Here is a 69,237-nt window from a genome sequence, read left to right as displayed (position 1 = left end):
GTGTGACAGTCTGTTATGATTGCGTGTAGATATGCTTATCTCCTGTGTGTGATTGTGTATTTTACTGTTACTATCTATCTTTAATTTTCAACCGTTGATCTTAAAGTGCTTTTTGAATCAACAACGGTTATTTGATAAAACCCACTATACACACACGTTCTCTCTCACTTCCGGTTTTCACTCTCGCACTCTCTGCTTTTCAAAACCGCCTCCTTCTTGATTTCTCTCTCGATCTCTCTTCATCCTTCAAACTTCATCTTCTACCTCAAACCTTCAACCTTTCAAAATGGTGAGACAAACCAGAAGATCTACTGCAGATGCACCTCAGTTCCCTCACATGGTAGTCGGTTTGGCAACGGGTCAACGAGGCTCTGAGAACCCGGCACAAAAACAAGTTCAAGCTCAAGAGCAGGTTGTTCCTATTGCAGAACGGGGCTGTGCCGTTCACTGTGTATTTCCTCCTGAGGAACTCCAAGTCCTGGCAGAATGGAGATTCAACCTCGACAACTTGGCTGCAAATGGGTTTGATCTTCGTCCTGAAGTCCAAGCTCAAGGTTGGGGAAACTACTTCAATCGACCTTCGAGGACCGGTGTATGAGAAATTGGTAAAGGAATTCTGGAAGCACGCAGACTGCGATGACACTCAGGTGGTCTCTCACATTCTTGGCAGGAAGATCATCATCACTGAGAAGTCATTCGTGAATCTGCTAGGAGCAGAAACTGCTTTATGGGTATCGGTTCCAACTGACGGAATCCAAGCTGAAACCCAGCACCAAGGACATCGTCAACAAGGCCCTGTACACCACCTCAAACCGGGGCAAGACGAGTTACAAGGTGATGGACCTTCACCCCAAACTGAGAATCTGGCACAAGATCCTGCTCAACTGCATCAATCAGAGACCGAAGGGTAGTTCTCCAGATTACATCAACTTCAACCAGAAGGCGATGCTGTTTTTTCATTCAAGACAAGGAGAAGATCTGCCTTCCCTACTTCCTGTTCTCCTATTTGAAGGAATGCATCCGGAAGTCTCGCACCACCGCCTCCATCAAGTCTGCAATCAAATATATCCTTTTGGGAGACTGCTCTCAGACTTTCTCATTGAAAGCAACTTGGTGCAAGATTTGATCAATGCTGGTTGCACAGAGGACTTGAGCACAATTGTCAGTGATGTCTTCACTGCCAACTCTCTGAAGAAAATGGGCTAATCCAGAAGAAGATTGCTCCGCTCATGAAGACACATCTTCTGAGATCAGAGGAAGAAGAATGCCTCTGAATGACTACCCTCTGTGGACTCAAGCAGACCATCCTGACGCCATCAGATGCTATGTTGAAGACCTCAGGGCTCAAGGATTCGAGATTGACCTTGATGATTTTGTCAGCAGACTTCCACCAGCACCAGAGTTTCCTTCTCCTCCCAAGAAGAAAACCAAGAGGAAGATGGTTCTGGAAGAATCCTCAGAGGAATCTGATCTCCCTCTGGTCAAGAAACCGAAGAGCAAGCCTGATGATGATGATGGTGATGATAGTGAGGATGGTCCTCCAAAGAAGAAGCAGAAGAAGGTCAGAATTGTGGTGAAGCCTACTCGGGTGGAAACAGCTCTGCAGTGTCAAAGGACTGAAGCTCCTGCCAGAGTGACTCGATCATCAGCACATTCAAGTAAGCCTGCACTTGCTTCTGATGATGATTTGAACTTATTTGATGCACTTCCTATTTCTGCTTACTTCAACACTCCTCAAATCTCCTCACTCCTATTCCTGAATCCCAGCCAGCCGCACAAACCACACTCCACCACATTCCCCAAGATCTTCCTTCTTTCAACCTTCTCCTACTGAAGCACCTCTCTGGAATTTGCTTCAGAACCAACCCTCTAGGTCAGAAGATCCAACCTCTCTCCTTACCATTCCATATGACCATTACTTTCTGAACCAATCATCCATGACCAACCAGAACCAAACCAACCAGAACCCAAAACAACAGAACCACAACCCAGAACGTCTGATCACTCTGCTCCCATAGCATCAGCACGTCCTGCTGCCAGAACCACGGATACAGACTCTTCAACAGCCTTCACCCCTGTATCCTTCCCAATCAATGTCATTGACTCTCCTCCCTCCAATACCTCTGAATCAATTAGAAAATTCATGGAGGTTAGGAAAGAGAAGGTATCTGCTTGGAAGAATATTACCTTACCTGTCCAAGCCCTAGGCAATATCCTGGCCCTAGACCTGAACGTCTAGTTGACCCAGATGAACCTATCTTGGCCAATCCTATCCAAGAGGCAGACCCCCCTAGTTCAACAAGCTCACCCTGTCCCTGACCAACAAGAGCCAATTCAACCAGACCCTGAACCCGAACAATCAGTGTCTAACCAATCCTCGGTTAGATCACCTCACCCTCTGGTTGAAACTTCAGACCCTCACCGTGGAACTCTGAACCCAATGCTCCCATAATTAACATTGGTTCTCCACAAGGGGCCTCTGAAGCTCATAGCAGCAATCACCCAGCCTCTCCTGAAACCAACCTCTCCATCATTCCCTATACTCACCTCCAACCCACATCTCTCTCTGAGTGCATCAATATTTTCTATCATGAAGCCTCCTTGAGGCTCCGCAATGTGCACGGTCAGACTGATCTCAGTGAGAATGCTGAACATGTGGCTGATGAGTGGAACAATTTGAGCACTTGGCTAGTGGCTCAGTTTCCAATCATGTTGCAGCTCCTGCATGCAGAGGGAAGTCAGAGGATTGAGGCTGCCAAGCAAAGGTTTGCTAGACGGGTGGCTCTTCATGAACTAGAACAGAGAAATAAGCTTCTTGAAGCTATTGAAGAAGCCAAGCGAAAGAAAGAGCAAGCAGCAGAAGCTGCACGTCAAGCAGCAGCTCAGGCTGAACAAGCCAGACTTGAGGCAGAGCGTCTTGAAGCTGAGGCTGAGGCAGAGCGACTTGCACCAGTTATGTTTACTCCTGCTGCTTCTGCTTCCATTCCAGAACCTCAAGCTGCTCAGAACGTTCCTTCCAGCTCTACTCAGACAAGCTCATCCAGACTCGACATCATGGAACAACGTCTTGACACTCATGAATCCATGCTGATTGAGATGAAGCAAATGATGATGGAACTTCTGCGACGCACTGACAAACCATAGTCTAAGGATCTCTTCTTTTTCTTCTTTCGTTTACTTTGTTTTCCTTTTTGTTAAACTCTGTTTCTTTTTTATTTACTTATTTCATTTGTTCGTTTGTGATTCTATATGCATATATCTATATATATTTGTGTCACATATGTTTGCAAAACTTGTTTTATTCATAATTGTTCTATGTTTACATCACATTCTTTACATCATATAACTCTAGAATGGAGGATCCTTCCTCATTCTTCTGCACTCCTGGCGCTGCTCTGACCTATTCTTCTCCAGACGCTCCAGTACATGCTGGATGTTGTTGAGTCTGACCTCTAGCTCATCTTTCTCCAGAATCTCTTCTGAAGTCCTGAGCTTCTCTTCCAAGATTTCTTTTTCTTCCAGCAGCTTGAGTTCAAGCCGGCTGAGTTCTTGCACCTCCTCCACGAAGGCAAGAAATTCCTTCAGGTCCCTCTCCAACTCTGGACGCAGGTCCTCTTCCAGCAGTGTCCGTGTCAGCTCCGCGATGGTAGTTTCACCCTCTGGATGCCTGATGTTCAGGAACAAGTCCTCTTCAAAGGCCTTCTTCCTCAGTTCTTCTAGTGCTACGTTGTATGATGCCATTTTTTTCTGAAAATTATTCGAGGTGTGAAGCTTACCTTTCTCTCCAACGCTTTTTATAGGCTTCACTTTCTCTCTGAAAGTTAATGCTCCTACAGTTTCTCGAGGTTAAGTTCTTGGTAACTGACCCTTCTATTTACTCACTTGACCGGTGGTAAACGCTCATCCCTTGCATTAACTCCTCTATTTATTTTCGCCTAACTCTGATTCTTACATCGTTTTCTTTTTCTTTTAAACTTAGACCTTCTCTAAGAGGGAGTACCTTGTACTTCAAGCTGAGTTTTTCACACCCCAAGCTTTTTGCTTATGACAAAAAGGGGGAGTACACCCAGTTTTTGATGTGTAAGATGTGTTAGTGTGACATATTTTTCTTTTGGAGATTTTAAGAGTTCCACCTTCATAACCATAGATGTGTCACTGGGCAAATACAAGGAATACATTTCACTTCTTCTGAAGTGATTCTAAGTTGACTCTGATACCCAAGACTCTGATACCTTGTCCATGACTCTGATCACTTATGCGCTCTGATTATTCGTTTTTCATCTATGTCATAAGCTTTTCACTCTGAACTCTTATATGTTTTAGCTCAGAATCTAGACTTTACTAACGTTTTCATCAAGTATTAGATTCAGGGGGAGCTAAGCTCAGAATCAAGCAGTGACTTGAATTCAGAATGAGCAAGATAAACTATTCACATCAGGATAAGTCTTATTCTATATCTCTAAACTCTGAGTGAATTCAGTTTAATGTTTAAGAATTGTTCATCAAAAATCTTAGTTTTGTCATCATCAAAAAGGGGGAGATTGTAAGATCAAGTTTTGATCTAGTAGTACAACTCTATGTTTTGATGATTACAAGTTAACCTTTTGATATGAACAATTGTGGTACTCTAACGTGTTTTTCTGAGTGTGCTATTTACAGGCTCTGACCTCAATTCAATCTCACACAAATCAGAAGCACTGTGTATAAAGGGTAACCAAAGCAACGCTTTCGCATTCACCATGTTCAGTATGAACAGTGGAAAAGCTTCAGAAGTTCTGAAGCTATACAAACTCTGATGAGGACTCAGTCGCTAGAAGCTCTGAAGATCCAGAAGTTCTGATAGCCAAGAAACACTGAAGGTTCAGATGTTCTGATGGTGTAGAAGACTCTGAAGATCCAGAAGCTGAATAGTGGAAACTCTGAAGTCCAGAAGCAAGAAACTCTGAAGGCCATGTTCTTCCCTCTGAGTACAGAATCAGAAGATACAATGGTCAGAGGATCTGTGCTTTCCCTCTGACTCTGATCAACCGGCTTCACAAGTTCCAATATGAAGTATTCCCCTGATCAGAAGTCTCCTAGGTTAAAAGGTCAAGTCGCTATCCAAGTACAAAAGCAAGTGTACCTTCCTGACGACCTACCTAACGTTCTCAGCCACAGCAGAAGCTGGATTTTCCAGAACTGCCCTCCAACGGTAGCATTTCCCATGCAACGCTCAACCCTAATCCTTGGAGTATATATAGAGGCTGAAGATTGAAAGAAGCGGATAGAATAGTAGAAACAATACACACACGCAAGACATATTCAAAATATTCTAAGCTTTCTTTCATCTGAAATTCATTGTGTTTACTATCAGCTTTTTAGAAGCAAATCTCTTGTAAACAATTCTTTGATAAACAGTTTGTTTAGTTCCTTTAGGAGATCAAGGTTGATCGGATCCTAGAGAAGACTAAGAGAGTGAATCTTAGTGTGAGCTAAGTCAGTGTAATTGTTAGTCACTTGTAGGTTTCAAGTGCAGTTGTAACTCTTACCTGATTAGTGGATTGCCTTCATTCTAAGAAGGAAGAAATCACCTTAACGGGTGGACTGGAGTAGCTTGAGTGATTTATCAAGTGAACCAGGATAAAATCCTTGTGTGCTTTTCTATCTCTTATCTTTAGCACTTAAGTTCTCGAAAGATTTGTCAAAATCTTTAAGGTGGTAGTTTTGTACTGAAAACGTTATTCAAACCCCCCCTTTCTACCGTTTTTCATACCTTCAATTGGTATCAGAGCGCAAGTTCTGATTACCACACCTAACAGTGTTCAGTGATCCGGGCCGGTGTGAAAAACAATGGCTGCCACCACTAGTGAAACTCAAAGAGATGGTTACAATGCAAAGCCTCCTATGTTCGACGGTCAAAGGTTCGAATATTGGAAAGATAGACTGGAAAGTTTCTTTCTGGGTTTCGATGCAGATCTCTGGGATATTGTTGTGGATGGCTACGAGCGTCCAGTTGATGCAGATGGCAAGAAGATCCCAAGGTCAGAGATGACTGCAGATCAAAAGAAGCTGTACTCACAACATCACAAAGCAAGAGCAATTCTTCTAAGTGCTATTTCCTATGAGGAGTACCAGAAGATTACAGATCGTGAGTTTGCTAAAGGCATTTTTGATTCTCTGAAGATGTCTCATGAAGGAAACAAGAAAGTCAAAGAATCAAAGGCATTGTCTTTGATCCAAAAGTATGAATCCTTCATCATGGAGCCAAATGAGTCCATTGAAGAAATGTTCTCCAGATTTCAACTGCTTGTAGCTGGCATACGTCCTCTCAACAAGAGCTACACAACAAAAGATCATGTCATAAGGGTCATCAGGTGTCTTCCTGAAAGTTGGATGCCTTTGGTGACTTCAATAGAGCTCACGAGAGACGTTGAGAATATGAGTTTAGAAGAACTCATCAGCATTTTGAAATGCCATGAGCTGAAGCGCTCAGAGATGCAAGATCTGAGGAAAAAGTCCATAGCCTTGAAATCCAAATCTGAAAAGGCTAAAGTTGAGAAGTCAAAGGCTCTTCAAGCTGAAGAAGAAGAATCTGAAGAAGCATCAGAAGATTCTGATGAAGATGAGCTGACTCTGATCTCCAAGAGACTCAACCGCATCTGGAAGCACAGGCAGAGCAAGTTCAAAGGCTCTGGAAAGGCAAGAGGAAAGTCTGAATCCTCAGGTCAGAAGAAGTCATCAATCAAGGAAGTCACCTGCTTTGAGTGCAAAGAATCAGGGCACTACAAAAGTGACTGTCCAAAATTGAAGAAGGACAAGAAGCCAAAGAAGCACTTCAAGACCAAGAAGAGTCTGTGGTGACATTTGATGAATCAGAGTCAGAGGATGTTGACTCTGATGGTGAAGTCCAAGGACTCATGGCAATTGTCAAAGACAAGGAAGCAGAGTCAAAGGAAGCTGTTGACTCTGACTCAGAATCAGAAGGAGATCCTAACTCAGACGATGAAAATGAGGTATTTGCTTCTTTCTCTACCTCTGAACTGAAACATGCTTTGTCTGATATCATGGATAAGTATAACTCTTTATTGTCTAAGCATAAAAAGTTGAAAAAGAACTTATCTACTGTCTCCAAGACTCCTTCTGAACATGAGAAAATTATTTCTGATTTGAAAAATGAAAATCATGCTTTGGTAAATTCTAACTCTGTGCTTAAGAACCAGATTACTAAGTTAGAAGAAATTGTTGCCTGTGATGCCTCTGATTGTAGAAATGAATCTAAGTATGAAAAGTCTTTTCAAAGATTCCTAGCTAAAAGCGTGGATAGAAGCTTAATGGCTTCAATGATCTATGGCGTAAGCAGAAATGGAATGCATGGCATTGGCTATTCTAAACCAATTAGAAATGAGCCTTCTGTGTCTAAAGCTAAATCTTTATATGAATGCTTTGTTCCCTCTGGTACCATATTGCCTGATCCTGTACCTGCTAAAGTTTCTAAAAACCCTCTTAAAAAGGGATCTTTCTCTATGACTAAATATCATGCAAATATTCCTTTAAAATATTATGTTGAGACACCCAAGGTGATTAGAACCTCTGGGGTAACTAACAAAAGAGGACCCAGAAAGTGGGTACCTAAGGACAAGATTATCTATGTTGCAGATATCCTTGATAGCTCCACTGAAACACCAATCATGGTATCTGGACAGTGGATGCTCGCGTCACATGACGGGAGAAAAGCGTATGTTCCGAGAGCTGAAACTTAAGCCTGGAGGCGAAGTTGGCTTCGGAGGAAATGAAAAGGGTAAAATTATTGGTACTGGTACTATTTGTGTAGATAGTAGTCCATGCATTGATAATGTTTTATTGGTAGACGGCTTAACACATAACTTATTGTCTATAAGTCAATTAGCTGACAAGGGTTATGATGTTATATTCAATCAAAAGTCCTGCCGGGCTGTAAGTCAGATCGATGGCTCTGTTCTGTTTAACAGCAAGAGGAAGAACAACATTTATAAGATCAGATTATCTGAGTTGGAGGCTCAGAATGTGAAGTGCCTTCTGTCTGTTAATGAAGAGCAGTGGGTATGGCATAGACGGTTAGGGCATGCCAGTATGAGAAAGATTTCTCAGCTGAGCAAGCTAAACCTTGTCAGGGGCTTACCCAATCTGAAGTTCGCTTCAGACGCTCTTTGTGAAGCATGTCAGAAAGGCAAATTCACAAAAGTCCCTTTCAAGGCAAAGAATGTTGTCTCAACCTCAAGGCCGTTAGAACTTCTGCATATCGACCTGTTTGGACCAGTGAAAACTGAGTCTATAGGTGGCAAGAGATATGGGATGGTTATCGTTGATGACTATAGCCGCTGGACATGGGTAAAGTTTCTAACCCGCAAGGATGAGTCTCATGCTGTGTTCTCTACCTTCATTGCTCAAGTGCAAAACGAGAAGGCTTGTAGAATTGTGCGTGTCAGAAGTGACCATGGTGGAGAGTTTGAGAATGACAAGTTTGAGAGTCTGTTTGATTCCTATGGAATTGCACATGATTTCTCTTGTCCCAGAACTCCTCAACAAAATGGTGTTGTTGAGAGGAAGAACAGAACTCTTCAGGAGATGGCTAGAACCATGCTCCAAGAAACTGGCATGGCTAAGCACTTTTGGGCAGAGGCAGTAAATACAGCATGTTACATTCAGAACAGAATCTCTGTGAGACCAATTCTGAATAAGACTCCTTATGAATTGTGGAAGAACATAAAACCCAACATTTCTTATTTTCATCCTTTTGGCTGTGTTTGTTATGTTCTCAATACTAAGGATAGATTGCATAAATTTGATGCTAAGTCTTCTAAGTGTCTATTACTTGGTTATTCTGATAGATCTAAAGGTTTTAGATTTTATAATACTGATGCTAAGACTATTGAAGAATCTATTCATGTTAGATTTGATGATAAGCTTGACTCTGACCAGTCAAAGCTAGTTGAAAAGTTTGCAGATTTAAGCATTAATGTTTCTGACAAAGGCAAAGCTCCAGAGGAAGTTGAGCCAGAGGAAGATGAACCAGAGGAAGAAGCTGGTCCCTCTAACTCACAAACTCTGAAGAAGAGCAGAATCACTGCAGCTCATCCTAAGGAATTGATTCTGGGCAACAAAGATGAACCAGTCAGAACCAGATCTGCCTTCAGACCCTCTGAAGAGACCTTGCTGAGTCTGAAAGGATTGGTGTCCTTAATTGAACCCAAGTCCATAGATGAAGCTCTTCAGGACAAGGATTGGATTCTGGCCATGGAAGAAGAATTGAATCAATTCTCCAAGAACGATGTTTGGAGCTTAGTGAAGAAGCCTGAGAATGTCCATGTTATTGGAACGAAATGGGTATTCAGAAACAAGCTAAATGAGAAAGGAGATGTAGTCAGAAACAAGGCAAGGCTAGTTGCTCAAGGCTACAGCCAGCAGGAAGGAATAGACTACACTGAAACATTTGCTCCAGTAGCAAGACTGGAGGCAATCAGACTATTGATTTCTTTCTCAGTAAATCACAACATAATTCTACATCAGATGGACGTAAAGAGTGCCTTCCTAAATGGTTATATCTCAGAGGAAGTCTATGTTCATCAACCCCCAGGTTTTGAAGATGAAAAGAAACCAGACCATGTGTTCAAATTGAAGAAATCACTCTACGGTCTGAAGCAAGCTCCCAGAGCATGGTATGAGAGACTTAGCTCATTCCTTCTGGAGAATGAGTTTGTAAGGGGTAAAGTAGATACAACTCTCTTTTGCAAGACTTATAAAGATGATATCTTAATTGTGCAAATTTATGTTGATGATATTATATTTGGTTCTGCTAATCAATCTCTATGCAAAGAATTTTCTGAGATGATGCAGGCTGAATTTGAGATGAGTATGATGGGAGAACTAAAGTACTTTCTGGGAATACAAGTTGATCAAACACCAGAAGGAACATATATCCATCAGAGCAAGTACACTAAAGAACTTCTGAAAAAGTTCAATATGCTGGAATCTACAGTGGCCAAGACTCCAATGCATCCAACATGCATTCTGGAAAAAGAAGATAAAAGTGGTAAAGTATGTCAGAAGCTCTATCGTGGCATGATAGGTTCACTTCTATACTTAACTGCATCTAGGCCAGACATATTATTTAGTGTTCATTTATGTGCTCGTTTCCAATCAGATCCAAGGGAAACTCACTTAACTGCTGTTAAGAGGATCCTAAGGTATCTGAAAGGCACCACTAACCTTGGCTTGATGTATAAGAAAACATCAGAGTATAAGCTTTCAGGTTATTGTGATGCTGATTATGCTGGAGATAGAACAGAGAGAAAAAGTACTTCTGGAAATTGTCAATTTCTGGGAAGCAATCTAGTCTCATGGGCAAGCAAGAGGCAATCAACCATTGCACTATCAACTGCAGAGGCAGAATATATCTCAGCAGCAATATGCAGCACTCAGATGCTCTGGATGAAACATCAGCTGGAGGATTATCAGATCCTTGAGAGCAATATCCCAATCTATTGTGATAACACTGCTGCAATCTCATTGAGTAAGAATCCTATCTTGCATTCAAGGGCAAAGCACATTGAGGTAAAGTATCATTTTATTAGAGATTATGTACAGAAGGGCGTACTTCTTCTGAAGTTTGTTGATACTGACCATCAATGGGCAGATATCTTTACAAAGCCCTTAGCTGAAGATAGATTTAATTTTATTCTGAAAAATCTAAACATGGACTTTTGTCCAGAGTGAAGATGGATCAGAACCTCTGACTATGATACTTCTTGATCAGAAGATGTCTAGTCCAGAAGGTAACTCAATCAGAGTGTGTGTGCCCACTGGTACTGACTCTGAAGCTGAGACAACAACACGTGCGTCAGAATTTCTGATGCATAGTTCCTTGTGCCCGTGTGACAGTCTGTTATGATTGCGTGTAGATATGCTTATCTCCTGTGTGTGATTGTGTATTTTACTGTTACTATCTATCTTTAATTTTCAACCGTTGATCTTAAAGTGCTTTTTGAATCAACAACGGTTATTTGATAAAACCCACTATACACACACGTTCTCTCTCACTTCCGGTTTTCACTCTCGCACTCTCTGCTTTTCAAAACCGCCTCCTTCTTGATTTCTCTCTCGATCTCTCTTCATCCTTCAAACTTCATCTTCTACCTCAAACCTTCAACCTCTTCAAAATGGTGAGACAAACCAGAAGATCTACTGCAGATGCACCTCAGTTCCCTCACATGGTAGTCGGTTTGGCAACGGGTCAACGAGGCTCTGAGAACCCGGCACAAGAACAAGTTCAAGCTCAAGAGCAGGTTGTTCCTATTGCAGAACGGGGCTGTGCCGTTCACTGTGTATTTCCTCCTGAGGAACTCCAAGTCCTGGCAGAATGGAGATTCAACCTCGACAACTTGGCTGCAAATGGGTTTGATCTTCGTCCTGAAGTCCAAGCTCAAGGTTGGGGAAACTACTTCAATCGACTTCGAGGACCGGTGTATGAGAAATTGGTAAAGGAATTCTGGAAGCACGCAGACTGCGATGACACTCAGGTGGTCTCTCACATTCTTGGCAGGAAGATCATCATCACTGAGAAGTCATTCGTGAATCTGCTAGGAGCAGAAACTGCTTATGGGTATCGGTTCCAACTGACGGAATCCAAGCTGAAACCCAGCACCAAGGACATCGTCAACAAGGCCCTGTACACCACCTTCAAACCGGGCAAGACGAGTTACAAGGTGATGGACCTTCACCCCAAACTGAGAATCTGGCACAAGATCCTGCTCAACTGCATCAATCAGAGACCGAAGGGTAGTTCTCCAGATTACATCAACTTCAACCAGAAGGCGATGCTGTTTTTCATTCAAGACAAGGAGAAGATCTGCCTTCCCTACTTCCTGTTCTCCTATTTGAAGGAATGCATCCGGAAGTCTCGCACCACCGCCTCCATCAAGTCTGCAATCAAATATATCCCTTTTGGGAGACTGCTCTCAGACTTTCTCATTGAAAGCAACTTGGTGCAAGATTTGATCAATGCTGGTTGCACAGAGGACTTGAGCACAATTGTCAGTGATGTCTTCACTGCCAACTCTCTGAAGAAAATGGGCTTAATCCAGAAGAAGATTGCTCCTGCTCATGAAGACACATCTTCTGAGATCAGAGGAAGAAGAATGCCTCTGAATGACTACCCTCTGTGGACTCAAGCAGACCATCCTGACGCCATCAGATGCTATGTTGAAGACCTCAGGGCTCAAGGATTCGAGATTGACCTTGATGATTTTGTCAGCAGACTTCCACCAGCACCAGAGTTTCCTTCTCCTCCCAAGAAGAAAACCAAGAGGAAGATGGTTCTGGAAGAATCCTCAGAGGAATCTGATCTCCCTCTGGTCAAGAAACCGAAGAGCAAGCCTGATGATGATGATGGTGATGATAGTGAGGATGGTCCTCCAAAGAAGAAGCAGAAGAAGGTCAGAATTGTGGTGAAGCCTACTCGGGTGGAACCAGCTGCTGCAGTGGTCAGAAGGACTGAAGCTCCTGCCAGAGTGACTCGATCATCAGCACATTCAAGTAAGCCTGCACTTGCTTCTGATGATGATTTGAACTTATTTGATGCACTTCCTATTTCTGCCTTACTTCAACACTCCTCAAATAGAGCCTTTCCCCCTCTCATTTCTTCACACCAAGAGCTCTCCTCTCCTCTGCATTTACGTGAGCTCTCTCTCCCTCTCTTTCTTTTCATTTTATTTTTCTTGCTTTGTTTTATTCCTTGATCAAGGTGATGTTGGTCATTCTGAGTATGCGCTGTTGTTGCGGTATAAACTGATCTGCCACATCCAGAAAATAATGATCATTTAATTGAGTAGTCAAGGAAAACTTTGTGAAAATGGTCTTTTTCTTCAAAGTGTTCTTATGATGTTCTCCCATATTCATAGAATATTTTTTTAGAAAGAGTCTTTGATCTTGGGTGGATTGAACCTATCCGAAAATTATGTTTTTCTTCGAAAGTTCTTCAAGTGTTCTTATGATCTTCAAGCAAAATGTTTTAGAAAAGAATGTTTGATCTTATGAAAGAAATGGTTTCGGATTTTCAAGGTTTTATTTGGGGGGGGGGGGATTTCGTGATCAATAAGGGGATGGGCTTATGATCGATTCGATTGTTCGATTAGTAACGTTACTATGTTCGTTCGTTGGTAGGAAATTTCCAAGTTTAGACCTAGCTTCAAGGAGCAACCCGAGATTTCTAGGAAAGCGTACCTTTGAGGTAAGGGCACTTCAGCTATGATTGATTGTGGATGTATGATTTTGAAATGTTAAGGACCTTAAGCTAGATGAATATGCTAGTAAGGGCACTTCGGCCTCGGCCTAGATAAAATCTTCGCGGTTGTGAATGTTAGAAAGCATGATGCTAGGACTATCGATGATGTATATGCTAGATATGCTATGTGATAATAATGCAATAAACGTTAGCTAGTGTTATTATGAACATGCCTATATGCCTAGGGTGTTAGCTACATTTATTGATATGCATGCAAGTTATTATGCAATGATATGTTGTTCATAAGAGATGAACGTGATAGGCTTAGGGCCTAGTGATGATGACTGACTTGCATTGCATGCATTGTGGACCAAGTGACCTGGACTGGGCTTGGTTGGCCACGGCTAGTGACCTGGACTAAGCTAGTCCAGGGTGACATTCAGGGGAGGCCCTGAATAAGGACGAACATGAAACGGCAGTGCATTGGAGAGGTCCAACCCCGATCATCAAGCTGTTGGGCAGTGGTGCGTTGGAGAGGCCCAGCCCCGATCGTGGAGTCGTGTTCGTCCAGCCTTTCCAAGAGGGATCGGCTTATGGATATGCAAAGCGTCGGCATGCATGTGCACAAGCATTGACTAACAATAATTTAGAGCTACGTGATAGTTCCACATACTTGTGCAACTTAGAACTTAATATAGTTCCCCTATTTGTGAATGTTAGCTTAGGGAAGAACTGGTGATTGATACGGTAGTACACCTTACTTATGATATGTGTGTGTTAGAAGTTGACCTTGCTTGTTTGTTGTTTGGGGCGCTTAACGCCTAGACAACAAACATTCATGTGATCAGTCAAGATGCAGCCCTATACCTGCTTGATGTGGACGATGACAAGACCCGAGACATCGACCACGCGACTAATGGTTCAACAATGGGATTGGCGAGAGAAGAGGATGCGAGACGATGTGATGCAAGCGTTGGAGGAGGCCTTGGAGGGCACGCGGCCTATGAGTCGGGTATTGAGTGTGATAATTGAGTCTGTACTTGGGGTGAGTTGAGTTTGTTTATAGGGTTCGAACCTAAGCTAGAGACTTTCTTGTTGTGTTAGCTCGGTGGCGGTCGAACACTAGTTTAATCATTCTGTTTTAATTTGAAAGAATCATTGTACGCTTCCAAAACTTTTATTAATAAAATGAATTATTCAGTCTATTTTTCTAGTTACTACTTTTTTTTTATTTGTAAGCTATGTTTCGAAAAGGTTTTTATTTCGGCTGAAATTTACCCACATTTTCGAAAAAGATTAATAAAATGACCCCCGAGATTTAGGGATGTTACAGCAACCACCGTTCTTTACCCGATCTGAGACCTCCAACCACAAAATCGAAGCCTCCTTTCCTTCTCCCCTTCCTCTGGAACCCACATCCACCCCTTTTTCTTTACCAGATCTGTGCTTTCTTGTTATTGATAAAGTGGAATAAATAATTGGGTGAGGGTCGTGTGTGGGTTGGAGGTGGCGTGAAAAGGTTGGTGATGGTCGTGGGTGGGTTGAAGGTGGGTTTTGGGTGATAGGTTTTGAGTTGGGGGTATCGTGGAGAGGTTGGTGATGGTGGTGGGTGGGTTGGGGTGGGTTCTGTGTTCTGGGTGGTGGTGGTCGGTTCTGAATTGCTGGTGGCTTGGAGAGTGGTTGGTGATGGTGGTGGGTTCTGTGTTGGTGATGAATTTAGGGTTTTTCAATTTCATTCATATGAATCTAATAATCTTGAGTTTGTTGTTTTGCAAAACTGATCTATTATAAAATTTTGTTGTTATATAAAAGTAAGGTTTGGTTCCTGATCAATTATTTCACACCATAGCCTTACATCAACACTGTCATCTGCTTTCAAGTTCTGCTTTTTTCTCGGAGAAAAATGAATTGAGTGGTTGTTGTGGCTGAATGGAGGATGAGGGGATCAAAAGACAATGATAGGTTTTCGTTACTGTAGGGTTGGTACTTGTTGGTTCTAAAGAAGAATTCAAGATGTGTAATGTCTGTTGTGCTATGTTTCCAATGTTCTGTTTTTTATTTTAGTTTTTATTTGATATCTTTCTATCAATCCTTAGAAAGAGGGACAGGTAAGTGTGAAAATTATTAACATATTTTTACAAAAAAAATTAGGGATTTTATTATGTTTTTTTTCTGCTTAAATAAATGAGTTGGAATTAAAAAATAAAGTTTTATAATTTTTCAATTTAAAAAAAAAATGCCACGTGGAATTGCTGACTAGGATAAAATTGAAGTCTCACACTCTTTGTTCTTAATTGAATTAAAAAAAATTCTTAGAGACCCAATTTGATGAAATTTTTTTAGGGATTGGAACTGATTCCCTTTGTAATTCCAAGGGTCATTTGACCCTTTAAGCCTTCTTTCAAATATAGAAAACTAAAATTCCAGCACTATCTCTTTAATTTTTTACGCTAATGATAAAACTCTAAATAGTAAAGAAAATATTTTAAATTCAACTTCTGATTTTTCTTTTATGTTTATTTGACATGTACCGCTTAATGTATAAAAGAACAATAAAAAATATAACGAGCTGAGTGTGAATTATTGTAAATGCTTTTAGGTAAACACTATTATTCTTCTTCATTTTTGTCAAGAAGCTCTACCAAACTTAACACTATCACATTACTACTCTAAAAAAAACTACATTATGTCCTCACGGCCCAACACACAATCATCGGCCCACACACATCTAACCCTACCCTATATAAGTTAAAATAGTGTACACTTCAAAAAGGTAAAGGGAGGTTGCCGCATAGCGAAGCACAGGGTGAAAGAGAAAAGAAAAATGAGAGAGAGAGAAAGAGAGAGAGAGAGAGAGAGAGAATGTGAGACTACAAGAGATGAGAAAAGAGGGAAATAGTTGGAAGAGGTATGTGTATATATAATTCTTGAATTTCATCTCGATCTCTTTCTCTTTCTTAATTTATGTTGTTGATGATGTTGTTACAGGATCGAAGTTGTTAAAGGATCGAAGTTAAAGCTTAAAATTTTCTAGACCTGTTGGTGATGTGTCTTGATTTGTTGATGATGATGTTACATGATCAAATTTAAAGCTTGAAATTTTCTAGATCTGTATTTTTTTTTCTCTTTCAATTTCTCGGCCTGTCTCTGATCTCTTTCTCAAGCCCTAGGTTTAGTTAACCCTAATTTTTCTTGAAAAGGTATAGTTAACCATCATTTTTCTAAGATCAAAAGTTTAGTTAACCCTAATTTTTATTGAAATTATTTAGGGGCCATGGCCCGCTTGTTCCGCTAGAAGATCTGCCTCTAGACAAAGGAGAATCTCATAAGTACCCCTGATGTAAGTTTGTTGTTTCTCCTTCTTTGAATCTATTCATTTAACATATTGAACCGGACTCCTTCAAAGCAAAATAATAATACAAACTTTACTTGCTTCACTCTCAGATTTGTTCATTTTGCCTCTTTAGATGCCACATAAACTATGTTGTGTCTTTTGTGTTGCATGCTTTCTTTGATTTCCCTTTTATTTTTTAACGCTAATTTTTTTTGTGAGTATCTTTACTCTACAGGTTTAGTAAGAAAAATGGTTCATTTTGTCAAGACTAAGGTAAGTCCTCTTTTCTTATGTATGATGCTTAATATTTGATTTTGGTGTTAGATTATTTAATATTTAGCAATTGTGATTACTACATTGGTATACTATATCTTTTATAATTTTTTATTTGGATAGTTTGTTCATTATCTCTCTAACTATTCAAGACATTTAAGTGAGAGGGACGTGTATAAAGGCATGTTTATGACATAGATGAATGAGGTGTCAATTATTTGGAGTTCCATTACACTATGACCAATCAATTTTATATTAGATTGTTGAATAGAAACCTCACTCTTATCGATTTACATTAAGAATTTTATTGAAAATTTGAACAAATTTTGTAGGTGAAATTGAATTTGTTTGTTAGGAGGAGGAAGATTCATAAATTGTCTTAGGGAGAGAAATACATTCCCACTTTGATGTGCTCTTCCTAATCGATCTTACATTTTGTTTTAGGATCCATAATCTGTGACAATGACATAGTGTTATGTATTCTACTTGACGATACTTGTGTTATTGTAATACTATATTTCTTTTCATGTATGTTATCCCAACTACTGATTTTGATCATTTCTTATATTTGTTTTTGTGTAGTTCGAGGTTCATAGAGGGTTTAACTAAAAACGCAACACTTCAAAGCGTGGAAAAAGATATGTGCTAAGAGGAGAACACAAAAGATTCTTTTAGAGGTTGAAGGCAGAGAGATAAGTAATCTAGAACTCATTATTTCTTCAAATTTCACTTTCTTTGTTCATCAATTTCTTCAATTTTTAATTGTGGGCATCACCTCTACTTTTCATTAAAAGAGGAAAAATCTTTAATGATAAACACATACAACAACAATAACATTGGATTCATGAAATTCAAATGCTAAGTTAATGAAAAAAGTCATTTTGTTTTAAGAAGAAACCTTATGTAATGTTGACCAATTTGCATATCAAAACTTTTCATTGAAGGTTGGATTTTAAGAAACAAAACACTATACTAGTACTACTACTCATGAATTAATTGCTTTTATTGATGGTAATATTTGTGACTTGTGAGCATATCGATATCATACCCAAATTAAGATGAATTTTGATGATAAATGTTTTTAAGTTTTCACAAAATCATCCTATAGAAGCTTCACATAGATGGATTTTTTTTTTAATATTTCATTTGTTTCCAATTTCTTTGCTCTAATATCTATCTCTTTATGTGTGTTTCTTTTCCTTATTATTATTTATCCTTTTCTTATTAAAAATTATAAGAAAAAATTATTAATTATATTTTAATCGAATAAATATTAAAATGAAGAAATTAAGTATTGAATTAAATAAATAGATATTTTTATGTTTTAACAGAATAAATATTTTTATATGTTTCATTTCTATTTTTTGTACATCTTCTTTTTCTACCTTTATGTTGTGTTGGTTTTTTGAAACTTTTCACATACTCTTCACATTATCCTTTTTGAAAGAACAAACCTCACACATTGTTCGTAATTTATCAATTACACAACACAATATAACTAGTTTAGTCAACTAGTAGTGTTTGTTCGCATGAGTCTTTTGAAAATAACAAAATGCTAATTTCGTTGTCACCGCAGGAAATAAACAATGTTTTAGTAGTACTATTCTTGAATCAGAAACCTCTTAAACTTAAAGAAATGCATCAGTAGCATATTGCATCCTCCTTGGTGGCAGAGCAACACCATTAGATTCCCTTAAATATGATTAACTTCCAAATTGATATTTCCAGGATCCTGAAAATCTCAAGGCCTTGGATCACCTCCACTCTACTGTCAGCTAGAACCAAATAAAATACCCACACCCCGCAAAATCAGAATTGAGGCTCAAAGGAAAAGCCCCCACTTACAAAGTCTCCAACCCCCTTGACCTCCAAAATTCTAAAAAACAACTCCTAGTTGTTGAGCCAATAATTTGTCTTTCTAGCACGCGTAGTACCCCAAATGATATTGTGTGCTATCAAGAACAAAATCCAGAGGTTTTCATCTCGCTTTTTATTTAGAGCATTGCAGCCTCGACGACGGTGATTAGAAACTGATGCTTCCGAACAAAGAAATATTTGGGCACCAAGTAGTATTTTTTTGTGTGAACTCAGTGGTATTATGATAATGTTAAGAATAACAATATTGCTAACATTTTGAATCAATTATATTAAATAGTAGATAATAAGTATTATTTTTTTTATTTTTAGTTCTTGAGCCAATAATTTCGTCTTTCTAGCGCGCGTAATACCCCAAATGATACTGTGTGCCATCAATAACAACATCCAGAGGTTTTCATCTCGCTTTTTATTTGGAGCATTGCAGCCCCCACGACGGTGATTAGAAACCGATGCTTCCGAAAAAAGACATATTTTGGCACCAGGTAGTTTTTTTTGTGCGAACTCAATGGTATTATGATAATGTTAAGAATAACAAAATTACTAACATTTTGAATCAATTATATTAAATAGTAGATAATAAGTATTAAATTTTTTTTAATAGAAAAAAATATTTAATAAAGACAATAAGTGTTTAATTATATAGTTAAATATATTATATTTTAATGGAATATATTTCAATATATTTAATTGCATTTACATTTTCCCGCTGATCTTGTTTTTCTACCTTTATGTTGCTAGGTTTTTTTGTTGTTAAATTTCTCACATTCTCTCTATTGTAGAAACAAAACTTCTCACACACTCTTCACATTTTATCTCTTACACAACACAATATCACTATTTTTAGTTAGTTGGAAGTGTCTGCTCGTAGAGGTCTTTTGGAAATAATAAATTAGTATTTTTTTGAAATTAAAACTTCATTAATTCAAGATATTCTCCAAGGAAGACTATATTAGGTCTATATAGTCATTACTAAGAGAAATAAGAAAATAAATTACTTAGGCGGATGAACATCCGGGCAAGTAATAAATTTTCCTTCCTTAACTTAACAAATTCTTCCTTCCCGAGCAACCCTATCAGAAGCAGCTCCTTCAATCTTGAGCCCAGGATTAAGAAATGTCAGCTGATTGACTGCATTGTCAAAAGCTCCTTTGACCGCCCTAAGAAGTGAAGATGTTAGATTTTCAACTTCTTTCTTCTTTGACTCAAGAGAATTTTCAAAAAAGAAAGAAGTTGAAAATCTGACATCTTCACTTCTCAGGACGGCCAAATGAGCTTTTAACAATGCGGTCAATCAGCTGACATTTCTTAATCCCGGGCTCAAGATTGAAGGAGCTGCTTCTGATAGGGTTGCTCGAGAAGGAAGAATTTGTTAAATTAAGGAAGGAAAATTTATTCCTTGCTCGGATGTTCATCTGCCTAAGTAATTTATTTTCTTATTTCTCTTAGTAATGACTATATAGACCTAATATAGTCTTCTTTGAGAATATCTTGAATTAATGAAGTTTTTATTTCCAAAAACAATACTAATTTAATATTTACAAAAGACCTTTACGAGCGGGCACTTCCAACTAACTAAAAAAAAGTTATATTGTGTTGTGTAAGAGATAAAATGTGAAGAGTGTGTGAGAAGCTTTGTTTCTACAACATAGAGAATGTGAGAAATTTAACAACAAAAAACCTAGCAAAATAAAGGTAGATAAAGAAGTTGTGCAAGAAAATGTAAAGCAATGAAATATATCAAAATATATATTTCATTAAAATCTAATATATTTAATTAAATACTTATTGTCTTTATTTAATATTTTTCTATTAAAAATAAAAATATGTGATACTTATTATCTACTATTTAATATAATTGATTCAAAATGTTAGTAATATTGTTATTCTTAATATTATAATAGTACCACTACGTTCACACAAAAAAAACTACCACTAGACCCTCACGACCCAAACACACAGTCATAATCCCACACATAACGCTAAGTTAAAATAGTTCACACTTCAAAAAGGGAGGCAGCCACATAGGGAAACAAATAGAGAAATAGAAAAGATAAATAGGAGAGAGAGAGAGAGAGAGAGAGATAGATAAATATAAGACCAAAAGAGAGTAGAATAGTTGGGACTTGTATATGTATAATAAAATTTCCAAGATAAAGGTTTGGGGGCCATGGCCCCTCATAGTTCCCAAGAAAACCTACCTCTAGCCAAAGGCAGATTCTCGAAGTACGCTTGATGTAATTTGTTGTTTCTCCTTCTTTTAACTCTAACTGTTTCACATGTTGAACCTCACACCTTTGTAGTATAGTAAAAATACAAACTTTACATGCTTCACTCCCAGTTTTGTTCATTTTGTCTCTTTGGGTGCCTCATACACTATGTTGTGTTTTCTGTATCACATATTTTCTTTTATATCCATTTTATTTCTTAACACTGGGCTTTTTCACGACTTCACTTATTCTAAAGGTATAGTGAGAAAAATGGTTCATTTTGACAAGGCTAAGATAAGCCCTATTTTCTTATTATGGTGTTTTATATTTGATTTTGGTGTTAGATTATTTGATATATAGCAATAGAGATTACTGTATTGTGTTAAGTTCAAACGTATATTCATATCGTTTATCATATTTTAATGATAACAATTTTAAGGACATAAGTGGAACTCTAAAAATTTCATATTTCAGGAACATTATGACTAATCGTCTATGCCTACATTATTCCGTCCAAGTCAAACAGTATATTTAAAAGAAAGTTCAATCCCTGAGAAGAAACTACAATTGATTGGTCAAATCCTATCATCTAGCTCAAAACTGACCAATGGAAAGGAAGAAGTAGATCGTCTGAAGGAAGAAGTCTATCCAGTAAAGAAAGTTGCAGTGTCTTAAGAATGAGCATCATCTTCAAATTAGAAAAGATCTCAGACAATCTTGAAGAAAAAGTCTTAAGAGAAGATCACGTGATCTAACAAGGCACGATGACCAAAGCTGAAGTACAACGTCGTCACTATCAAGGTGACATATCTTCTCATCAACGAATAGAAACAAAGACCAATGCTACCTACCAGCTAACAGACTACATCTTTTTGGCAAAAGGTCTTCGTCAAACAGTGTCATGCATTTAATGCACCTGACAAAAGCACTGTTTGATCCAATGGTTAGAATCTCTGTGAAGTACAAGCTCCAACGGCTATTATATATCTCTCACAAAAGACCCTGAAGTATAAAAGCAAGACTTGAAGATTTTTTCTTTCAATGATCTAATTTCCATTGAACACAACTCAACGATAAAAAATCAACAAGAGAAAAGTTAAGAAATCTACACAGGCCTTAGAGTCAAATCCCTTGACATCGTCTTCTTTAGAAAGAGAGAACCTTTTCTTAGAGTCAAATTTATTTACCTCACTCTCTTTAGAATTAGAACATAAAGTATATCCTCAGAGTCAAAATTAATCAAAACTCTGAAAGTGACAATTTTTTTTGTAAACAAAGAGACAAGGAAGAAATAATTAAAATTTAGCCATATCCATATGTAGAGATTAGGTCAATCATTGTTCCATACCTCTTGTTTATTTTGAAATTAATAACTCCATGTTCTTTATATATTTACTTTTTTGACACAAAGAAAGGAAGTTTATATTGAGGATCTATCAGGAGTAACCAGAAAATTTGAAGAAGTGAACTGATGACCGGGATTTAGTCTTGTTTTTAGGGTCATTTCTTTGTTAGTTTTGAGTCTTTTTCTTGTGTCTCATGTAGTGTTTCATGCATTCTCATGCATTTTTATCTTTATTTGTGTTTTTGTTTCGTTTTGGTAATTTCTTAGTTTTATGAGGATATTACTTGCATTTTAGATTAGTTTAAGAGTTCATTGGAAGTTCCACTTGTTTTGAGGGCCTTTGTGCAAAACTGACCTTTAAGTTTCTAGATTTTCCTCTAACTTTGTCATCAAATTTTCAAGTTGTAATAGCGGAAGAGGGAAGTTCTAGAGGCTTGGAGACATGAAGAAGGCATTAAAGTGGAGTTAAAATGAAGTTCAAGGGGTTTTTGGGCGAGCAAGGGCGCGCCTGAGCGCCCTTGTAGCAGGAAACTTGTCCCTTTTGCCAATAAATAGGTGTTTATTTGTTTTCTTTGGCATCTATTCCATCTTTACATAAATTCAGAAGGAGAGGAACATCTAGGTGATTGAGAGAGGGCTTCCAAGCTTGTAATCCAGGTTCTTAGCCAAGCTGGCTAATCTCTCTTCTATTGCTTTGGTTTTCTTGTAAGACTTTTCATCTTTAAGTTATAATCTTAAGTTCTTTCCCACATGTTTTTCTTCTATCCTTGAATCCCATATTCTGAATTTCAATCTAAGCTTGAATGCATGCTTGCTTTATGCTTTTCTATAATCAGAACTGAAGTTTGTTATAGATTAGGGAACCGATTTGGGATTACCCCTTCTATCTTGGCTACTAGGAATAGAGGAAGGGTTGGAGTTTGTTGGCCTGAACTTTGTAATATTTATGCTTCAAACAAATGGTTAAGTACACAAGGAATTGAACTTATCTTTTGGTTTGAAAGAATTATCTATGTGAGACATCGATAGGTAGTTGCTTAGGCTATAACATCAAAGAGAGATTCATGAGAACATGTGCATAGAATGATGTGCTTAAATTGACTAGTTGAGCAAGAACCCAAAGCATCTTTCATTTCTGAATTGTCTTTTTATTTTCCTTTTTTCTTATTACTACTTCGACGTATCTTTGTTTCAATAAAACAAGCCTTCATACTCAAGACTTAGGCCGAATTTATTCACTCACAATCCCTGTGGTTCAATAATTAATACCGGGTGGATTCGTACACTTGTGGATTTACTAACAAGTTTTTGGCGTCGTTGCCGCGGATTGTTTGTGATTTTTTGTTTGAGTTACGAGTTTGAAGTTTATCTTTTGCTTTCTTTTGGATAGTCTACCTAAGACTATAACTTAGGGCTGAATGAGAGACAACCCATGTTTTTTTTTCCTGTTTTACATTTATCTTTTGTTTAGTATTTCAGGAAATAAAAAGAGGGCTTGAAGGACCGGTGGTGAACACTTGGAAGCACTCAATCACTAGGAAGGAGGTTCTTTTTTTACTCTGAGTTTAGTCCATGCATTTTTGCATATTTTTCTTTTATAATTTTGTTTATCCTTTTTTATCATGCATTGTCATTTAGAGTCTTTTAAAACTTGGTCATGACTTCCCTTTACTCAAATTACATGTTCCCAAGTTTTGCTCTCTCACATGATGCCTGTTTTGAAAATATTTTTATGTGGATACTTTGTGTTGTTTTTTGGGGAGTAATTGTATGTTTGGGAAAGAGAGGGTGAGATTTAGATCTTCTAAGTGTTGACTTGAGGATAGAGTTGATGTGAGTCCACAAGGGACCATCTTTGACCCTTCACTATATAATTTCCCGGGAGGATCCTGACTCACTTGCACTTATTGGTTCTGTGTTTCATTTTGTGCACCTTGAGAGTAGCTCTATGAGACTTGCATTTTTGAGACTGGTAGGGTTTCTTGGACTTCAGAGCTTGTACTTTATATATTTGTCCCTAGTTGACCCTTTTGAACCTTATGGAGAATTCTTTGATATCTTTGTTATTTGGGCTAGTTGTTTGGTTGAAAAAAATTGGGAGTTGTGGTTCTTAAATCTTAATGGAGCTAGTTTATATAAATTGCAATTGCCTCTTATCCCAAGTGTAAAAAAAAGTTGAAAAGAAAAGTCAAAAGAGAAATTGAACTCCACGGCAAAGGTGGAGTTCCAAAAAGAAAAAAATCTGAAATATATAAAAGGGGGTTAAGAGACTTGTGTGCTAAGTATAAATAGCTTGAAAGCTCCGAAATTCCAAATAGGACCATACTCATGTTTTGCAACCTTAGTCTTCCTTAGGGACCACCTACCATGCGCTTTACCTGGCCAACATTACAACCCTTTTGAAGTCTCATTGAATAATGCATTGTCAACTTTAGTTGCTCTTGAGTGAATGATTCCCAGAACCTATGAACTTGCTTGTGTGCTCAGTGCACTAAATGATTGTATCATGCTAGGATGTTAGTTCTAAATGCTTCTCATAGTAGACTCTAAATTCTTCTTTGTCTGAGAATTGCATGAAGTTGATTGTTGAATCTTTCTCTTGGAACTAACTGCATTTACTTGATCCCCCGGTTTTCTGAAAATGTATCCCTCTTTTGGCATGTGTGTTGGGAGTAATTCTTTGTGCTTAAGGGCAAGTTAATCTTAGTGACGCTCAAGGGCGAGCTGTCGTTGAGTATAGTGGTGTGATGACCTGGATTTAGTCTTGTTTTTAGGGTCATTTTCTTGTTAGTTTTGAGTCTTTTTTTGTGTCCCATGTAGTGTTTCATGCATTCTCATGCATTTTTATCTTTATTTGTGTTTTTGTTTCGTTTTGATAATTTCTTAGTTTTATAAGGACATTAGTTGCATTTTAGGTTAGTTTAAGGGTTCATTGGAAGTTCCACTTGTTTTGAGGGCCTTTGTGCAAAACTGACCTTTAAGTTTCTAGATTTTCCTCTAGCTTTGTCATCAAGTTTTCAGGTTGTAACAGCTGAAGAGGGAAATTCTAGAGGCTTGGAGACATGAAGAAGACATTAAAGTGGAGTTAAAATGAAGTTCAAGGGGTTTTGGCGCCTGAGCGCCAGATAGGCTGAAGGTTGGGCTGCCAGCATCTAATGCTGGCGCTTGAGCGCCCTTGTGGCAGAAAACTTGCCCCTTCTGCCTATAAATAGGTGTTTAGTTGTTTTCTTTGGCATCAATTCAATTTTTACATAAATTCAGAAGGAGAGAAACATCTAGGTGATTGAGAGAGGGCTTCCAAGCTTGTAATCCAGGTTCTTAGCGGCTAATCTCTCTTCTAATGCTTTAGTTTTCTTGTAAGACTTTTGATCTTTAAGTTTTAATCTTAAGTTCTTTCCCACATGTTCTTCTTCTATCCTTGAATCCCATTTTCTGAATTTCAATCTAAGCTTGAATGCATTCTTGCTTTATGCTTTTCTATAATCAGAATGGAAGTTTGTTATAGATTAGGGAACCGATTTGGGATTACCCCTTCTATCTTGGCTACTAGGAATAGAGGAAGGGTTGGGGTTTGTTGGCCTGAACTTTGTAATCTTTATTCTTCAAACAAATGTTTAAGTACACAAGGAATTGAGATTACCTTTTGGTTTGAAAGAATTATCTATGCGAGGCATCGATAGGTAGTTGCTTAGGCTATAACATCAAGGCTAAAAAGCACTTTTGGCCCCTGATGTTTTAAGTTTGTGCAAATTCTGCCCCTACTCTATTTTTGTCGATGTTTCTACCCCTCATGTTTTCAAACAATGCTCCGTCTACCCCTCCGTTAGTCAGACGTTAAAAAACTAACGGAATGAACTGATTTGGCTTTTTTTTAAATATTTTTTGGACCATTTTAACCAAAACATGCATTTAGCCATTTTAGTTACATACATAATTGATATATACATCGAGCAAATTTAAATTATATCATTTCCTTGATCATCATCAACTTCATATACTCCTCTTCATCTCTCCAATCCACTCAGGAACCTCTCCTGAGAAAGCCTGACTGACGGAGGGGTAGACGGTGCACTGTTTGAAAACATGAGGGGTAGAAACGTTGACAAAAATAGAGTAAGGGCAGAATTTGCAAAAATTTGAAACATCAGGGGCCAAAAATGCTTTTTAGCCTAACATCAAAGAGAGATTCATGAGAACATGTGCATAGAATGATGTGCTTAAATTGACTAGTTGAGCAAGAACCCAAAGCATCTTTCATTTATGAATTGTCTTTTTATTTTCCTTTTTCCTTATTACTACTCCGACTTATCTTTGTTTCAATAAAACAAGCCTTCATACTCAAGACTTAGGCTGAATTTTTTCACTCACAATCCATGTGGTTCGATAATTAAAACCGGGTGGATTCGCACACTTGTGGATTTACCAACATGAACATAAGTTGAATTGAACTACAGACATGAAAAGAAACAAACTTTAAATATAACCAATGGTTAATCTATCAATCCTATAGAATCATATTGATGACAATTACTTTTCCTATTTGGCATGTATCATATACTTGAATCCTATCTTCCTTCTACTTTGAATGAATGATTAATTTTTTTTGGCAACTAACTTAATCCTTGCACTCTGCTGATAGTCGTACATATCTAAAGAGAAGACTGCATCAACAAATGTCCAAGGCATGGACATAGAGCCAAGTTCAGCAGCATCAAATTTACTGAAGAGAAGTCTTTGCATAATGCCAGAAGTTTCTCTTTGATATATTTATGTGGGCATAAAGGGCAACATTTTCGAATACTGTTGTAGGAATAATGCAACACAAATGTGGCCAAAATAAGAGACGTTCTCATTGAGAGAAATCTAAAATAGATGGATGTCATGTAAATAGCTCAATTGTTTTCCAATTAGGATCACCAAGAAAATTTTGGAATTTTTTTTTTGTTTAATAGTACTTTACCGAATGAATTAAAGCAGTAAATTTCTGAAAACACCATCTCTTCTATTAATTATATAAAATAAAAAATAAATACAAGCATAAATTGATGTAGGGATTTCTTATGATCGAACAAAACAAGGAAAATGGACGAAATATTGGAGAAAGCTTTGTAGCATGTTGATAATGTAAAAACGAATGGCCAGTTAGAAGAATTATTGAACCACCATTATATTCAAGTGAGGAAATCATTTTCATTGATCAAACAAAAATATATGGATGCATACATGTCACACGAACTTATTGCAAACTGATAGTAGGATAGTTGAAGAAGCCATCTTTTCTAATAACAACCTCCAATTAGAGCTGCTGCCAGAATCCGAAGATAATTAATGTGCAACAAGGTCACAGGCATCAAGAACATCGCCTAAACTTGGTGATGCATCAACTACAAAATTCAAACGCGGCCGACCATCACTATCAACAAACTTTGTGCTTATTCCAAACCGCACTTTCAAACCAGTACAATGAAGCTGAAATGGGAAGTCATTGTGATGTAACTCTATCCTCTGGCTGCCAAGAAACGATGGAACGAGAGATTGTTGAGAATTCAAGTGCGCAGTTGGAGTCCTATATTGATTAAGTATGGGTGAGGAGAAGATGTGGCGTCGATATCTCTTGGAGTCTTGCTCCTCGACCCATGGGCTCCCCTGTCTCCCCTAACAAGTGGTATCAGAGCCCATGGTTCGTGGGACCGCGGTAACAACTCCTTGTGTCGAAAGTCTTCGTAGCAGTGTGGCTAGACGGCACGTTCCGTTGAGCAGCGAACAGTCGTACAAGGGTGGATATGCTTCCGCGGAAGGGGTCATGATGATGTGGAGGTGACTCGTAATTGAGGGTGAGATTGTTGATAATTCAAGTGCGGAGTTCGAGTCTCACATTGGTTATGTTTGGGTGAGGAGAAGTCTTTATAAGATATGTGACCCATAAACCTAATGCCTTAAGGTTTTGGGTTAAGATGTAGCGTTGATATCTCTTGGTGTCTTGTTCCGTTGTCTCCCCTAACAAGTGGTATCAGAGCCGATGGTTCGCCGGACCATCGTAACGACTCCTGCTGTCGAAAGTCTTCCTGGAGGTTAAGATTTTTTTTTTTAAATGAAAGTTATGAAAGAGGATTAAGGTTAAATGTTGTGATTAAGAAATATATTTATTTTATTTATTTAAAAAGAAGGGAAACTCACTATTCTGGGTCAAAAGCATCTTGTGCAACTTTGGACAAGCTTTTGCTTGTGTATAATAAATTTTTTCACCAAAGAAGCAGTTGATTACCTTGAAGGTATAAAGAATTATGATCCCGCCATGTTTGTTAGCTCACTTTTGATGGAGAAAGAAGGCTTGAGCATGTTTTCTAGTCAGATGGTGTTACTTAGAGTGATTATTCTATTTTTGTTGATGTCGGTGAATTTGACATAACATATGGTATAAATAAATATCGTTCCCGCTTGTGATTTTTCTATATTAACCACCATTATAGCAAGTCTACAATATTCGGGTTTGCAATTTTTATGAATGAAAAGAAGGAAACTTATATTTGGATGCTTCAACACTTGGAAGCAATGAAAGGGAAACACCTTGTGTTTGTTCTAACGAATGATTGTTTGTCCATGAGGCGTGCTATTAAAGTGGTGTTTTCCGATGCTTAATTACCCTAAGCTTTTCCCCAGGCACTTTGCAAGTAAAAACATATGCAAGCCAGGGTTCACAACAAAACTTGAAAGATGCATGATAAGATATTATGAGGTTCATGAATTAAATAGAAAATGGAAGGTGTTGGTAGTAGAATATTGTATCGATGACTTCCATGGGTTCACAAAATGTATCAGAAACAAAGAATGTGGGCTACAACATACACAATGAGACGATCTGACTTGGGGGTTTTATTGCTGACGGCGAGGGGAGTATGATGATGGTGGTTCCTTCATATGGCTCGTGGTTTGGTCGGGATCGGAGAAAGAAGGTCGCATTGGTGATGGGTGAGATCCTTGTTGCTCCGCCACGCCGGTCGAAGCCGTGGAGCACCAGATCGCTGCTCCTCTTCCCTTTCCTTCACAATTCACCTCGAGCCTTCTTCATCATACTCTCAGGTCAGTTCCTCTCACTTTCTTCCTTCCTCTGGCAGAAATGGTCCAACGGGTCTCTAGGTACCCTTCTTTCTTGGTGTCTTCTGATAAAAAAGCATTTTTCCAGATCTGGGCAAAGGCTCCTTCATATGGCTTTGAATACAAAACCTTTTTGGTCTTGGGAAGGAAACTATAGAGGGTCTTGCTATTTCTTTGGTGGGACAATGGGAACTTGCAGAGGAGGTGAAAACGGGTTTGGTACAAACAGAGGAAGCCATGAATTAATCTTTGTGTGACTCTATCTAATCAATTACTCATTCATTCTAGATTAGAAATTTAAATTTGCGTTTTGGTTGTGTTAAATAGAATAGAAAGAAATGATTGAACGAAATTTGAATTTGCAGATACGGATGAGTTTGGTATTGATTTGCGTTAAATAGAATTGAAAGAGAGGATTAGGAAAATCTGGGTTTGGAATGATGAAGATGAATTTCTGGAGGTTAAGAGATTGTTTTTTTTAAATGAAGATTATGAAAGAGGATTAAGGTTAAATGTTGTGATTAGGAAACTTATTTATTATAGGCTTAATAGAATTTATGGTCCCTCACTTATTACGATTTGACAGTTCTAGTTCCTCAAGGAATTTATTAGCCTATAACGTCCTTCACGTTTACTAACTGTTGCAGTTTCGGTTTTTCGTCAACTTCCATCCAATATTTAACGGTTTTTAATTAAAAAATCAATTAAAAATAAGGATTGAAGAACATTTTTATGTTTTTTGATTAACAATTTTATGGTTTATGGTTTTTTTAATTACTTTTTTGTTAAGAAAACCGTTAAATATTGGATGGAAGTTGAAGGAAAACCAAAACTGCAACAATTAGTAAACGTGAGGGACGTTGTAGGCTAATTAGTTCCTTGAGGGACCAAAACTGTAACATTGTGATAAGTGAGGGACCAAAAATGCTATTAAGCCCTTATTTTATTTATTTAAAAAGAAGAAAAACCCACTATTTTGGGTCAAAAGCATATTGTGCAACTTTGTACAAGCTTTTGCTTGTGTATAATAATTTTTTCCGCCAAAGAAGCAGTTGATTACCTTGAACGTATAAATAATTATGATCCCGCCAAGTTTGTTAGCTCACTTTTGATGGAGAAAGAAGGCATGAGCATGTTTTCTAGTCAGATGGTGTTAGTTAGAGTGATTATTCTATTTTTGTTGATGTCGTTGCATTTGACATAACATATGGTATAAATAAATATCGTTCCCGCTTGTGATTTTTCTATACTAACCACCATAGCAAGTCTACAATATTCAGGTTTGCAATTTTTGTGAATGAAAAGAAGGAAACTTATATTTGGATGCTTCAACACTTGGAAGCAGTGAAAGGGAAACACCTTGTGTCTGTTCTGACGAATGATTGTTTGTCCATGAGGCGTGCTATTAAAGTGGTGTTTTCCAATGCTTAATTACCCTATGCTTTGCCCCTGGCAATTTGCAAGTAAAAACATATGCAAGCCAGAGTTCACAACAAAACTTGAAAGATGCATGGTAAGAAATTATGAGGTTCATGAATTCAATAGAAAATGGGAGGTGTTGGTAGTAGAATATTGTATCGATGACTTCCTTGGGTTCACAAAATGTATCAGAAACAAAGAATGTGGGCTAAAACATACACAACGAGACGATCTGACTTGGGGGTTTTGTTGCGGATGGCGAGGGGAGTATGATGATGGTGGTTCCTTCATATGGCTCGTGGTTTGGTCGGGATTGGAGAAAGAAGGTCGCGGTGGTGATGGGTGAGATCCTTGTTGCTCCGCCATGCCGGTCGAAGCCGTGGAGCACCAGATCGCTGCTCTTCTTCCCACCAGATCGCAAGTCTACAATATTCGAATTTGCAATTTTTGCGAATGGAAAGAAGGAAACTTATATTTGAATGCTTTAACACTTGGAAGCAATGAAAGGGAAACACCTTGTGTCTGTTCTGATGAATGATTGTTTGTCCATAAGGCGTGCTATTAAAGTGGTGTTTTCCAATGCTTAATTACCATAGGCTTTGCCCCAGGCACTTTGCAAGTAAAAACATATGCAAGCCAGAGTTCACAACAAAACTTGAAAGATGCATAGAAGATATTATGAGGTTGATGAATTCAATAGAAAATGGGAGGTGTGGATAGCAGAATATTGTATCGAGGACCGCCCATGGGTTCACAAAATGTATGAGAAACAAAGAATGTGGGCTACAACATACACAACGTGACAATTTTTTGGGGAGTCTAGATTAACCTTACTGTTTGAACCTTTGATTGCTGAGTTTGGGAAGTATGTGGAATCTAAATATAATTTGCATGATTTTGTACAGCATTTGTTTCGATGTGCTAAGTTTGTAAGGTACAAGGAAGTACATGATGATTTTACATCTGCCAATGGTGAGGAATGTAACACCCCGATTTCGGTGGCGTCACTTTAGTAACCAAAATAAACTTAATGCGGAAAAACGTGAATATATTTTTTTTTTCGATAATAACTAAGACAAGACTGAATTAAATAAAACCCAAATGCTAAAAGGTAATAAAACTAATATACAATATATAAACAGCCCCCGCTGTAAGTAACAACCTCGTCACGAGTAACCTCCAGTGACGGAAAGAAAACTGTAACGTCCGTAGGCAATATGTACAAACCAAATAAAAAGGTGAAGTGTCTGCAACACCATCCCTCAAAACTGAGAATAAGTCAGCCCAGATGGCCTAAAACAAGACCTCCTAAGTCCAACCAACTCCCTGTGATTCCCGTAAAGAAACCACACAAAAAGCTATAGGTGGGAAACTACCCTGTTCCCAAAGGAACAAATGATGTTCAGAGCTAGGACTCTACTCCTACACTAATCCCATCTCGAGGAGCTCACACTAACACTCAATCCTACATGCTAGCATGATCGTCGTCCGAATTCGAAATCCAGAACGACCTAGTCTACATACACCATCCGTCCTCCTCTCGCAACCGCGATACGCTCCAAATCCAGCATCTCAACCCTAGTTCCTCCCGAAGGATGAACCATCATGAATCAGCCCGCCAAAGACATCTGACAAAGGGCGTTTGTTCGCCAAAGCACACACAGAAGACGCGAGGGTCAACTCCAAAGAATTATATAAATAATACCACCAATAGATACCATTAAAGGATTAGCCACTTAGGCTTATAACTAGGGATAACATCCTAGGGTTGCATTATTCCACAAAGAATATAACGACAGTAAAACACAGTTAACATGCATCCAGTAGAACTAACAAGTATCAAACACACTCATCACTAAGTCAGTATGCATGTGGCATGAAATGATATGCAGGTTAACCCAGTTAACCACATGCATTCCGGAAAGGGATGGACATCAAACGGATCAGCCCTAACACCAGCCACGGTGGAACCATTTTGGCCCGCGTGCCTCTTACACCACACAAAGGTAGCCAGATCAGCAGTAAACCCGTAGGTCTGCCATTTCGGTCTGCTACAAGAGGCGTCTATAAACGCTCTTTCACGGCATTCCGGGTCTTATGACCATTTTGGAAACCGACGAGGTCCAGAGTACGTCCTGTGTTAATACCCCATTAATGTTGCATGTATGCAAAATGATTAGTCAAACAACGTCTCCGTCCTCACTCGACACGTCGCCACGTGTTCTAGGGAAGTTAAAGTCTCTAAAAGCTTACCCTAAGGTAAAGTCGATTCTGCGACCAAAAGACACACTTCATAACGACACATAGCTGCTCCAACAGCACCACAACAAACGCTGCTCCAACAGCACAATAACAAACGCTGCTCCAACAGCACAACAATAAACGCTGCTCCAACAGCACAACAACAAACGCTGCTCCAACAGCACAACAACAAACTCAACACTTGGATCCGACGACACTCCTCGTTTTTCCAAAACTATGATTTGACTTCCAATGCCTTCCTTCGAGGTTTTTATCATTACTTAAAGATTTTGAGGTTATTTAAGGTCTTATGAATTTTCTTTATAAAATAGATTCCATTTTGTCTTATCGCAAGTCTTATACATTTTCAGGATCTCCCAATCCCAAGTCGCTTCCAGAGGATGTCTCGATCCACTAAACAAAATTAAGGCCCGAACCTCGTTCGTCCTATCAAACTTTCTCAAAACTCTCAAAATAAAATCGGCATGACCTGCCCGCTATTCTCACCATTCAGAATCTCAGATTCCAGTACAGAGCATATTTAAATCATCACAATCAACAACATGTCATATATCAATAAATCGCATCATAAACACTTAGCACTTAGCATATAAAGCATGCACCACACATCCTAGATTACCCACATAGCACATAGCATGTAAGACAATCTCAAAAACATTCAGTAGATGAATCATCTACATTGTCAGCCGAAGCCTCAGAAAACATTTTCCAATCACACACAATTCCAGTGCATAAACAGTAAACAATGTCGAAACATCGACCCTAAGCATTAACTAGAGATTCAGTGAGAAGCCCTCACCTGTAGATTCTCCAGGACGATCTCCTAACACTTGTTCACAATCAAAGGCTTGCTCCTCTGGGAATTCCTCAAAATCACCTTTAGAGCAAAACCACAGAAATACTATCAGAGTCTATCGAAAACTAAGCTATCGATACTTACTAAGGTTACTCGAAGTAATCTATACTCTAAGGTACGATAATCTAGCGCGAAAGACAAGTTTTCGGAAAAGGAAATTTTCCTCTTCCCCCCTAATAGGGCTCGGCCACTTTGTGCAATTATGGGGCTCGATTTTTCTTCGATCAAACTTGGTTCCTATGCTTTCATAAGCCGTAACTAAGGGTATTCTGAACTCGTAAAAATTATCGGATCAAAAACTGTCGCAGGGGTATTTTGGTCATGATTTTTAACTTAGGATTTTTCAAAACTGAAATCCCAAAAATAAAATTTTGCAGGGACGTCACCAACGACGTTTATGACAACTAATCCTACTAGCACTAAGCTAAGGCGATAGTTTTCAGCCTAAAGGTTGAAGCTTTACACCAAAAACTCCAAAAATGGGTATTTTAGGCTCAAATTGATTCCGGCGGAATTCCGGCGACATAACGGAAAATCTAACCCGGCAGAAGTGATCTTGGGCGCATAGGGAAGAGGTTTAGAATCAGAAATGAAAGATTCGGGATAGTTTTGCAAAAACCCATAAACTATCCGCTCAGAAAACTCTACAGAAAAGCTATGGAAAATGCGATCAGAGGTAAGGATTAACGACTATACCTCGAAGCCTTGAAGTAGCAACTGATTGATCGACGATCAAGCAAACGATGAAGAAAATCTTCTCTTCTCCCTCCCTTGTAGAACTCGCGGCCTTGATGAAGAAAATGGAGGAAAATTTGAGTTTTTCTTCCTTTCTTTGCTATATATAAAGGTTGGAAATTCGCGGGAAAATGAAAGTTTCGCGAATCTGATTTTTCCGGCGTCATTCTCCGTGAATTAATAGATATGTTTTGGCAAAAGAATTCCAAAACTATAAAGAGGTCTCCTTGTATTTTTGGCAACTAATGCATAGTCGGTATAAAACTATTTTACCTGATAAGTTGCTTTTTGCATCGAATGTCGGAATAGAAAACTTCCTTCGGAAGAAAGATTGAAATCATCAAGAGAAATGGGTGTACGCGTGTAGAATATTCATTTGAAGCTCTGAATAGATAAAGTCTTCATTGTCGAGAAATTCTAGGGTTTTGAAATACCAGGGATTCGGTTTCGGCAAACTTCCGATGATTGGAATCGGACGTTCGTAGATCCTATAGTTTCGCCTCGAAACGATTGTGATATATGGAAAAAGAGAAGTTCTAACATTTCTCTGAAGATTTTTGGAATTAACTTCCGTCGTGCCTAAAAGTGAAAATTAGCTATATACTAGGGTTTCTGACCTAGGTTTAAGCGTAAAACGATCGTGCTATAACTTTTATCGACTTCAATACGAACCTCAGACTTTTCCTGAACTTTCTCTTTCATACATTTATTTCATTTACTAAACTCTTGTTCAGGTTTCCCTTTGCCATGCTTCAAACCTACCGGTGAATAAGAATTTATTCACTTGGTATAAACTGAAAAACTTGGGCCTTACAAGGAACGACTAAACACTAGTGATATTTAGTTGAAGCGGCTTCGACAGAGGTGTACAAAAACTTAAAATTGTCGATTGCCAATAACTTGACGGGTTTAATTTTTTTTTTATATCAGTTATCGTATGTCGATCGCCAATAACTTTTTGCATGTCTTCCTCAATATTGGTCCTTTTTCTAGACGGTGGTGAGTAATACGTTAAACCCTTCTTTAGTCCAAGTTTGAGGGCTCCAAACTCATAAGGTACACCACCCTCAAAGTGTTTAGTTTAATCGACTTGCAGCCTTATCCATTCTTTAGCCTGAGTTTGGAGGTTTCAACTCGGGACCCTCCAATTCCTAAGCTAGTAACTCGATGGATGTTTGATTTTTGAAAGTGATTAGCACACTTTCCAATACACATTTTTCTAAAGCACCAAATTTATCCTATTAACAAACACACACTAAACCAATCTCCAAATTCGGTTGGTACAAAAACTAATCAGTAAATACTAGGCAACTTTTGTTGAGATCAGAAGCAGAACACCCGCGTTCCGAAGCAGAGGACCTTCCCTCCCTCCCTCTTGGGTTTGTTGAGAATGGGTACTCGAACGAATTTCTACAAAAACCCATCAATCTCCTACAACAAACACTTCAGCCTCTCCTCTGTTCTTCAGAATCTCCAAGCTTACAACATCGCCACCGGCAATGCTCCTTCCGACGAACAACCACCGCACCCTGCTCCCACCGCCTCCCTCAAACGTCGCCGCCGGGATCCCCAGCCACCACAATCCCGAGCCAATGACCACGACGATCGCGATGAACCTTCCTCTATGTCACACCACGATTACGTCAAAAAGACAAGGCAAATTCATCTTCTCTATTCTCTTCCGTTTCTGAATCACGTTCCATTACTTCCTCTTTGCTTTTTCAATTCATGATTCACAATTGCTTGTTGTTGATCAGGAGAGAAGTTGCTTCGTCTCAGAATTGCCACCTCTTTGAATTGACCGAAGATGTCTTGGTAATTTTCAGTTGCTGATTCATATTATCCTCTTTGAAGATTGCTACCCTTTCTGTCATTCCTTTTCACATTTTTCTTTTTGTGTGCTAGGGTAACCCTAATTCTGCTGTCCCCTTGGTTGATTATGCAAGTAAGCTTTGTGATAACTTTTCTATAACTTGTATCACTTGTTTTAGTTTATTTTGTAATGTAAATTATACCTCTCCAACAATTAGGTCATGTGCTATTTGCGGTTGCGGTTGTACAAATCAAATTTTAGATAAATTTGACATTCATAAGCATATAACCTAATGGCTGACATTGTTCCTTAAAAGGTTATGAGCTTGATCTAAATCATGTGAATTTTCAAGTCAAGACTTGGTTTGATAAAATTCAACAGTATAGAGAAGTAAGTTAATGAACGGAGTTAACAAGGTTTTTATATATGTATAAGAAGCTTGGAACTGATATTATTGATTCTTTTAGTATTGTGATTGTTGTCGACTAGTTTTTATTTCACCTTCTTTTTGCCCCTTCGATACTTTTTGGGTATTTACTTATAGTTTCTGGAGACATGCCTGCTATTTTTCTTGGAATAATGAGTAGTTTCATGAACTGATTCACCAATGCTTCCTTTTTAAAGAAAATTTTAATGACGATTTGCCACTAGCTGGAAGTCTGTCTATGCTTCTAACAATTTTCAATTATACTTATGGATACTTAGGTGATGAAGGTACTCCTTCAGAATGTGAAGAAACACATACTCTTCCAAATCCTGGTTCGTTTCCTAATCTGCAAATTTAGACTTCTGCTTCTGCACCTTTTGAGAAGAAAAAACTCTCATTTCCATGTTACAATATATTAAGCAAATGTTAGTTATCTTTTTGAATTTGGATGTGTTGTTTAGGTGATGAAAAAGAGTTTGATGGAGTCAAAGGCAGAAATGAGCAACGTTTTCCTGTCTCGGGAGAACCTGTTTGTCTTATGTGTGGAAGATATGGGGAATATATATGCAATGAGGTAAGTTACATGATAGAAATATTCACTTCAACTTTTACTTTACAAGTTTTGCTTTGTGCAATCACTGTGTATTTTATTTATTTGCTTTCATAGACAGATGATGACGTCTGTAGCATGGAGTGCAAAAGTGAACTTTTGGAAATTCTTAAACTGAACGAGGTACATTTGTGTAAAATTATTTTGTCTAAAGTTCTAGCCATTCTAAGTTCCTAACACCTAAATATTATCCTCATTTGCAAATTTTTTAGGGGTCCTCCCAGGACCAAGTTAAAAATTTCTCCTCATCTGGCATTAGCGATGCCTTACCACTGCCTGTGTTTAGTGATGGTACCTGGGATCATAATCGGCATCGCTGGTCAAACAAGAGATCTAGTCTTTCTACTTATGAATGGTATATTTCTTTGTCAAACACCTGTGCTTCTAGATTTTAAATTGGCGTATATAGTTATGACACTGGCATGGCAGAGAAATACAGAAAACAAGTTAATACATTATTTTCTGTATATTAAGTATTAACTGTTACAGAAAAATACAATATGGATGTATATATTCCGATCTGACAATTTGGTTATATGCTTGAGGAATATAACCTTATCCATAATATTGGCAAATTCATGCACATATTCCAGAGCATACACTTTCATAAATATATAAACTTCACCTTTTCTGCTTTGGTCCATGTTTATGGGCTTTATTTTATTGTAGTTGGAAATGTCAAAGACCTGGTCACATGGCTGAAGATTGTCTAGTAAATAGTTGCAGTCAGGTTTGTCATCAATGTTATTTATGCATAAAAGTTCACCTTTTTTTTATAGTGATTTATTTTATTTTATATAATCTAGATCACAATGGGAAGTAAGAAATCTAGTTCCATTCCAAAGGATCTTCTTGGACTGTATAGAAGGTATGGGAGTTTCTCTTACTTCTTGTCTTCTCTTGGAAATTATGTTCCTTTTACTTGTTCTATTTTGATTTCATCATTCTATAGCTTGATATCAAGACAAATACTAAAGCTGTCTTTATTTCTCCACCACTATTTACCTGGTCTTTTTTCATCCAGTCTTTCTTTTTTTCTATTTCACTACTGAAGTACATATGTTATCTTGTTGGGTTGAAAAGAATGTGAATGATAACTACAAGTTCTTGTGTAAAAGTCCACATGATGTGCTTAGTGTTGAATTTGATTACAGCTTCATAAAACAGGTTTTAGTTTTTAAAATCTGAAAAAGAGAAAACATGTTTGGTTGAAACTATTTTAAAAATCTGTTCTTGAAAGCAGTTCTTATTTTTAGTTTTAAAAACTAAAATCCCGAAACATCTCAGATATTTTCTGTTTTTGTTTTAGTTTTTAAGTCATTGGGTTTTTAATCTTGTTAAACATCTTGTTCAAACAATTTTTTCTTTCTTTTGAAAAATACATTTTAGTAATTATTTCTAAACATAGTCTAAATTTTTCTGAATGCTTCTTTGGTTGAGCATTAGAGGGGTTGTTGGTTGAATCACCTGGATGTATGCTGCTTGAATATTCTATGGTAACTATTGAATTGTGGAAATTAACTCTAGTTATTTAGACTACTGTTTTTTATATTCTTTTATGCTTTGAAATTCATTTGTTATATTCTCTGAAGAGAATGTGTTGTTGAATGGGTTGTACTTCTCAATTGGGTCTGCACTTATCTGCTCCACTCTGGATATTGCCATGGAAACAAAATAAACTTAGCAGATTTTGGTTGACTTTTTTGTGCAGATGCCACCAGATTGGCAAAGACTTGTTGGCTGCCAACTGTAATGAATGCCGCAGCTCATTAAATTTGGCTACGTGCCTTGATTGTAGTATTGTCCTTTGTGATGGGTAAGCTTAATGTGTACTCTTACTCTGGCTATGTATCGTGCCTCAGAACTATTACTAGTGACAATAATATTCAAGCATATGTGACCATGTTCATAAGAATGCTGGTAGTTGATGCTATGCAACCACAAATAATAGATCTTTTTATGCTCATTTTGAAACCATATTGCTCTTATGAGTGGGGTATAATAAGCAATTTTTTCTGTCATATATAGTTGGAGTATTGGTGGCTTGGTGCTAAATTGTACGCTCTTTTCCAATTAAATAAATTTGTGCTGAAATGTTCATCATTGCTACTCATATATATTGTAACTTCAGAATTTAAGGTAAAGCAAGGGTAAAGCAAGAAAACAGTGAATAGAATCATCACGCTTGTGAAAAAGGGTTTTAACAGAGATAGGGAGACTGCAAAAAATACTTTAATTTCCTCCATGATCCTTCTGACCACCGACTGGTGATATTTTTACTGTGTTTCTGCATGTTAGTGAATACTTAGATTCCTATTTTCCAGGGAAGGTCACTTGGATGAGCATATAAGAACGCACCCTTCACACCAAAAATACTATTCACACAAGCTAAAACGTCTGGTGAGTTTTCTCCTTTTACTTGACCATTTTTTGGTTGAATATAGGCTAAAGTCTCACTTAATCATAATTATATATATATATATATATATATATATAAATGCATTTTAACATGAGTATCGAAAATCTTTGAAGTTGAATGTAATATCGATCTTGTTGATGACATATTTTATGTACCAATATAACTCAATGGAATTTAATGGAAGACCTGACCCCGCCCCCTTTCAGAATCTTATTTCGAGCTTCCAGTTATCTGCCAAAACTCTCCCTATGTGCAATATATATAGCTGGTCCACTGGCCAGAGAAAAAAGAAGGGTTGTGTTAAGAATAAAACCTTATGGAGTCTTCATGGGATGAATCTACGGTGGTTGTTGTTTTCTGCTTCTTCCTTATCTTTCATGCAAGTCTTTGCAGACACAGTCTGGTCCACAAATTTATAGTTGATATCTCTCTCCCTCTATTGATGTGTGTGTTACTGGTTTCAGCTACATATTTAAAAGAACCAAATTAATTAATTGTTCAGATTGCAACACACACACACACCGAGGTTGAGGGAGATGGAGAGTATCTATGTGTCCCCCATAAACCATATTACTTGAGGTTTATCATGTATTCATGTGACCCAAGAGATACCATCAACCACTATTCATATACATGTGACCCAATGATAGATCCAGAACCAGAAATAGAAATCACAGAAGAAAAGATAACAGAATTCGAATTCAATAGCAGAGAATTTTCCAGAAGTTCAGTGTTGATTACAGAGAAGAAAGCAAGAACAACAAGAACTGAAATTGATACTGGAAACTCAACTGAACCCTGTTCAGTTGTGAACCAGAAATCCCTAACTGAATTGCCTTCAATTCAGTTACTCCAACTACCCAAAACAACAAGAGTAACTAACTATGAGCGTGAAGCTCTTATTTATAGACTAGTCCAGCTCAGCTCCTAATCAGTTAGAGACTTGTTTTGCTGGCGCCTAGTGTAGACTTGAGTACCAAGAGGCTTTGGCATCCTCTTCACTCTATCAATACTCCCTCCCAAAAGAGCCACCTTGTCCTCAAGGGGAAAATGAGGGAAAACTTGCAAAAGTTGAGAAGCCAGCTCCCAAGAACTGTCACAATCTGGTTGCTGATCCCACTGGATTAAGACTTCCAATTGGCCTCCAGAATCTTCCCTCCATTGGAGGACTTCAGCAGGCTGCACTTGTAGTTCCAGCTCCTCAGAGAGTGCAGGAGGCAAAGGTTGAGGGGACTGCATAGGCTTAAGGGACTTTTTCAGTAAGGACACATGGAAAACAGGGTGAATCTTGGCATAATCTGGCAGTTCCAAACTATAAGCTACTGAACCAATCCTTTCCAGAACCTTATAAGGTCCATAGAACTTAGGTGACAACTTGGCTACAGGCCTGCGAGCCAAAGACCTCAACTTATAGGGTTGGAGCTTGAGGAAAACCCAATCACCTAGTGCAAATTCAACCTGCCTTCTATGTTTGTTGGCCTGAGATTTCATCAACTCTTGAGCCTTGGAAAGATTCTCCTTCAATTCTTGTAAAATCACATCCCTGGCCACCAAAAGCTGATTGACTGCCTCCACCTTAGAAGTAAAAGTGGACCCTTTGATCAAAGTAGGAGGATCCCTACCATACAAAGCCTTAAATGGTGTCATGCCTGCATAAATGTTGTATGTGGTGTTGAACCAGAATTCAGCCCAAGACAACCAATCCACCCAAAGTTTAGGCTTAGGTCCCACAAAACATCTGAGGTAGGTCTCCAAACTCCTATTGGTGACCTCAGTTTGGCCATCAGACTGAGGATGATATGCTGTACTGTATTTCAACTGAGTCCCAGCTAACCTGAACATCTCCTGCCAGAACTGACTCAGAAATAATGGATCCCTATCTGAAACTATGGAAGCTGGAAAACCATGAAGTTTTACCACCTCTTTGACAAACACAGCTGCTACATCTTTGGCAGAAAAAAAATGTCCAATAGCAAAAAAGTGGGCATACTTTGTAAGTCTATCCACCACAACAAAGATGGTGTCCTTGCCCTTGGATTTAGGCAGGCCAGAAATAAAATCCATAGAAGTATCCTGCCAAACATGAGTGGGAATAGGTAGGGGCTGCAGCAAACCACCAGGGGCCAAAGTAGAATATTTGTATCGCTGGCAAACATCACAAGCCTCCACATATTGTTTGACATTCTCATTCCTTCCCAATAGAAAAAACTAGAAACCCTCTTAAAAGTCCTGAAAAACCCTGAATGTCCTCCTGAAACACTGTCATGACATTCAGCCAAGATTAAGGGTAGCCTATTCGAAGACTTTGACAGGACTAATCTGCCCTTATACAACAATCTGCCAGCTTGAAACTGAAATCCAGGGTGAGAGTCAGGGTCTCCAGCTAAGTCTTGAATTATCTTTCTCCATTTTGGCTTTTGTTGCACCTCTTGGAACCAATCTTCTCCATCAGCCATCTCAATCACAGAAATTGCTGAATACATGGCTTTGCGAGAGAAAGCATCTGCTACTGGATTCTCCTTGCCCGGCTTGAATTGAATTTCAAAGTCTAAGCCAATGAGTTTCACTGCCCACTTAAACTGCTCTTCACTGAAAAGCCTCTGGTCAGTGAGAAATTTTAGACTTCTTTGATTTGTTTTGATGATGAAGTGCCTTCCCATCAAATAATGTTTCCATTTTTGGACAGCTTGGACCAAAGCCATAAGCTCCTGTTAGGATCAAGGGTAGACCTATTGTCTCGCAAGTCTATGTTAGGAGACAAAATAAGGATTAGTTAGTCCATGTTTAGGACTGACTTAGAATAAATACTTTCTTAAAGGACTAGTTTGTAATATAGCAAACTAGGATATAAATAGCTTCACTGTTAGTGAGAAGTTAGTTTTTGGAAACAGTTGAGTCTTGAACTGAATTGAGGAATTCAGTTAGCTAGAGAGAGAAAGTGGTTTCTCTTCCAAACTGTATCCAAGCTTGTTCTTCAAGAAATCCAAATCTTCTCTGATCTCAATTGCATTTTCCTTCTCTGTTCTTGATTTTTCCCCAATTACTGTTAACCTAGATCTACCAGTTCTAACACTGGTATCAGAGCACCGATTCTGGGGCCCTGATTTCGTTTCCGCTGAAGAAATTCTACTGAGAAATCGCGTTCTGTGGAGGAATTGACTATGGTGATGACTCGCGCTTCTGCTATGGGTGATGGCGAAGGCAACTCAGAGAGTGAGGAGCTTCGGGTTCGCGTGGAGGTGAACGAAGCTAGGACCAAGCAGGTTGAAGACGCAATTGCAGAGACTGCAGTTCGAGCTAGGAGGATTGAGGATACACTTCACGCAGTGCTCACTAGGTTGGGAATCACAACCCTAGATGAGGTAGGGACGCGTGATGTGCGATCTGAAACTGTCTTGGAGTCCAATTTGGATCGTGACAGAACAGGGAGCAAATGGAGGAAGCTGGAAATTCCAGTGTTTGGCGGTGATGATGCGTTTGGCTGGGTACAAAAATTGGAGAGTTACTGAAGAAGAAAAGATGCAAGCAACTTTGCTTGCTCTGGAAGGGAAAGCACTGAGTTGGTTTCAGTGGTGGGAAAGGTGCAATCCTAGGCCTTCGTGGGAAGCTTTCAAAGTGGCTGTAGTGAGGAGGTTTCAACCTGCCATGATGCAAAATCCTTTTGAGTTACTACTGTCTTTGAAACAAACTGATACTGTAGAAGTCTTTGTGGAGGAATTTGAGAAATATGTAGGAGCTCTAAGAGAGATAGATGATAGATCAAGATTTTGCCAAGGGAATCTTCTTGAATGGCTTGAAGGAGGAGATTCGTGTAGAGGTAAAACTTTATGAATTGACTACTTTAACTTCAGTAATTCAAAAAGCTTTAATGATAGAACAGAAGAATCTGGTTTTACAAAAAGCTACTCACAATCCTAGCAATAGAGGGAGTGGATATTATAGGAATAATCCTTTTAATAAGGTTGTGACTGTGGAATCAAAGTCATTGGGAGATAAGAAAACAGAAACTGGTTCTGGTAGTAGTGCTAATACTGCTAATGTAGCTCCTGCTTTGAGAAGTGGAGATTATAGGCAATTGTCTAGTGCAGAAATGAAAGAAAAAAGGGAAAAAAGGCTATGTTTCAGGTGTGATGAGCCTTTCAGTAGGGAACATAGATGCAAGAATAAGCATCTAAGAATGGTGATTATGGAGGAAGAAGAAGAAGAAGAATTGGCAGTTCCTGGAGAAGAAGACAAAAGTATGAAATCCTTGCTATTATCACTTCATTCCATAGCTGGTTTTACTTCTGCAAAGTCTTGGAAGGTGAGGGGATTCATCAATGGCCAGGAAGTAGTAATCCTCATAGATTGTAGAGCTTCCCACAATTTTGTTTCACATGAATTAGTGGCCTCCCTGCAACTGCACATTACCCCTACAACAAGTTATACTGTGGAAGTGGGGGATGGATACAAGGTAAGATGTCAAGGCAAGTGTGAGGGGTTGATGGTGGACATTCAAGGGATTCAGTTCCAGCAGGAATATTACTTGTTTGGGTTACAAGGCATTGATTTGGTGCTAGGCCTTGAATGGTTGGCCAGCTTAGGAGAAGTAAAAGCTGACTTTGGAAAGCTGAAATTGTCTATTAAACAGGGAGATGAACGGAAGTTAATTACTGGAGATCCTGCTCTCACTAAAAGTCAAATTAGTGTTAGGTCCTTCATGAATTTACTGAAGGCAGAAGGAGAGGGTTGGCTACTGCAGTTGACAGCTGAGCCAAGTCCAGCTAGGAAGGAAGAGGAAATTTGTCCAGAATTGAGTGCAGCTTTGGGAGAATTTGATGAAGTATTCCAGGACATTCAGGGATTACCACCTTCAAGGAAGCATGATCATGCCATACATTTGAAGGTAGGAGCTGATATTCCTAATCTGAGACCTTACAAAATTCCACATTTCCAGAAATCTGAGGTGGAAAAGATGGTTCAGGAGATGTTACATTCAGGAATTATTAGGCCTAGCATAAGCCCTTTTGCTAGTCCTATCATTTTGGTTAAAAAGAAAGATGGAGGATGGAGATTTTGTGTGGATTATAGAGCTTTGAATAAGGTGACTATCCCCAACAAATTTCCTATACCTGTTATTGAAGAACTTTTGGATGAAATAGGGGGAGCTACTATTTTCTCTAAACTGGACCTTAAATCTGGTTATCACCAAATCAAAATGAGGGATGAGGATGTGGCTAAGACAGCTTTTAGAACTCATGAGGGCCATTATGAGTTCTTGGTCATGCCTTTTGGGCTCACCAATGCTCCTTCCACTTTCCAAGCCTTGATGAATGACATTCTCAAGCCATTTTTGAGGCGGTTTGTGCTAGTCTTCTTTGATGACATTTTGGTCTATAGTAAGAACCAAGAAGCTCATATATCTCATCTCAAGCAAGTGTTGGCTACACTTCAGCTCCATTCTCTTAAGGCAAACAAAAAGAAATGTACTTTTGGCCAGACCAGTCTAGAGTATTTAGGGAACATTATTTCAGGACAGGGGGTAGCGGCTGATGAGAAGAAAGTAGAGGCAATGCAACTCTGGCCAATTCCTACAGAAATCAAGGGATTGAGGGGTTTCCTAGGGTTGACAGGCTACTACAGGAGATTTGTCAAAGATTATGGAAAAATAGCTAAACCCTTAACAGATTTGACCAAAAAAGATGCATTTGTATGGTCAGCAGAAGCTACAGCTTCTTTTCAAGCTCTCAAGCAGGCTATGGTTCAATTACCATTATTGGCAGTCCCAAATTTTGATAAAACCTTTGTAGTTGAAACTGATGCATCCAGTAAGGGGAATGGGGCAGTCCTCATGCAAGATGGAAAGCCTTTGGCTTATTGGAGTAAGGGCCTTTCTCCTAGATCCCAACTTAAATCTGTGTATGAGAGGGAATTGATGGCCCTAGTTCAAGCTGTCCAGAGATGGAAGCACTACCTTTTGGGCAGACATTTCATCATAAAGACTGATCAAAGAAGACTCAAGTTTTTACAAGACCAGAGATTATATAATGAAGAGCAATTTAAGTGGGCAGTTAAGCTCATAGGGCTGGATTTTGAGATCCAATATAAGCCAGGAGCTGACAATAAAGTGGCTGATGCTTTATCTAGAAGGGACATGTATTCTTCTATTTCTATGGTCCAAACAGATGAGGCTGAGGAATGGGCTCAAGAAGCTGATAGAGATCCCACTTTACAGAAGATTAAGCAGGATCTATTGCTCAATTCCTCTTCACATCCTGGTTATGAGCTGAAACAAGGCATCTTGAGCTATAAGGGCAGGTTAGTCCTTTCTCCTCAGTCCAATAAGATCCCAGTCATCATAGCTGAATGTCATGCCACAGTATCTGGGGGACATTCTGGTATCTTTAGGACTTATAAAAGGATTGCTAGTTTCTTATTTTGGCCTGGCATGAGAAGTGATATTCAGAAGTTTGTGGCTGCTTGTGAAATTTGTCAAAGAAGCAAGTACCAAGCTTTGTCCCCAGCTGGTTTGTTACAACCTCTTCCCATTCCTTCCCAAGTATGGCAGGACATTTCTATGGATTTTGTGGGAGGGTTACCCAGAGTTAAAGGGAAAGACACAGTGCTAGTAGTGGTGGACAGGTTGACTAAGTATGCTCATTTCCTTTCTTTGGGGCACCCCTATTCTGCCAAAGATGTGGCTATGCTTTTCATCCATGAAGTGGTTAAACTGCATGGTTTTCCAGCTACCATAATTTCTGACAGAGATCCTCTTTTCTTAAGTAATTTATGGAGAGAATTATTCAGACTATCTGGCACTCTCCTGAAGATGAGCACCTCTTACCATCCTCAAACTGATGGTCAAACAGAGGTGTTGAATAGATGTCTTGAAACCTATTTGAGGTGTTATGTTGGACCCACACCTAGGAAGTGGTTGGAGGGTTTGCATTGGGCAGAATATTGGTACAATACCAATTTTCAAGTTTCTGCTGGCATGACACCCTTTAAGGCTCTATATGGTAGAGATCCACCTATTTTGGTGAAGGGTTGTGTGGAACTAACCAAGCTGGATGATTTATCTCAGTTGCTACAGCAAAGAGATGTGTTGTTATCCCAATTGCAGCAGAATTTGCTTAAAGCTCAGGCTTCCATGCGGACTCAAGCTGATAAGCATAGGAGGGATGTTCAGTATGTGGTTGGTGATTGGGTATATCTCAAACTTCATCCCTATAAGATGAAGTCTATGGCTACTAGGACCTATCCTAAGCTTTCTGCCCGGTTTTATGGTCCTTTCCAGATTGTGGCTAAAGTAGGTCAGGTTGCTTATAAGTTGGACCTGCCTCCTACGGCTCGCATACATCCTGTTTTTCATGTTTCTGTCCTCAGAAAGGTTGTTGCTCAGGGCCACACTCCTCAACCTCTTCCTGATACTTTGACTGAGGATTTTTGCTTGGAGGCGGAACCCGCTGACTTGCTGGATTGGAGGCAAAATGCTCAGGGTCAATTGGAAGTGTTGCTGTCTTGGAAGAACTTACCAGCTCATGAGAATTCGTGGGAATTAGCCACTGCCATTATGTCTCACTTTCCTGATTTTCCCCTTGAGGACAAGGTGGTTCTTTTAGGGGGGTATTGTTAGGATCAAGGGTAGACCTATTGTCTCGCAAGTCTATGTTAGGAGACAAAATAAGGATTAGTTAGTCCATGTTTAGGACTGACTTAGAATAAATACTTTCTTAAAGGACTAGTTTGTAATATAGCAAACTAGGATATAAATAGCTTTACTGTTAGTGAGAAGTTAGTTTTTGGAAACAGTTGAGTCTTGAACTGAATTGAGGAATTCAGTTAGCTAGAGAGAGAAAGTGGTTTCTCTTCCAAACTGTATCCAAGCTTGTTCTTCAAGAAATCCAAATCTTCTCTGATCTCAATTGCATTTTCCTTCTCTGTTCTTGATTTTTCCCCAATTACTGTTAACCTAGATCTACCAGTTCTAACAGCTCCCTTTCATAAACAGATTTCAGCTGAGCTCTTGGTGAAAGTCCCTTGCTCCAAAAAGTCAAAGGCCTACCTTCCTGCATTAGGACAGCTCCTACCCCTTTACTTGAAGCATCAGTTTCGAGGACAAATGTCTTAGTGAAATCAGGGACTGCCAACATGGGTAAGTTCACCATAGCAGCCTTCAATGTCTCAAAAGCAGTAGTAGAATCTAAAGTCCAAACAAAACTATCCTTTTTCAACAATTCTGTCAAAGGCTTAGCTATTTTGCCATAGCCTTGCACAAATCTTCTGTAGTAGCCTGTCAATCCTAGAAATCCTCTTAAACTCTTCAAATCTTTTGGAACTGGCCAAGAACTCATGGCTGCAACCTTGGATTGATCTGCTGCCACCCCAGATCCAGAGATGATATGGCCTAAATATTCGAGTTGAGGCTGAGCAAAGCTGCATTTCTTTTTGTTAGCCCTCAAAGAATTAGCTCTTAAAGCCTCTAAAACCCTCCTCAAGTGTGACACATGGGAGGAAATATCCCTGCTGTACACTAATATATCATCAAAAAAAAACCAGTGCAAATTTCCTCAGAAATGACCTCAATACTTCATTCATAAGCGCCTGAAATGTGGAAGGTGCATTGGTGAGGCCAAAAGGCATCACCACAAACTCATAGTGGCCCTCATGGGTCCTAAAAGCTGTCTTCTCAATGTCTGAATCATGCATTCTTATCTGGTGATAACCAGATTTCAAGTCTAATTTTGTAAAAATGGTTGCTCCCCCTATCTCATCAAGAAGCTCTTCTATTATAGGAATAGGAAACTTATTAGGGATGGTGATTTTGTTTAAGGCTCGGTAGTCAACACAGAATCTCCAACCCCCATCCTTCTTCTTGACAAGTATAATAGGGCTAGAGTAAGGACTGATGCTGTGCCTTATGACCCCAGATTCCAACATCTCACTTACCAACCTTTCAATTTCGGTTTTTTGATAGTGAGGGTATTTATAAGGTCTCAGATTGGGAATTGTAGCCCCCTCTTGCAAGTGAATAGCATGATCATGCCTCCTTGTAGGGGGAAGGCCCTTAGGATCTGAAAACACATCTTCATATTCTGCCAGTAATTCCTCAACAGCAGTAGGAGTTTCCTGCTGAGCACTCACTTCCTCCTTAAGAGGTTCACAGTGTATCATCAGCCCCTCCCCTTCTTCCTTAAGAACTTGCATCAGGGCTCCAAAAGACAATGCTGTCTTAGTCAAAGCTGGATTCCCAGTGATCTTGATCAGTTTATCTCCCTGTTGCACAGTCAATTCTAGTTTTCCAAAGTCTGCCTTGACTTCACCCAAACTTGACAACCAGTCCAATCCCAAGACTATATGAATTCCAGTCAAAGTGAAAAGATAAAAATCTTGTTTCACTTCTAATTGCTGCATTTGAAGTTGCAACTGAGCACATTTTCCTCTACAGTGCACCTTATGCCCATCCCCAACTTCAACCAAATAAGAAGGAGTATCCTGCACTTGTAGCTGCAACCTGTCCACTAGTTCAGTTGCAATAAAATTGTGGGAAGCCCCACAATCAATTAGGATTACCACAGAATTCCCTTGTAACCCTCCTTCCACTTTCCATGATTTTGTTGTTGTAAATCCAGACATGGAGCATAAAGACAAATGTAGAGTTTTCAAAGAATGCACACAATCCTGAAATTCCTCTAACTCTTCCTCTTCTTCCTCTTCTAAAATTAGCATTCTGAATTGTCTATTTTTGCACCTATGCTCTCTATTGAAGGGCTCATCACATCTAAAGCAAAGCCCTTTTTCTCTCCTGTCCCTTACTTCAGCACTAGTTAAGTGTTTGAATTCCCCACTTCTGTTTCTAACACTCTCCAAACTTTGATTTTGCCCAGAGCTGCTAGCTGCACTACTATTAACAGCTAATTCACTCTTTTTTTCAGTTCCAGACTTAGATTCTACAGTTATGGTTTTAGTGAATGGAGTGCTTCTGGAATATCCAGAAGATCTAGGATAGCTATAACCACTCTTCTTATGAATTAACAAATTCTTGTGTTCTATCAACAAAGCTTTTTGAATAATTTCTGACAAAGAATTTAACTCATACAGTTTTACCTCTGCCTGCAATTCTTCTTTGAGGCCATTCAAGAAGATTCCCCTCACGAACTCTTGATCTATTGTCTTCAAAGCTCCCACAAATTTCTCAAACTCCTCAACAAACTCTTCCACAGTTCCAGTTTGCTTGAGTGCAAGTAATTGCTCAAATGGATTCTGTACCATGGATGGTTGAAATCTATGCACCACAGCTAGCTTGAAAGCTTCCCAAGCAAGATTGGGATTGCACCTCTCCCACCACTGGAACCAACTCAACGCTTTCCCCTCCAACGCCATGACAGTAGCTTGCATCTTTTCATCTTCAGTCACCTCCTTCAACAGAAAATACCTTTCCAATCAGTGTGTCCAGCCAAATGCGTCGTCGCCGGCGAAAATCGGAATCTCGAGCTTCCTTCATTTCTCCTTGCGTATGGACTCCTCAGATCGATCCCCACTGCTACCAATTCCTTCGCGGTTGTGCTCCCTTTCACGCTCGCGATCACGGTTGTGGCTGAATCTCACCACGAGTTCCACGATTTGCTCCTCGTGCTTTTTCGCCAGAGCTTCTGCAAGTTCCAGTCGAATTCGCATTTCCTCACGCTCGTTTTCCCAACCTTCAACGTTTCTCGCCATGCTTCGTGTCTTCATGCACTACCCCTGGAAATCGCGGAATTCAGGGCACCAGATCGGTGCTCTGATACCAATTGATAGATCCAGAACCAGAAACAGAAATCACAGAAGAAAAGATAACAGAATTCGAATTCAATAGCAGAGAATTTTCCAGAAGTTCAGTGTTGATTACAGAGAAGAAAGCAAGAACAACAAGAACTGAAATTGATACTGGAAACTCAACTGAACCCTGTTCAGTTGTGAACCAGAAATCCCTAACTGAATTGCCTTCAATTCAGTTACTCCAACTACCCAAAACAACAAGAGTAACTAACTATGAGCGTGAAGCTCTTATTTATAGACTAGTCCAGCTCAGCTCCTAATCAGTTAGAGACTTGCTTTGCTGGCGCCTAGTGTAGACTTGAGTAACAAGAGGCTTTGGCATCTTCTTCACTCTATCACCCAAGGGTCATGCATGCATATACATTCCACGTGACAGATCTCTGAATGACAACCTTGTTTAATCCTACAGCTTATCAGCTTATGTCAATCTGTGTTGATATAGGTTAAATGCTGCAAGCCGACATGCAAGGTGACTGACATCAAGGATCTCTTGATTTGCCACCATTGCTTTGATAAAGCCTTTGATAAGTTCTACGACATGTATACTGCAACATGGTAGGTATCTTCAATTCTTCATATAATTGACCTCATTCTTAATTGACTCTTGAACCATATTATATAAAATGTGTTTATGCATTGAATCACAATGCCCAGTAATGCATGTGAAGTTTTGGGATAGTGTGTTTTTCCCCTTTTCCCTCTTCCTTTAAGTACATAGTGGACGGCATTTTATAATTTACTTTTACAATAAAACGATCAACTCAGGACTAACTTAGGGGTTGGTTGGACATCAGAAATATCAGGTGCTCAATTTTTAACTGTTTTATATAATGTCTTACATATATGTATAGTATTCAAGATATTTAAGTCTTTTTTGTGTTTTTTGTTTTATTTAATGTCAACTTCTGTCCTCCTTTCTTCTTTTCTTATTATTAGCTTAATATGGATGTTATTTGCTTGTCATATGAAGGAAAGGAGCTGGGCTTTCAATTATATGGGGTTCTATATGCTGTGAAGACCACTTCACCTGGTTAGTATCGTGTCACTTCAGTTCTAAATATGAGGTGTTTGGGTTTGTATATATGTTAATGGTCTTGGAATTTTGGATGTCTGTCTGGGCGCGAGATGCTTGAATTTGAGTTGAACATCTCATTTTTCACTTTTCTGCACTGTTCCCCTCAACTAACATTTATTGTGCCATGGGTCAGGCACAGGATGAATTGTTTAAGTGCAGATGTTGACGGAAGTGCATATATTGTAAACCGCAATGGCCGTAAAGGCAAACATACGCAACTTAGTGACTTCATTTTTTGATGGCTGAAGCACTTTGTCCTAAGTTTTGAAGAACTTCTTAAAATTGTTCTTGAAATGTGATCAGTGGATAATGGGGTGAATATTCTTCTCGATTCCTCATTCTTCTTGGAGACTTGACTGATAAAGATTTTAAATAAGGCGCTGTTAAAGGTATGGGCTTCTTCCCTACAAAAGTCAGAAGTATAGATCTTATTCAGGATAGGATGACGAAGATTGTTCCATACCTCACAATCAAATTATAATGCTTCTGTATATCTACTCTTAAATTATTTATAAAGTATGGGAAACATACTAAAGTAAAATTAAAACATACACTCTATTAGTTCCAACTTGAAAGTATAGACTATATTTGTTAATTTATTCCAACTCTAGTATTTAGATCAAAACTTCGTATTTTTTTTATATATTTACTTCTAAACTTATGAAAAAAGAATGAAACATTAAATTTTATTTTTTGTCATTTTTACTTGGAAATATATTAATGTAAATGTTCTTTCCCGTGGAATCCCTATTTTCAATGCCTACTCTTAAGATTATTTAAAAAGTATGGAAAAAGTATAAAAATTAAATTAAAACATATTTTCTAAAAGTTTCAATTATTTTCATGCAAATTTTAATTGAAAATTGGAATCGAATTCCTATTATTATAGTGATCACTATTATTTTAATTGAAAATTGGCAGCAAGGTGTCAAAAGTTTCCATCTTTTAGGGTTTCTTTTATATTGTATTTAGATTTAGGTTAAAATGAATTATTATTATTTACAAATGACATAGCTCAAAAAAAATCAACCGTAATCCTAATCAAGAAAAAGATAAACAGTTGTCATCTCTTCAATTTTCTTCTTCAATGGTCTTTTACAGAATTTCAAACAGTTCATTAGTTTAGACCAACACCGTCAACCACCTTTGCCGCTGGCGACCTCAATTCCATCACACCAGCCACCGTCTAACCCAAACCCCTTTCCCCACTATATCCTCGGCGACGGCCTCCATCAACACTAGAGCTACCACACTGTAACACACCGCACCGATGCCAGCCGCACACCGCCTCTTTATATGATACTTTCTCAAGTGAACCTCACTAATTAATATAAATATATATATATTATTAAATATATTTAAATTGACATTGATATAAAATTCAAGTCAATTTTACTAGATAGATATATAGATAATTTATTTGATTGTTTCTCAAGTCAATTCCATAAAGTAATATATATATATATAATATTATAATATATATTTAAAAATCTAAATTAAATAATATGCATTGTCATTAGAGTCAATAGAAAATAATGCATAATATTATTAAAAAAGTAAAACTTTTCTATCATTAAATAATATGCTATTTTCAATACTATTTTTAATTAGAATTATTAATTAATTAAATATAATTATTTTGAATTTTTACTTCAAATTATGAATAATATTTAATATTTGACTGGTTTTAATATTTAATACTTTATTTATTTATATGTATGAGAATTTTTAATTAATATTAATATAATTAATAACATACAAAGATCATTAATAATATATCTCTTTTGCTGTAAAAATAATAATGAATGAAAAATATCATTAGTGAAAAGTTCAAATGAAGTTTAAAATTTTGAGTTTTACATTTGAATTTAATTAATTATTAACGTTTTAATTTATTGTTTAAAATTTTGAGTTTTACATTTGAATTTAATTAATTATTAACGTTTTAATTTATTTTAATATTTAATATTTTTGAACTCAAATAAAATATTTAATATTTTAATTAAATGTTTGAGATTTTTATAATTAATAATATAATTTAAAATTATTTCAAAAAAAATAATATAATTAAAATAGAAATTTTCAAAAAGAGAATTGTTATAAATTACTAGTGTCATCCAAATAATTACTCACTTCATCTATAATTAATCCATTTATTATATAAGACCATTTAGAGACATATTAGATATCTTCTTATCTAAGACTCTCATTGAATTTCAGAAATATTTGTTGTTTTTTTTCATATATACATATGCCTTGCATTTATTAAATTTTTGTTATTTTAATATTTTAATTAACCATAATAATTAATTCTCTTCTACGCTACCAAATACATTAGTTAAGGTCGAATAAGAAGTATTGTATAAAAATGTTCTAAAACGAATATATTAATAAACATCATTACATGTGATCAAGATAAAAAAAAAACCTAAGTTCAACAAAAAAAAAAAGAAAAAAAAAAAACCTCACTACATTTTTTTTAGATAAGCATGCATAATTATCTGGAAAATGACTTATAATTAATTAATGCTAGTTAGAGTTTATAATAGCAGATAATCATGGTTCATACTTAATATCTTCCGAGTGATATGATATCGTTTGTCTCGATCATTTACCAAAGAAATTAATTTCTTTAAAAGTTACTTTCTTGAAATCTTAAATATGCATGTACCAAAGAAATTGAGTTTAATAATCACTTACATTTAAAATTTTAAAGGAAATGGCCCTAAAAACTTCTCCGAAATGGCAAGGCATCATGACTGATCCATTTCAATGCATGTACCATTTGCCTATAACCGCCACTATACAGGGTCATACTGTTCTTTCCCAACACGTAATTATAAACTTTATGTAACCGTTACTAATTATTTTTAATATTCTAATTAATAGCTCTTTTTTTTAGAGGACTAATTAATACTAGCTCTTAATAAGTTCGTGGAATTCTCCGATAATTGCTCCTCAAAGTAACGCCTAAAATCCCTTCCATACTTATCTAACACTATAAATATGACCTTTGTCTATTCATTCTAAGCCACCAAACAGAACTGAAACCAGTCTCAAACTTACAATCAAACTATGAAGTCGTGTCCAAAGCTTAGAAACTCCTATGTAATTCTTTTTTTCTTTTTTACATTGAGCTTTTCAGACATCTAAACATGCTTTTCTTTTTGTTTCTTCTGAATGTGATTCGATTTTGAGTATATCGAATGCACTTTTTTCTTCTCTTTTCCAGTATTTAAAAAAAAAATTGTTTCTTGGTTATTTTTAAAGATCTATTTTGTGTCTTTTGCTTCAGTGTTTTTTTATATGCAATAATGTGGATGTTGATGTTCCAGGCATAAACATGAAATAAAATCAAATCAAATTTGTTTTACCTTGTCACGGGGTTTTAAAAACTGTAACAATTTGATAGATGAAAAATTATGCATCAATCATTTTAATCCTACCCTAAATAATAATTGAAATTGTCGATTGAAAATAATTTTTTGTTTTGTGCAGGTTGTAGGTGTTATTTTTGCAGTGGTGTTATTGGGATCACTAGGAGTGAAGGTAGAATGCAGAGTAGTCAGAAGATTACAGGATCTTGAGTACCCTGCTATCAATTGCAGAAAACATAGTGCAGTCTTGACTGATTTTGGTGGTGTTGGTGATGGCAAAACATCCAACACCAAGGCCTTTCAATCTGCAATCAGCAATCTAAGCCACTATGCAAATGATGGCGGGGCTATGCTGGTGGTGCCACCAGGGAAATGGCTCACAGGAAGCTTTAATCTCACTAGCCATTTCACACTTTTTCTCCAAAAAGATGCTGTCATTCTTGGATCCCAGGTATCTAGTCACCTTTGCCCCTTTTCCTGTGGTTGAATTGTTAGATTATTTTGGACATTGATTCTTTGCATTCGATGTGACCCTAATCGGAGCCATCAATATCTAATGGCTCAGATGTTTCATTAAGATCAGATGACTAATTTAAACTTAATCTTGATCAAACGACTGAGATTTCTTTTTTGCGTGAATTTATGAGTTTCATGACGGTTAGAGAATTCCAATCCAATTATTTAAAAAGACTGTTCTTCATGTTGTCAATAATGTGTTGTTTATATGAGACGTGAATGAATTAAAAAAAAAAAGATAAAACCCCATGTAGTTCTTGTGGCCAATCACGTATTGTGTTATATAAGATGTGAAAAAAGGAGTAATGAGATATACACACCTCACTTTCTCTTCCATCTCATTTCCACCTATTTTTCTTCCTATCTCTCTCTGCATTTCCTGTCACATCACATATCATATCACTAATTTCTCTATCATTCATTCACTAATTGAATATATAGTTGACTAATTGAATATGATTTCTTTTATGTTTGGTACATGTCCTTTGCACTCTATTTTACTATGAAAGTAGCATTTATCAAAAGGTATGTAGCATTCGTTAACACAGTACAATTGATGGAAATTTGTTTGCCTAATCACATTTATCTCTAACCTATCTTTGATTTCTTGGCTCCTTAGTTAAGCAGCATTTGACATCAATTGTTTGTTTTTTTTTTAATTTTGACTTTTCTCCTAAATAAACACCATTGACCATTGGCCAACATTAACAAGTTGAATCAGAGTGGCCCTCACTGATGTTGTTATTACTGGTAAAACTATAAGGCCCATATACTATCACCACTATTATAATTTGTTAATATCATGCCCCTTTTGAAAATCATTTTTAATGTCACTTGTTTTGAATTTGTTCATTAGGTCACAATGGTACGATTGATGGGCAAGGATCTTACTGGTGGGACAAGTTCCACAAAAAAGAATTAAAACTCACCAGGCCTTACATGATTGAGATTATGTACTCTAATCAAATTCAAATCTCAAATCTCACTTTGGTCAATTCCCCATCTTGGTTTGTCCATCCAATTTACAGCAGGTTTGACAATGATTTTCATTTCAATTTATGTTCAATCTTCATGGACTATATGTTCTGTTATGTTATTCACATGTTCTTGTCACACCTTTCTCTGCAGTGACATTATAATTCAAGGGCTGACCATTCTTGCACCAGTTGACTCTCCCAACACAGATGGCATAGATCCTGGTAATTTTTATATCATTTTCATAATTCTATTATATATAGTTTATTTCCACTGGATTTCGATTTGGTCCTTAAAAGATGAAAATCACGATTAATATAATCAAATTTCAATCATTTTCTAACTATTTCCCTCCATTTTACAGATTCTTGTTCCAACACTAGGATTGAAGATTGCTATATTGTATCTGGTGATGATTGCATTGCAGTGAAAAGTGGTTGGGATGAGTATGGAATCAAATTTGGGATGCCAAGCCAACACATAGTAATCAGAAGACTTACATGCATATCCCCTGATAGTGCTATGATTGCTTTAGGAAGTGAAATGTCTGGTGGAATCCAAGACATTAGAGCAGAAGACCTCACTGCTATCCACACTGAATCAGCAGTTAGAATCAAAACTGCAGTTGGTAGAGGAGCATATGTGAAGAACATTTTTGTCAAAGGAATGAACTTGTTCACCATGAAATATGTTTTTTGGATGACAGGTTCTTATGGAGAACACCCTGACAGTGGCTTTGATCCAAAAGCACTTCCTACCATCACAGGAATCAATTATAGAGATGTGATTGCAAAGAATGTCACATATTCTGCAAAGCTTGAAGGAATTGCTAATGATCCTTTCACTGGAATTTGTATTTCTAATGTGAATATTGAGAAAGTGGGAAAGAAATTGGCATGGAATTGCACTAATGTTCACGGTGTTACAAGCAATGTGTCTCCTGAGCCATGTGTATTGCTGCAAGAGAAGCCTGGGAAATTTGACTGTCCTTTTCCGGAAGACAAACTTCCCATTGAAAGTGTTCAGTTGAAGACTTGTTCCTTTAAAAGTTTGTCACTCTTCTGAGTTCTCAGAGAATGAATGTATTTTCAATTTTGATTGTAATACAATAATGATGCTATTGTTATCTATGAAAGTTCTGAAAAAATGAAATCGAAGTTAGAGAGTAAACATGTGTTTTCCTTAGTACCAAAAAGTCGTTGGGGGTTGATTACCTATAATCGCTTATTTGAGCTTGTGTTATAGCATAAACACTTATGCATGTGTTTGGCAAAGTTTATGTAAATAGCTTAAGGCCTATTTATAATTTGTTTTGAACTGATTTTCATAAGCTATTTTGATTAACTTATATGAATAACAACATATGCTTATGTATAACTTATGTTCTGCTTATCACTTAATTAAATTGTTTACTCAAACGCAACCTAAATCAGTACCAGGTATTAATGCCACATCTAGAAGAGCTTATTTGAGCTTATCTTACAGCTTATCTTATAGTATAAGCACTTATGAAAGTGTTAAGAAGAGCTTATATAAAGAGCTGCAAAGATTTACCCATAAGCTATTTTAAGTTTATTTTCATAAGCTTCTAAGATTTGCTTATAAATAAGCGCTTATACATAGCTATAACTTATTATGAGCTTATTTTCATATGTTTGTCAGATTAGATTATGAATAAACCATTATGGCAATGATAGCGTAATGAAGATGTTAACCCAAATAAATGAGTAACACATGAACTACTTGAAAAAATTGAAAATTTCAGTCACATTGGTGTGCCAATGGACAATAATGTCATTTTCCTGCTATTTTCGTTTAATGTTGCTTGTCTTCTATTCTTCTCTCACTGAACATCACCTGATCCTGCTGACTTTGTGGACAGAAGTTTTGTTCACAAAGCGCCATGGCAATTTTGTGATCCTTCAGTAAAAGAAGAGGGAACTAAAAACAGTTCTGAAGTAAAAAATAATCTAAAAACAAAAGAACTACTTAATTAGTTATCCTTACATCGATAACAAGAAAGTTCTTCTCAAGCATGCCAATCACATCTACCATTTTAATTCTAGGATTCACATCAGGATCTACACATCTTAGAGCAACCAAGATAAATCGTTTAAGCTCCTTTGAAGAAGGCATCTCTGGTAATTTTGGATCCACCACACAAGAAATCTATCCTCTGGAAATCATTGATTTAAACCAATCTACTAAAGAACCCTGCAATTTGGACTCATGTTAAGTTCATTTTCACAAAGATTAGTAATCAGGAATGAAAACCATTAACTAATGAATTCAATTTTGATAATGATACTTGGGGTTGACTATGATGTACAGGAACCATTCCTGATATAATACTCATCATGGAGTATGTGCAAAATAAAAGTTGGTTTAAAATTTGTAATTACTAGAATATGGCGGTTGAATTAGACTTATTGGCGGAAACTCGAGAGGAAGCGCGGATTCGAGAAGCTGCCATGAAACAAAGAGCGGCTAAAAAGTACGATAGCTAGGTTCGCCCGAGAAAGATGCAAGAGGAAGATTTGGTCTTGAAAAGGCGATCAGGAGCACTAGGAAACAAGTTGAGTCCGAACTGGGACGAGTCATACTGAATTTTGAAGTTTTTGGGTCAAGTAGCGTACCATCTTGAAGAGTTTGATGGACGGCAAGTGCAAAGATCATGGAACGCCGCCAACCTACGCTACTATTATAGTTGATGCAACAAAGAACTCAAAATGTAAATAACGGCGTGCTCTTTTTTCCTTTATGAGAAGAAAGTTTTTTAATGAGACGCCAAGTTATGTACGTAAAAGTTACCGTAAAAATGATGAATAGAAGTTTATTCGGAAAATTGAACTTACTCACAAAATGATTAAGTTACGGTTTGTTGTGGGGCGGGAAAAGCTCCCCGAATGAGGCGATTAGATATTACATTCGATAATGACAAAATGTCAAGAATCGCCCCGGGAATGCCGATGCAATAGCCGGATCCGTTGACGATGTGTAGGGTAGAAACTACCCGCCAAAGACTCCCCTGGAATAAGGGATAGTGTTTTATTGAGCACAGCCTTAGAAAATTCCAAATGGCCATTGGGACCCGAGCACGAAAGCCCAAATGGGGCGAACACTTTGTGAAGTACAAAGTCTCACATTGTAAAGACAAGCCTTGATCGAATTAAATCAAGCTCTGGCTTAGTTTTTAACATTTGAAATCGTTAAAAACTTAAAATGTAACTTAGCAAAATAAAAAGCGTAAAATAAAAATGCGATAAAACGCCGAAGACGATACGAAAATTATAATCAAAATAAAACTCGTAGGCAGCGACATCAATCATAAGCAAAAGGCGAATGGGGCGAACACTTTGTGAAGTACAAAGTCTCACATTGTGAGGACAAGCCTTGATCGAATTAAATCAAGCTCTGCCTTAGTTTTTAACATGTGAAATTGTTAAAATGTAACTTAGCAAAATGAAAAGCGTAAAAAAAAACGTGATAAAACACCGAAGGCGATACGACAATTATAATACAAATAAAACTCGAAGGCGGCAACATCAATCATAAGCAAAAGGTGATGAAATTGAGAAAAACATCACATGTATTTAACACAAAAGTAAAGGAAATTAAAAGTCATTACAAAATGCGCCACAATGGGCGAAAATGTTACCATACTTAATGAAAATTATAAAAAAAAAAAAAGAAGAACAAGTTACAACTTCATTAAAAGTCACGCATGGCTAAGTTCAAGTTTGAACCTTAGGCGACCCCCATCTTCCTCGCCTCCATGCTCCTTTTGCATCTGCCCGCCACCATCCTATGTTGTCCCATCGCCACCTTCCTCTTCCTCCTCATCCTCGCTGCATTCGGACTCTTCAGCATGAGGGCCGGTTGCGCGCAAGGCGAGGGAGGGTCTGGAGGGCCAACAATTCTTTCGGCAGTCATAGAGTTGAAGATTCCCATTAGGCTCAAGTGAAGCTCGGGGGCCAAAAAACGGATCTGGACTTGGGCGTTGCGAAAGCTAGATTTCTCCCATTTGGCACCCGCCAGGGTAAGCGACTTTCGCAGCTCTTCAACATCCACCGCAGTTTTCTCCATTTCAGCCATTGCACTCGCCTTGGCCGCAATTTCTTGATCTTTGGCGGCGACCATTTCCTCATGCTCGTCGAGCAAGTTATCTTTGTATGCCAAATCAATCCTCAACTCTCAGATCTCATTGTTCAGTGCAGCCACCTGCTGTTCATGGCGACGACCGATGCAATGACCTCTTATTCTTTGGTCACCGCAATCTCGTGGCGGCCAAAAAAGTACGAAAACAGGCTTGCAGCGTGCAACATGGTGGCAAGGGCTTCCTTCCCCATGGCCCTCACGCCCTTTTCTTTGACTTGGCTGTCAAAGTGTTCCAGTTTGAAGTTCTGGAGCATGAAGTTTAGGGGTCGAAGCCATTGTCGATAGCGACATGTCGGGGGTCTTCTTCTTGTTCTTCACCAATTTGGTGAGATTTCCCCTTATCAAGCAGAGTTGGGGTCGACGATTCTTGAAATGGGATGAAGGGTACAGAGGTGGCGGCGGCATCGTGAGGCCTTGGTGTTCAGGGCGTCTTGAACTGAATGCCCCAACCTTTGGGGGTTTTCGATGCTTCAATGGTAGTTTCAGAGTGGGAGGAGTCATGGATCTTCAAGGCATCAGTGATCTTGGGCTAATTACCCGGGGCGGACGAACTTTTAGTTCTCTTCTCAGAATGAGAAGACTTGGATTTTTCACCTATTTGGCGGAGTCCTTGCCATCAGCTGCTGATTTCTTGCCTCGCTTATTTTCCTTCTTCTCGAGCTCCTCAGGAAAAGTCAGAGGGGATTCAGAAACGGCTTCGGCGGTGAGGGCGGCGGGTAGTGCTTCATGTGACGCATATTGATGCATTACTTGGCTACAAATTTAAAACTTTTCTTTAATAATTAAAACGCTAGGACTTGACCGTTCTCTAAGTTACAACTTTAGTTAGAAACCTTCTTAAAACATTACATGAGCAATTAAAAAACCATTCTAGTGAAAACAAATATGTGTGATCCTGAGTCCTAAGCTCTTACCAACCGATCGCTACCTTGGCTTAATAGCTTCGGCACACAAAACTCGATCTACACACAAAGTCTTTCCCCACGTCTCTCAATGGCACAATCTCCATCTTCAGTGCTCGTCACTAATAAAAAGAGGAGAAAAACAACAAAACCAACAATAGAGGGGTGAGAAGCAATTCAACACAATCCCGTCAGGGAATAACGTAACATAAATGAGCCACACACAAGCAGGCATATCATGCTCATTTCCACCAAGATATCCATGGTGATAAATCATAATAATCATATGGCTTCGCGCACGGAGCCAAAGCAAATCTTGTCCACGGGACCAAGACAACTCATCAAAATCACCCTTCCTCATGGAGCCAAGGAAATCAATTGTGCACATCCTTGCTTACGGAGCCAAGGAACATTAATCAAAACATGTCTCTGCTCACGGAGCCAAAAAGACACATAGCACATAAGCTTGCCTACGGGGCCAAGGCTTATCCATAAGCATTACCTTGCTCACGGAGCCAAGGTAAATCCATAACACATCAAGCTAATCCGTATCAGGTTAATAAACCAAATAAACATACATATTGTTGTTATATGCACTAGTAGCTTAATATTTATATTTATATTTATATTTATACATTACAACCTAAATAGGTAAGAGATACTTATAGGGTCACACGCATAGAATTAGCTCACCAAGATATATTTTCTTATTGGACCAGCCCATTGGATAAGCTCAATTAAGCTCCAATAAGGATTAAGATTAGCTTCCTTGTGTGAGCTTATAAATAGAGAATAAGATGCTCAAACCCTACATCAAAGATTGCACACTCTTGCCTCTGCTAGTACGTAGAGCCGCAAGGGAGATATCATAACTAAAATAGTTGTGATTTGATTCATTTTTTATTTTGAGTAAGAGATATGATAACTATATCATGATTATGATTTGGTTGAGATTTGTTGGATTCTGGCTAAGGAAAGACTTGGTACCTAATTATTTCCGTGTGACTCTTCTCCCTTTCCTGGGAATAAGTATCTCATTCAAAACGTAAATGCATTCAAGTTTTAGATCTTGTTGAAATTTTCTAGACGAAAACTTCGTGCTAATCTGCGTAGTGTGATTTTTCGTACACACTTAATTAATTTTTTTAAAATTAAACGACAACCTTTAAACAAATTGTATTGCTTGGTGAACGGTTATGACCATATAATTTTATTTTAAAATACAGCGTGCGTGTTGTGTCTTGACTTTTTCATATCATTTACTTCTTTCTCTCATTTTTCTCCCTCGTATGTAAAACGAGGTTTCTTGTCTATACACTTATGCAATTTTCAATACATGGAGAAGAAGACCTTGGAGATTTTGGAGAACCTCTTAGAGTTTCCATGAAGATTCTATGAGATTAGAATAATAGGTAATTTTATTTTATATTATTCCTAGGTGGTCATAACTATCTCACGTTTATGTATGTGATGCATGCTCTCACGTGTAAATAAATTATTTAAACAAGATCCTCAATAGATATTAAGTCAATCTTTGGCGACCAGACTCATTCCCTTACCACATATGACTTTGTTGTGATTAAGTCATCGTCATATTATAAAATAAATAATCCAAGAGTAAAACAAGCCAAATATTTTCACATAAACATCACATAACTATTAAGCATAGCATCAAGTATCATACAACCCGTAGCATAACACATAAGCACGCCAAAAAGGAAAGAGAATAACCTAGATCCCACAAGTCGGCCACAACGAACTGAAAGGATCTTATCCCTTAGTTATATTACTGGCCACTAGCAATCAGCAGTAAAACTACATATATTTCACATAAATTGCTTCCGCTAATAGCTACTCAACTCGTCTACTTCTCCGCATGCGACCATTAGTGCTTCATCATTACTACTTCATCATCTGTTACTAAAGTATAGGAGCAAAAGAAGCACAATATAATGATCAATGTCATCAGTATACAAGTATCAGAATCACATGACTTTGCTCACAGAGCCAAAGCAAACCTTATCCATTAGACCAGGGAAACCATGGAATCATTCTTTCTCACGGAGTCAAGAGAAATCAATCGTACATATCCTTGCTCACGGAGCCAAGGAAACCATTATAATTATTCTTGCTCACGGAGCCAAGAGAAATTAAGTGTGCACATCCTTGCTCATGGAGCCAAGGAACAATCATCAATCACGCTTCTGCTTATAGAGCCAGACGGTTACATAAGCTTGCCCACGGGGCAAAGACTTATCCTCAAACTTTACCTTGCTCACCGAGCCAAGGTTTCCATCAAAATAACCAGGGTTAGGATCAAATTACATAACTCATCATGAGATTATTATGAATTCAATCTTCATAATCGCATAGACATCCAACAACATAAAGCATATAAGTTAAGGAAAATTTACAACAAGCATCAAACAACAGGCAAGGGACCTAAGGAGGGTCCAATACTCATTTATTCGTATTATCCCCCCATTGGTGACCTCTCCCCCTTACCTTAGTTCTTTGGCGACTATCATTTTCATCAATCCTCGTGAGTTTCCTCTGCAATAAATTTACATTAATCTTAGCATATCAACATCTCATGCTCTTCTTAATGAACTTTTTTTTTATTAATACATTGAGTTTTACTAATTCACTTCCTTATTTTTGACTAGGCATATTACTAGTTCATTACTTAGTTCTTTGTCCTCTTAAAAGCTATCAACATTTAATTATCTCATACTAATTTGATTTAGTCTTTTCTTGCTTAACCATTATACTATAGGCCTTGTATTAACTTGGATTAGCATTACATGACTAAGTTGATAGAAATCCTATATGTAACTAAACAAGTTTATTACTAAACACATAACTAATTGGGATTAACAAAACTAACAAGATCTGAATCTATTTCCAAATTAATTAGAATCTGTCCAGATTATAGAAATCAAATAGAAATACAATCTAGGTCATGATCATTCAGTAAATCATCGTTTTTAAGTCATTTTAAGCTTAATCAATTACCAAGTAATCCAAATATTAACCAAGTTTAGTCACAACATAAGTTCTTCTACTTCCTTAAAACCTATCCAGAACCAAGGCACCATTCTTGTCAGTTTTATACTACAACTAAGTCCCTTTCTTCTTCAAGCTTTCATAGTTAGGGTTTTCCAAGCTTAAAAATCTAGGTTTTTATGGAAAAAGACTAAACTGAAGTTCTTTCTCTCTGTTATCTATGCAAACTCAGTCACCAATGAACACACCACTTAATTCTAATCAACCAGAACCAAACTCATGTCGTTCCCTACGTTCATGGCCATTTTAATGGAGGTAAAGAAAGTGAATTTTGTGTTCTTGCTTCTTATTGTTTTAATTCATTTCAAGTCCTATGAAGCTTCATTTTGGGACACAAGACAGTTACAGAATCATCCCTAACGGTCCTATGCAGTCCAGAGAGTCTAGTTCGATCAAAATTTTGCCATGCATAGTGTAACTAAGTTTGATCTCGAAAATCATGCACACATTCCCTAAAATCGTGTTTTGCATGTTCCTAATCATGAAAATAAGGTTAAAAACGAGTTTAGGAAGCAAAACAGAACCTGGAATACGCTTATGCAATTTTTCCTATAAACTTCAGCAAGCAGCTCGTTGGAGAAGATGACACAAATAGCGGAGGCACGGCGGCGATGATTGCCGAAGTTGAACTAGGCGCAGTAGCAAATTCGTCTCGACGAGATAGGAATGTCGGTGGTCGAAGTGTCACGAATGGAGGTCGGGGTTGAGAGAAAAACAAGTTCAAATTTGCTGATTTTCCAGCGAGCTCGCCGGAAAATTCATAGTCACGGCGGCTTGATGAATTTTAGCCTAGAAACGGTCCAAACGAGCCCAGAAGCGTCCCAAAAACTTGAGATCCACCCCTCACTCACCCAGAAACTTGTTTCAACATTCTTTTACAAGTTTTGATCAATGGTTTTCGTGAAGGAATGAAATGGTGTATTAATGGAACTTTGAGACTTTGAAGAGAGAGATTCATGCTTCTCTCACTAGTTCAGAGGTTCAGGGTGGGACCAGTGTTCAGCTGGGTACCAGAGGTAAGGTGAGCTTCTTCTTATCGACCAAGAGATGAAGAGATGAATAAACAAGTGTCCAAAGAAAAACATGCAATGGAACAAGTGGCAAGAGAAAGTCATGCATGGTGACAAGTGGTAATACGCAATGCATCAAGACAAGTGATCCAGGGACTTTCACGCATGACCTCCACCATGAAGACATGTGTACCCCTTCATGCACTTAATCTTGCCCTAAACCCTTAATTATACCCTAATTAAGCTAGGTTTGGTTATTATGTACGATTTACTTAAGGAATAAGTAATCATCATCAACATCACCAATAATAATAATAATGCTAATGATATAATAACAATAATAATAATAATAATAATAACGATAATAATGTGCTAAACTAATGGAGGGAAAAACAGGATGTTACACTATTTGTCTTCCAATTAAATAACACTCGTCAATATTAACATCAACAAATGAAGGTCTGTCAAAGCAGGGTGATCTTGTTAATATTAATAAGGCGCGATGGGATAAAGGACATATCCAACTGTTATGTTAATTGGGTCCGACTTAACTTGGTAAGACATAGAGGCGATAAGTTGGGCTTAAATTCATGATATGAATTTAAATAAGAGTTGTTCACCCAGCTATCCAAGAGTTACATGAGATGAAATTGGAAATGGTTCCCTGCCTAAATAACCTATTTTTAAGCGACCAGCCAAAGCTAACTTAAGAACAGGAGAAATATCGATCTAGGTCCACTGTGTATCATTTTGATTCAATGAGGGTTAGTTTTATAAATCAATTAGTGGGAAATATTTAATTAAAGACCTAATTAAGTATTTAAAATTTTGATACTTACACTCATATTTTTCTATTTATAGATAACCATGTCAAACACATCAAGTAACTTGTCATTGCGATCGATCCTTGAGAAGGAAAAGTTGTCAGGAACTAATTTTATTGACTGGTATGGAAACTTGAGGATAGTCCTCAAACAAGAGAAAAAAGCAACATGTCTTGGAAGAAGCACATCCTGAACCCCCCGCTGAGGAAGCCACAACTCATGAGAAACAGCTTATAAGAAGCTACAAGACGATGCTATAGATGTTAGTTGTCTCATGCTAGCTTCTGATGACCCTCGTTTAGTCTTGTTTTTAGGGTCATTTCGTTGTAGGTTTTGAGTCTTTTAGTTGAGTCTCATGTAGTGTTTCATGCATTCTCATGCATTTTTATCTTTATTTGTGTCTTTTCTTGGTTTTGGTAATTTCTTAGTTTTATGATGACTTTATTTGCATTTTAGGTTAGTTTAAGAGTTTATTGAAAGTTCCACTTGTTTTGAGGACCTTTGTGCAAAACTGACCTCTTAGTTTCTAGGTATTTTCCTCTAGCTTTGTCATCAAGTTTCAGGGTTGTAAAAGATGAAGGAGGAAGGTCAAGAGGCTTGGACACTTTAAGGAAGCTTTAAAGTGGAGTTAAAATAAAGATTAAAGGTTTTTCAGGCGCGCTCAAGCGCCCCACATGAGCGCCTGAGCGCTAGAGTGGTAGCAACTTTTGCTGCCAGATTCCGGTGTCGGCGCTTGAGCGCCCCAGGAGAGCGCTTGAGCGCCCTTGTGGCAGAAAGTTTCTGTTGTTGTGGCGCTCTAGCATGCTTTGCCAGTGCTTGAGCGCCAAGACTCACCCCTTTTGCCTATAAATAGGTTCTTTGTCATTTTCATTGGACCTTTTGTCATTTTTACACTTCTCAATAAGATTAGAAGTAGGGTTTTGGTTCTGGACCTTGAGGAGCTTCCTCCAAGTCCTATGTAACAGGTTCTTTCTTCATTTTCTTGTATGGATTCCATAGTCATGCTTGGCTAAAACCCTTCTTGCTTTGGGTTCTTTGAAAGACTTTGGATGTTTTAGTTGTAATTTGTTCTCTATTCATGTAGTTCTGAGTAAACCCTTGATCTTTTAAGCTTGGATGCATGCTAGCTTTTTGATTTTCTATAATCATAACAGAAGTTTGTTATAGATTAGGGACTTGTGGTGAGATTACCCCTTCTATGCTTGCTACTAGGAATAGAGGAAGGGTTGATGTTTGTTAGCCTGAATTGCATGCTTATTGCCTTGAGAAATTGTTTAGGTTGTCAAGGAATTGTGCATATCTTTTGACTTGAGAGGGTTGTCTATGCGAGGCATCGATAAATGACTGATTAAGCTAGAGCATCAAGGAGAGACTCAGAGCTTTGTGAGTAGAATAGGTTTACTAAAACATAATTAGTTAAGCAAGAACCCAAGGCATTCTCACCATTGATTTTCACACACTTACCTTTGTTAGCTTGTTTGCTAAGTACCTAAACAAACAATCAACCTTAAAACTAAATTTTACTCGCTTTCCTACCGTGAACTCAAGGCTTAAACGGAATTCACATTCCAATTCCCTGTGGTTCGATAAATTAAAACCGGGTAGATTCTGTGCACTTGCAGATTGACCAACAGCTTCCATGAACTTTGAGCTTTAGAAGCAACATGAGAACATGAAAGTGTACGACATGATCGTGCACTTGAAGAAGCTCTATCAAGGACAAGCTAGGCATGAGCGGTTTGAGGTTTTCAAGAAGCTTTATCACTGTAGGCTGGTAGAGGGAAGTCTTGTAGGGGCTCATGTACTCAAGATGATTGAGTATGTTGAGAACCTTGAGAGGCTTGGATTCCCACTTAACCAAGAGTTGGTTGTTGATCTTATCTTGCAATCATTGCCTGATAGTTTCAATCAATTCGTCATGAACTACAACATGAACAAGATTGAGAAAACACTACCTGAATGGCTTGGCATGTTGAGAACTGCTGAGCACAACATTAATGAAGGAAAGGATAAGGTCATTATGATGATTCAACCCATCAAGGGGAGAGGCAAGGCCAAGATGCCATACAAGCCCAAAAGTAAGACTTTTAGAAAGGGGAAAGAGAAGCCTAGTTTTTATGGATTTAAGCCTACTTGTGGAGTGGCCAAGGAAGGAAGTGTTTTCATTGTGATTGAACAGAACATTGGAAGAGGAACTACCCAAAATTCCTAAAGGAGTGCAAGAAGAAGGGAAGTGAGACTTCTGCTTCAGGTATTTATGTTATAGAAGTCAATCTATCTACTTCTACATCATGGGTATTGGATACTGGATGTGGTTTTCACATTTGTGTTAATGTGCAAGAACTAAGAAGGAGTAGACCATTGGCAAAGGATGAAGTGGACCTACGCGATGGAAATGGAGCAAGAGTTGCTGCTTTAGCTATAAGATCCTATTTTTTTAACTTTACCCACTGGTTTAGTAATTGAACTATAAAATTGCTATTTTGTGCTTGCTATTTCAAAGAATATTATTTCTATTTCTTGTTTGGACAAGAAGGGTTTTTCATTTGTAATAAAGAACAAATGTTGTTAAAGACCAAATGTTGTTCTATTTATTTGAATGGAATATTTTATGCTAGTGCATCATT

The 69,237-nt window shown here is 37.9% G+C and overlaps 2 protein-coding genes across 5 annotated transcripts; both read left to right on the top strand.

The window, feature by feature from the left end:
* Window positions 1–35,719: 35,719 nt before the first annotated feature.
* Window positions 35,720–52,331, top strand: LOC130710503 (uncharacterized). Of its 3 annotated transcripts, XM_057559795.1 has the most exons (14): window positions 35,728–36,297; window positions 36,399–36,456; window positions 36,547–36,586; window positions 37,160–37,213; window positions 37,343–37,455; window positions 37,549–37,614; window positions 37,704–37,846; window positions 38,161–38,221; window positions 38,298–38,359; window positions 39,203–39,307; window positions 39,816–39,891; window positions 51,150–51,262; window positions 51,678–51,737; window positions 51,916–52,331. In XM_057559795.1, the coding sequence occupies exons 1-14, from the start codon at window positions 36,032–36,034 to the stop codon at window positions 52,019–52,021; spliced, it is 1,323 nt and encodes a 440-aa protein (XP_057415778.1). In that variant the 5' UTR covers window positions 35,728–36,031; the 3' UTR covers window positions 52,022–52,331. The 3 variants fall into 3 exon arrangements, with proteins under 3 accessions (XP_057415779.1, XP_057415780.1, XP_057415778.1); XM_057559796.1 differs by lacking the exons at window positions 51,678–51,737; window positions 51,916–52,331 and adding an exon at window positions 47,901–48,044 and having other exon boundaries at window positions 35,720–36,297; XM_057559797.1 differs by lacking the exon at window positions 51,150–51,262 and having other exon boundaries at window positions 35,723–36,297.
* Window positions 52,033–57,943, top strand: LOC130710504 (probable polygalacturonase). Of its 2 annotated transcripts, none has more exons than XM_057559798.1 (5): window positions 52,033–52,171; window positions 55,281–55,610; window positions 56,532–56,706; window positions 56,804–56,874; window positions 57,015–57,943. In XM_057559798.1, the coding sequence occupies exons 3-5, from the start codon at window positions 56,615–56,617 to the stop codon at window positions 57,713–57,715; spliced, it is 864 nt and encodes a 287-aa protein (XP_057415781.1). In that variant the 5' UTR covers window positions 52,033–52,171; window positions 55,281–55,610; window positions 56,532–56,614; the 3' UTR covers window positions 57,716–57,943. The 2 variants fall into 2 exon arrangements, with proteins under 2 accessions (XP_057415781.1, XP_057415783.1); XM_057559800.1 differs by having other exon boundaries at window positions 55,281–56,425.
* Window positions 57,944–69,237: the final 11,294 nt, after the last annotated feature.

This window comes from Lotus japonicus, chromosome 4 (genome assembly GCF_012489685.1).
Source record: "Lotus japonicus ecotype B-129 chromosome 4, LjGifu_v1.2".
In the NCBI taxonomy this organism is placed as follows: Eukaryota; Viridiplantae; Streptophyta; class Magnoliopsida; order Fabales; family Fabaceae; genus Lotus; species Lotus japonicus.
This window is presented reverse-complemented; position numbering and strand designations above follow the sequence as displayed.

What these genes read in the sequence shown, in the direction of transcription:
- LOC130710503 (XM_057559795.1), top strand. Translation starts at nt 36,032, where the DNA reads ATGGGTACTCGAACGAATTTCTACAAAAACCCATCAATCTCCTACAAC. An exon ending in GATTACGTCAAAAAGACAAG is followed by an intron (nt 36,298 to 36,398) that starts GCAAATTCATCT and finishes GTTGTTGATCAG; the next exon opens with GAGAGAAGTTGCTTCGTCTC. An exon ending in AATTGACCGAAGATGTCTTG is followed by an intron (nt 36,457 to 36,546) that starts GTAATTTTCAGT and finishes TTTGTGTGCTAG; the next exon opens with GGTAACCCTAATTCTGCTGT.
- LOC130710504 (XM_057559798.1), top strand. Translation starts at nt 56,615, where the DNA reads ATGATTGAGATTATGTACTCTAATCAAATTCAAATCTCAAATCTCACT. An exon ending in GTCCATCCAATTTACAGCAG is followed by an intron (nt 56,707 to 56,803) that starts GTTTGACAATGA and finishes CTTTCTCTGCAG; the next exon opens with TGACATTATAATTCAAGGGC. An exon ending in CACAGATGGCATAGATCCTG is followed by an intron (nt 56,875 to 57,014) that starts GTAATTTTTATA and finishes TCCATTTTACAG; the next exon opens with ATTCTTGTTCCAACACTAGG.